The following is a 71,644-nucleotide window of genomic DNA, read 5'->3' on the forward strand; positions in this document are numbered from 1 at the left end:
TCAGAGCTTATTGACTCAGATTACAAACACTTCTAACAACACTGGTTTCACAAATTCTCAGACCACACAGATTAGAAGCAGCAAATTATAAGGGGGAGGGAAAGAGCTTGCACAAGCTAGACATCCTGACAGAAGTCACAGTCAAAAATGTTTTCAAGTCAACAAACACTGATGGGCGCGCAGTGTCTACCACGTGCTGGGCCCTGCACTTAGTGCTGGGACATCAAGATGAGCAAGGCAGCCCAAGGGGTGAAAATTCGGGGAGGAGACAAGGCATAGGGAGTAACAAGTACAAACCTCCCCTCCCCCAATTACAAAAAAACGAAAACAAAAATTCAATAGAGGGACTGGCGACAAATCTGCACACTAACAGTTGTCGGTAGTCATTACCAATGACAGTCACCAATTCAGAAAAGGCTGAAATGGAGTAAACTCGGTTTACGAAGGCAGAGAGAGACATCTCTTGTTTAAAAAGATCTCTTTCAAACACGATAGAAAATGGTTTCAGAAAAAGTTTTGGCACTTAAGAGGGGTACACTGGCTCTGTATTCACCCTGGCAGGCAGGCAGGCAGGCGGGTGTTCAGTGCCCAGCAACGCCGGGCAGCGGCGGTGCCACGGCATTGTGAACGGCTTTGGGACACTGAGCAAAGGCGTGCCCTCGCTTGCCACAGAGGTTGCACACGATGCCCTTCCGGCAATAAGGGCTCAGGTGCCCCTCCTCCCCGCACCTGAAGCACCGGTCCTGCGTGCAGCTGCCGCTCAAGTGGGTCCGGGAGCCACATTTAAAGCACGTCTTGGGCTGCCCCTTGTACCAGCTGTAGCCCCGCTCGGCCCCCAGGAAGAAGGCCCCCGGGAGGTGCCGCACACCGCCCTCCCCCTGGCGCAGCTCGATCTCGCACTTGTACTCCCCGGTCCAGATCCCAAACCTGTCGGTCACTTTCACGGGCACGGCCAGCACATCGCAGTGGCGCTTGAGCCAGGTCACGATGTCCTCCACGTCCACGGTCTCGTTCCGGAAGAGGATGAAGAGCGTCTTCAGGCTGGACTTGCTCCGCCCCAGCACCACGAAGTTCTCCCAGCAGTCCTCCTCCTCGCGCTTCTCCTCGTACACGCGCAGGAACAGGGCCAGCTTCTCCGCCGAGCGGAAGCTCACGTCGAACTCGCGGCTGCCGGGGATCTGGATGACGGCGTAGATGTCGCCCGGCTCCATGCCGATGGAGCGCAGGATGAGCGCGCCCACCACGAAGTCCCGGGTGGGGCAGGCGCTCTCGTCTCCCTGGAAACAGATGCGCACGAGAAAGCGGCCCTTGCTCGGGCCGGCCGCGGAGCCCGCCGCCGCCGCCGCCGCCCCCGCCCCCAGCTCGTCCTGGGGGGACTCCTCGGCCGGGTCCTCGGCCGCGCCAAGCCTGGACGGGGTCGCCATGGCCGCCCCCTCGGCCTTCTTCCTCCTGCCCGCCTCCGCTGCGCCTTTCTTCTTGCGGGGGTCCGCCGCCTCGCCGGCCGGCTCTCTCCGTCGGCCCTTCGGGTCCCCGCGGCTGGCCGGAGGGAAGTCGCCGAGGCACGGCGCCGCCAGGCCCGCAGGGGCGCCGAGCGCGCCCGCCACGCCGCCGCTGCCCTCCTCCTCGCGCCGCGGCGGCCGCGACTCGCGGAACTCACCCTTCTTCTCGGCCAGGTTCTTCACCACCTGGGCCCAGCCCAGCTTCTCGCGGCCGCCCTCCCTCTCCTCGGCGCGGGCCGCTGGGCGCGCGGCGGGCAGGAGCTGCGGGCGCCCCCGCTTCCTCTCCTCCTCGGGGCCGCCGCCGGTGGCCATTTTACCTACTTCCCAGCATCCTCCACTCGCTCCCGCAGCCCGAGGGCGCCCATCGCGCGCAGTGCGGTGGGTTTGGGATGCTTTTTTTTTTTTGAAATTTGATGCTGCTTCTCCCCTCCCCGCCAAAAATATTTACAGGCGGCGCCTGGCGGCCGGCGCCGGGCCGGGGCCCTGGTAACGGCCGAGCGCGCTTCCGCCGGGCGCGCCAGCCCCGCCCCCGGCACCGCGCGGCCCGGGGCTTGGAGCGCGGCCCTGGCTGGCGAGGGTTTGGCAGCCGCGGCCTCGCTCTCGAGGATTTGGTGTTTCGCAAGCGGCCCGCGGCGACTTCATTCAAGCCGCGTTCCCGGCGGCCCGCAGCCCCGCGGCGGGCCGGGCCGAGGATCTCGCCCATCTTGCCGTCGTCTTTTTGCGCACCTTTTCCCTTCCGACGGAACAGAACCTGGCTCCCCCTCCTCCCGAAGCGAACCACGATGCGATGTTTTTCAGCGTTGGATTGTTTCAAACATACAGAAAGTTGAATTTAACTGCGAACGTCTCACCTTTTGACTATTTTTAACTTTCTAGCGTTAAAATTTTACTGCACTACACCTCTACCACACTACCCCTCTATCCATCAGTCCTTATTTTTTGATAGTAATGTTTTTTTCAAGTAAGTTACATGACATCATTAAAAAAAAAAAGATCTCCCGCATACTCATGATACCAATTTATAAAACATGGAGCGCCGAAGCGCCCAGGCCTGTTCTAAGCACAGCGCAAGCCTTGTCCCATGGAATCTTCCAAAAACAAGGCTGCAATTTCCATTTTTTCAGGACAGAGGGGCTCGGGGATGGGCTTAGATTATGTGGCCCAGTGGCAGAGCTAACAGGGAGCTCCTAATTACAAATAGGTGGCTTATATTCCTTTATTAAACCGCTTTGTTTCTGACTGTGGATCAAGGACTATTTGCATCTGACTCTGCCGGAAACAATCGTAACAGATTCCTGGTGAACGTTAGCGCTGGACAGAATCTATTCCTCTCTCATCTGTCTCAGCTGGTGTTTTGGAAATCTGACATTTGGGTGGTTGAGGGGGTGGGTTTATCATTACCTTTCTGTCCGTTTTGTCTTTTTTTTTCTGCATATCTGTACATTCCAGGGTGCTTCAGTGACCTTGCCCACTTGAGTGAAAGAAAAGGTGGGTTGTGGAGTCAGGGAGACAGACCCTCCTTTAAATCGGAGTGCTTCACATCTCAGCCTTGTCCCGTGGGGCCAATGACTTCAGCTTTCATAGCTTCAATTTGCTCCTCCACAACAAAGGAATATTAATATCTACCGTCAGAGGAGGGATGTGGGAGTTCAAGGAGATAACATGTGTTAAACACCTTGATCCACGGTGGATTTTTTATTTTTAAGTTTTTAAAAATATATTTTTTATTGGTTTCAGAGAGGGAGGGCGAGGGAAAGAGAGAGAGAAGCATCAATGATAAGAATCATTGATCATCCCATAGTGGGTTTTCCAGGATTGGTTAATTTAATGCCTCAACGATGCTATCAAGGAACAGGTCCCCTCCACTTTCCCCTCTTCCATTCCACCGTTTAGTTACCTCCCCTCACAGTTCCACAATTCTGGGAATGCCACACAGATATGACAGTATCTAGTAGCAGATGAGAAAATGTTTTTCTGCAATGTCTCTCTCTTAAAAAAAATTATATATATATAATTTATTTCAGAGAGGAAGGGAGAGGGGGAGAGACAGAAACATCAATGATGAGAGAGAATCACCCCCAATCGGGATCAACTGCAACCCAGGCCAGACCAAACACATAGGTGGAAGCTCAACCACTGAGCCACTGGCCTGGCTATAATGTCTATTTTTTTTAAGTGTGATGAAAATCTTTCCCAAAAGTCTCTAAGTAGACTTCTCACCCTATTCTTTGGCCCGACTTTTATCAGATGCCTATGACTAAACCTAAAACTGGCAAGAGAAATGGACCCACCAAACCTAGCTCAGAGCACTCATGACTTCTGGAGAGGGAGCTGGGACAGGGCTGGGGCCGGCCTCCTCTAAAGACAGTGCCTGTCCGAGTAAGATCAAGCTGAGATGCGCGGGGAGAAATGGCTGTTGGGCAGGCAGCCGCCCAGGTTTGCCACATGTTGCTACCTCCTACTTTTTTTTTTTTTTTTAAATTTCTTTATTGATTAAGGTGTCACATATTTGTCCTCATCCCCCCATTCCCATCCCACATCCCTCCCCATGGATGCCCCAACCCCCTGTTGGACTTAACCATTGGTTAGGCTCTTATGCATGCACACAAGACCTTTGGTTGATCTCTCCCCCCTCCCCCCACCCTCCCCTATCCTCCCTCTGAGGCCCGATAGTCCGATCGATGTCTCCTTGTTTCTGGTTCTGTTCTTGTTCATCCGTCCATGTTGTTCATCATTTCCCCTAGATGAGCAAAATCATGTGTCACTAGAGATGTACTTATAAGAATTGAATGTGCGACGAGCAATAATAGTTATGCTGACAGGCAAATGAATCAGACAGTAGTGAGTTTCTTTCTGGACCAACAGTTCTTTTGAGACCCAATATCAATGTCCACCAGTTCCTTATGAGTATATGTTGGCACTGACCCCTCAGGTCTGGATGGTGGACAAATGGTGGTATTGCAGGTTCGACTCCCTCTGGTTTGGTCTCGGCCGGACCCGGGGCCAGGCTCACCCGGATCCAGGGGCCCACTGCCTCACCCGGATCCGGGGCCAGGCTCTCCCGGATCCAGGGGCCCGCGGCCTCGCCCGGACCCGGGGCCAGGCTCACCCGGATCCAGGGGCCCGCGGCCTCACCCGGACCCGGGGCCAGGCTCACCCGGATCCAGGGGTCCACGACCCGGGGCCAGGCTCACCCGGATCCACGGGCCCACAGCCTCACCCGGACCCGGGGTCAGGCTCACCCGTATCCGGGGGCCCACGGCCTCACCCGGACCCGGGGCCAGGCTCACCCGTATCCGGGGGCCCACGGCCTCACCCGGACCCGGGGCCAGGCTCACCCGGATCCTGGGGCCCACGGCCTCACCCGGACCCGGGGCCAGGCTCACCCGGATCCAGGGGCCCAGAGCCTCACCCGGACCCGGGGCCAGGCTCACCCGGATCCAGGGGCCCACGGCCCCACCCGGACCCGGGGCCAGGCTCACCCGGAATCAGGGGCCCGCGGCCTCACCCGGACCCGGGGCCAGGCTCACCCGGATCCAGGGGCCCAGGGCCTCACCCGGACCCGGGGCCAGGCTCACCCGGATCTAGGGGCCCACGGCCTCACCCGGACCCGGGGCCAGGCTCACCCGGATCCAGGGGCCCAGGGCCTCACCCGGACCCGGGGCCACTACCTCCTACTTTTTAACCGTTTTGTGGTACAGAGCTCAGCTGGAGTTGTGGTCCAGTGCGCTTTGTAAATGGGGCTGCTTGACAGTGACTCCTTCAGGCCTAGGGGCAGCCGAGAAGGTCCTGGATGGCTGGAGTACCCAGCTGATTGCTTTTACCATAGCAGTCTCTTCTGTTTACCATAGTGTGCAGTGCAATTTAAAACATTTTCCTGTGATTTTTAACAGGGGGAGAAGGTGGGGACCTCTGGCCTAGTATTCTTTAGTAGCATTCCCCTATTCAAGTTTAGGTGATTTCAAATTATTTGCTCCCTCCAAATTATTTTTTAAACTGGAATGTACTTTTATTTTATTTATTTTTAAACTATCTCATGGATTGATTTGAGAGAGAGAGAGAGAGATTTGTTGTTCCACTCATCCATGCATTCATTGGTTGATTCTTATATGTGCCCTGACCAGGGATCAAACTCACAACCTTGGCCCTAGCTGGTTTGGCTCAGTGGATAGAGCATCAACCCATGGACCGAAGACTGAAGGGTCCTAGGTTCAATCCCTGTCAAGGGCACATACCTGGGTTGCAGGCTCTATCCCTGGCCCTGGTCAGGGTAAGTGTGGGAGGCACCCAGTTGATGTGTTTCTCTCACATGGATGTTTCTCTCTCTGTCTCTCCCCCTGCCTTCCACTGTCTCTAAAAATCAATGGAAAAATATCCTCAGGTGAAGATTAACGAACAAACAAACAAACAAACAAGGAAGACACATTCACAACCTTGGCTTATTGGGACAATGTTCTAACCAACTGAGCCACTGGCCAAGGCCGGAATGCATTTTTAAATTTATGCTATATAGCCCTAACCGGTTTGGCTCGGTGGATAGCAGACTGAAGGGTCCCAGGTTCCATTCCTATCAAGGGCACACGCTTGGGTTGCGGGCTTGATCCCCAGTGGGGGGCGTGCAGGAGGCAGCTGATGGATGATTCTCTCTCATCATTGATGCTTCTATTTCTCTCTCCCTCTTCCTTCCTCTCTGAAATCAATAAAATATATTTGAAAATAAATAAATTTATGCTATGTATAGCAAATCTGGAGTGTGGAGAGAGAATTGGAGTGGGGCAAGAGTGGGAGCTGATACTGTAGTCCAGGCCTGAGAGGAAAGCAGGGTATGGGTGTGGGTGACGGTAGTAAGTGGCCTGATTCCAGATATACTTTAAAGGTATTGCTGACAGATTTGGATGTGGGATGAAAGATGAGTCAAGGATGACTTCAGGAAGAGCTGTTATTTTGAGTTGGGTGAAAATGTTTCTGGGGAAAGAATGCATGCTAGTTGCCTAATGGTGTCCAAATGGAGATATTGAGTAGACAATTGGCTGTATGTGACAGGAATTCAGGGAAGAGGCTGAAGATGTGAGGCTGGGAAGCATCTGGGTAGATATGGCATCTGGAAGGGAGCACATGGAGTGAAAGCAGATATAACTGGGGCAATCCGGTAATAAAGGGAGAAGAGGAGGGGCCAGCAAAAGAGAAGAAAAGGAGGCAGGAAGGAAGGAACTCCCGAGAGTGGTTTCCTGGATGCCAAGCTCAGAAAGTGTGTCAAGGAAGGAGTGACCCATTGTGCCAAATGCTGCACACAGGCCAGGTAAGACGAGGTAAGATGAGGTTTAGCAAAGTGGAGGTCACTAGTGGTATGGATTGACAAGGGGAGTTTCCGTGGAGAGGGGGACAGTGAAAGCCTGGCTGAAGAGGCTGAAAGGAATGGTAAACAGAGTAGGCAAACCTCTGTAGGAGTTTTGCTGTGAAGTGATGCAGAAATGGGAGGGGAGCTGGATGGAAGTGGTCACTTTAAAAAAAATTGTTTAAAATATATTTTTATTGATTTCAGAGAGGAAGGAAGAGGGAGAGATAGAAACATCAATGATGTAAGAGTATCATTGATCTGCTGCCTCCTGCATGTCCCACACTGAGGAATGAGCCCAAAACCGGGGCATATGTCCTGACTGGGAATTGAACCATGACCTCCTGCCATAGGTTGATGCTCAACCACTGGGCCATGCTGGCTGGACATGTTCACTTTTTTTTTTCTTTTTTTTTTTTTAAATATATTTTATTGATTTTTCACAGAGAGGAAGAGAGAGGGATAGAGAGTTAGAAACATCGATGATAGAGAAACATCAATCAGCTGCCTCTTGCACAACCCCTACTGGGGATGTGCCCGCAACCAAGGTACATGCCCTTGACCGGAATCGAACCTGGGACCTTTCAGTCCGCAGGCCGACGCTCTATCCACTGAGCCAAACCGGTTTCGGCCACTTTTTTTTTTCAATAGAAGAAATTAAAATATGTTGGTATGACAATGAGAATAATACAGAGAAAAGAGTGATGGGAGAAAACGGGGTGAATTGCTGGGGAAATATCTTAGAGAAAGTAAGAGAGAATAGGATTCAGTGCATAATTGTAGGAATTGGTCTCAGTAGGCAATTTATACAGAGTCACAGGAGAGCGGCAAGTGGGTGAGTAAATAAGGTGATGTAAACTTTTGAGTTTACTGATCCCAAGATTTTCTTAGTGAAATAGGAAGCAAATTCAAGAGTAAGGATTTGTTCCTTCCTTCCTTTCTTCCATTCCCTTAAAAAAAAAAAAAAGGATGAAGAAGGAAGTAATGGAGGTTTGATGAGAGTGAAAATATGACATCATTCTTTAGGCTGTTGGACGAAGCCAGCTGAGGGATATTTGAATCCAAGTTGAAAAGAAGGTGTAGAGAGCTACATTTTGCCCTGCGAGATTAGTCCCTCTAGGCACTCCGTAGTCTGCGTCCGTTTCCTTGGAGACGTAGACCAGATGAAGCGTCTAGTCTCCAAGGGAAGTCTGAGTGGCCTGAGTTACCACGCGATCCACGCTGGGACTAGGAAGTTGGAGAAGACGAATAAATAGGCATCCCAAGAGATCGGTGGCCCACGGACTCCCCCGGCTCTTCTTCCATTTTCCCCAATGGCGCATGTCTTTCCAAAGTAGGTGAAGGAGTAACGCGAGGTGGTGAAGTGCGCATGCATTTGCCTCCCGCCCACGCTGAGGGGTTCTCCGCGGTCTCTTGGCCCCCACCCCGCTCTCTTCGCCCACATCTCCCGGGCCCCGCCTCTCCCTAGCGCTCTCGGGGTTCTGGCTTGGCTGCGCCCCTAGGAAACTGCGGTTTTGGATTCGAGACCCCACGCCTGTTTCATGTTTGCTGTTTGCATCCCATGGGTTGGAACGATGGAAGGTCTTTCCCGCCCTAACTCTTTTCTGACCTACCTACTCTAGGAGTCGCTCTGCAACCCACAAGTTCCAGCCTCTGGTGAGTACGAGGGGGTTGGGGGTAGGGGTAGGGGTAGGGGTAGGGGTAGGGGTAGGGGTGGCGTTGGGGGAGGAAAGGGGTGGTGGGGGTAAAGTGGGGGAAGAGGGGGGAGGTTCGCTGATCGGAGCCTGCAGCCCTCCTGCTCTCCATTCCGCTGAAGCGACAGTCTTAGGTGGTTCCAGGCCCTGCTGTGTCACTCATTTGCTGTGGGACCGCGGCACGCCTTTGAACCTCAGTTTTCTTACCACCTTATCAGAATGTAAGGGTGTGGGTATGTTATGCTGCTCTCTTTTTTATCTGTGTTTCTATTCTGGTTCCCTTTGGGTCTTTTTCCTGCCTTCTGTTTCTCACAGTTCTTAGCACCTCACAGCCTGGATGTGCTTAGTAAATTCAGGCTGGCTGATAAAAGAGCGATAGCTGACATTTATGGAGCACTTACCACATGCTTTACACATCTCTCTCAGAATTCTCAAACCAACCTATGGAGGTAGGTTTATCACTAGATCCAGGTTACAGATGAGAAAATTGAGGCTCAGAGAGGTAAAGTCACTTGCTCAAGGTCACTGATATCTATAAGGGGTGAAGCTGGAATTTTTTTAAAGATATATATTTTTATTGATTTCAGAGAGGAAGGGAGAGGGAGAGAGAGAGAGAAACATCAATGATGAGAAAGAATTACTGGTCAGTTGCCTCCTGCATGCCCTCTACTGGGGATGGAGCCCACAACCTAGGCATGTACCCTTAACCAGAATTGAACCTGTTACCCTTAAGTCTGCAGGCCAACTCTCTATCCACTGAGCCAAACTGGTTAGGGCTGAAGCTGGAATCTGAACCCATAAGGCTGTGTGACTGATTTTGTTTTTTCTGGTAGGATTATGTTCCATGGCAGCGGTCCAAACATAAAATCAAGCCATCCACTGTGCTTCCAGTCCTGCATACCAGTGGCCGTAAGAAAAACAAAATGAAGACTTGGATTAGTGACCAGCCAGGTGAGCAGAGGCACTTTGGGCTGGTGTGGGAGTTGGGGATCGGATAGAGTGAATGCCCTTGGCCCTTGGCGACTCCATTTATTTTAGGGGAGGCTCACTGCTTTATATCTAATATATGTCAAAGGACATTTATGCATCTGGGCAGGAGGAGATAATCTTTTCTACATGATTATTTAGGGACCTAGACTCCTTTAGCCTTGTGGCTATAACATTTTGTAAGGCCTTAAAGTTCTCTGCTGGATACTTCTGCATCCAGCTGGCAGAGCTGGAGCAGAGAGAAAGCAAGAATATGGATGATTTTGTGGGAATTTTTTTTTTCCAGAGCCCAGACTTGAAGTGACACAATATCACTTCCAGTCAGTAGCCATAACTCAGTCATCTGACCACTCCTAACTACAAAGGAAGATGGGAAATGTAGCCCAGCTGTGTGTCCAGGAGGAAAAGAAAATAGGGTTTGGTGAATTCAGGGTCATCTCTGCTACATCCTTGTCATGCCTTCCAGGGGAGTTCTGAGGCCTTGGCCAGGCAGACAAGGCTTCAGATCTTGACTCTGCCATTTACTCTCTTGGGAAAATCATTTATTCCTCCGTGCTTACCTGATAGGATGGTTGTGAGAATTAAATGATATGATCTCTTTAAAGCATTGTTGCTCAACCTTGCCAAACTCAACATTCCTTTTAATAACAAATATTTTGTAATATTCCTTTAGTCTCCTGAAATAAATTTCATAGATAATATAACCTACCTACATATATAACAAAGAAATAATATAATACCCTAACTATAAAGAATAAGTAAAAGTTTTTTATAGTTTAATAATGTATTTCAATATGTAAATGCTCAGGTTGGACTCCACTAGAAGATATGATAAAGTCATCAGAAGCTTACTTATAGATGTACAGCAAGTATGTCAAACTCAAAGGCTAACACGGGCCAAATAAACAAGGTGTAAGTTTATGTGGGCCACAAAAAAAACAGAAGCTTCAATTTTTGTAGAAACATAGGATTATTTCGATAGAGACATGCTGAATACAAAGGGCTGAAATAAATGAGTAATCGTTAACAAAATAATAGAAAATTTTAATAAAAATTAATATTTTTTCTTCAACATTAACTTACCAGACACTGAATAACTGCACAAATTAATAAGCGTAATGCAAGTAAACCTATTCTTCTTGTTCCTCGAAAGGGAAATATTTCCTGTTGCGCACACCAAATAAGTTAGTCCAAGACTAATGATGTGGCAATCAGCTGCTAGTATTAGTGGAGAGAAATGGTGCACCTGCGTGTAAGGCGCATAAAAGAAATGAATGCAACACGATTATAGTAATCAGTCATTAGTGAACGTTGTAGTTTGTTATTAATAATTATGTATAACAGGATATTGTAAAAATTAAGTTACGAAATTTTTATGAAAAAGGTTCTTACATACCGTTATATTGGCTGGGCTGCAAAAATACTTGTGGGCCGCATGCAGCCCGTGGGCTGTGAGTTTGACATGCTTGATGTAGAGAGTCCTGGTGAATGTAACAGTTGCAAAGGCAGACTGACAGGTGGTAGGATACTGGGACTCTAATACCAGGGGGATTTTCATTGCTGCCATGATTTACAAAGTGGTACCCATCTTTTGGTAAATTCCAAACAAAAACAAAGCATGATCTTTCTTTTGATTGTAGCTGCTTCCTTGGAAAATTCCACATTATAGTAAACCTCTGCAAAATATTCTCATTCTCTCTCTCTCTCTCTCTCTCTCTCTCTCTCTCTCTCTCTCTGTCAATTCTCACCTGAGGATATTTTCCATTGATTTTTAGAGAGAGTGGAAGGGAGTGGGGGAGACAGAGAAACATTGATGTGAAAGAGACACATTGATTGGTTGCCTCCAGCTTGTGCCCAGATTGGGGTTAGGGATCGAGCCTGCAACCAAGGTACATGCTCTTGACTGGAATTGAACCTGGGACCCTTCAGTCTGCAGGCCACTACTTTATCCAGTGAGCCAAACCCGCCTGGGTGCAAAATATTCTGTGTGTTTATATGTGACCCACAGTCAGGTTCTGGGATCAAACCATTATAAATAGCGTTTTCACCTACATCAATATCTGTTAGGACTTTGGAAAGTCAGGTAGAACATAGGAGAATTCTGTGTTCTATGGGGCTGTCCTGTTTGGGGGATGTCTAGCATCCCTGGCTCCCACCCACAGATGCCAGTTGGGCCCCCCGATATTTGTGAAAACTCTGCCAAGGTACCTAGAACACCCCTTTTCAGAGTCATTGATGTAAAGTGATGAGCTTAAGGCCTGGTGGTGGTGATAGAATTTTTGTCTAGAGCCCTAGACTCTATTCAGACAGCATCTTTATTTTATTTTTATTTAAAATATATATTTTTATTGATTTCAGAGAGGAAGGGAGAGGGAAGAGAGATAGAAACATCAATGATGAGAGGGAATCACTGACCGGCTGCCTCCTGCATGCCCCCTACTGGGGGTCGAGCCTGAAACCCAGGCATGTGCCCTTGGCTGGAGTCGAACCTGGGACCATTCAGTCCATAGGCCGACGTTCTATCCACTGAGCCAAACCAGCTAGGGCTCAGACAGCATCTTTAATGAAACTCTTGTCCTTTTCCTTCACTGAGAAGCCAGTGAGGTATATAACAGACACAACCACAACAAGAACAAGAGTAATTAACATATGTCAAGCACTTACTACATGTCAGATACTGTTCTCAGCACTTTATAAGTATCACTTCATTTAGTCTTCCAAACAAACCTGTGAGGAGGGTGCTGTTATTATCATCTCCTCTTACAGATGAGGCACAGACTGGTGTAGTTCCCAAGGTCACTCAGTTAGGAGGGGCATAGCCAGGCTGTGATATTTGACAATTTGGCTTTAGGACCCACAGTCTTTTTTTCTTTTTTCTTTTTGTTAATCCTCACCCGAGGATATTTTTCCATTGATTTTTAGGGAGAGTGGAAGGGAGAGGGAAAGACAGAGAGAAACATAGATGTGAGAGAGACACATTGATTGGTTGCCTCTTGCATGTGCCCCAACCAGGGCTCGGGCTGGGGAAGAGCCTGCAACTGAGGTATATGTCCTTGACTGGAATCGAACCCGGGATCCTTCTGTCTGCAATCCGATGCTCTATCCACTGAGCCAAACTGGCCAGGGCAGGACTCACAGTCTTAACCATACATATATAGCTGGAGAGGGTGTGGGCACTGGAGAAATATAGACCTGAGTTGGTGTTCCAGTTTCCCTTCTTGCTGGCAATTCCATCTAAGTTACCTGTCACAACCTCAGTTTCCTTCCCTGTGGAAATGGGCACAAAGATTCCTGTCCTATGCAAGTGAAATAAGCTGTATAAATAACGCTAAAAATAGCTACCATTTGCTGAGGATTTATTTTTTGTCAGGCTCTGTAGTAGAGGCCTCATTCATTCATTCATTCATTCATTCATATATTCATTCAGCAGCAGCTTTTCAGAGCCCCCGTGTGCCTGGCATTGTTCTGAGTGTTGTTGACTCCTGGTGAAGGAGACAGATTGGGTTTCTAGTCACTAAGAGCTCATGGTTCCAATCTCAAACATGTAACTACACAACACTTTATACTTGAGATAGAAGGAGATCATCATCTCGTTCACTCCTTACAATGACAGAAGATGATGTTATCACCATTTTACAGATGAGGAAACTCAAGCTTAGGTTGGTAACATGTTCTGTGCAAAGTCGTGTCCTTGACGACAGTTTTGTGTATTCAGAGAAATCAATCATCTCTACCAAGATGGAGTAGCCCTGTTCCTTTCTATTCCTCCCTTTTACAACTAAAACATGTTGGATATAACACACAAACAGAAAGACTGAAAACTGGAAAGAAGAAGGTGGGCTGTTAGGGTGGTGAGCGGACACAATCATCTGGCGTAACAATGAATATGTGGAAACCAAATTTAAAACAACACATTTACAATCACTCTAAAGAAAATGATTGGCCTGGCCTGCATAGGCACCGCTCAGTGGTTGAGCGTTGACCTGTTAGCCAGGAGGTCACATTTCGATTCCTGGTCAGGGCATATGCCTGGGTCATAGGCTCGATCCCTGATCCCCAGTGTGGGGCATGCAGAAGGCAGCTGATCAGTGATCCTCTCTCATCATTGGTATTTCTATCTCTCTCTCCCTCTCTGAAATCAATTTAAAAAAAAAAGGAAAAAAATGATATTTAGGTATAAATTTAACAAAACATATATAGGATCTATATGCTGAAAATTACATAATGCTGGTGAAAGAAATCAAAGAACTAAGTGAATAGAGAGACATACCCTGTTCGTGGATTGAAAGACTAACCATAGCAAAGATGTCAATTTCCCCCAAATTGATGTATAAGTTTAATACAGTTCCTATCAAAATTCCAGCAATGTTTTATAGACAAAGACAGGTTTATTTTAAAATTTATATAGGAAAGCAAGGCCCTAGAATAGATAAGACAATTTTGAAAAAGGAAGAATAGCATGGGAAGAATCAGTTTACATGATTTTAAGGCCAACTATATATAGCTATAATAATAAAGACAGCATATCATTGGCAAAGAGACACATAGGTCAATGGAACAGAATAGAGAAACCAGAAATAGAGGCACACACATATGCCCAACTGATTTTTTTGTTTGTTTTGTTAATCCTCACCTGAGGATATTTTTTCCATTGGTTTTTAGAGAGAGTGGAAGGGAGGGAGCAAGTGGGAGAGAGAGAGAGAGAGAGAGAGAGAGAGAGAAACATTGATGTGAGAGAGACACATCAATTGTTGCTTCCCACATGAGCCCTGACCAGGATCAGGGATTGAACCTGCAACCCAGGTACTGCCCTTGACCAGGAACCTTTGACCTTTCAGTGCTTGGGCAGACACTCCAACCATTGAGCAACATTGGCCAGGACCCAACTGATTTTTGGCAAAGGTGCAAAAGCAATTCAGTGGAAGAAAGAAAGCCTTTTCCACAAATCGTGCTGGAGCAATTGGACATCCGTAGACAAAAAAGGAACCTCAATTTAAGTCTCACAACTTACACAAAAATTAACTCGAAATGTGAATGTAAAGTGAAATAAAAATTAAATGTAAAAGTGTAAAGCTTTTAGAAAAAAATCATAGTTAGAAAAATCTTTGAGCCAAGTAAAGAGTTCCTAAACTTTACACAGACAGCTTGATCTATAAAAGAAAAATGAAATAAAAAAGAAAAATGAAATAATTGATAAATTTGGCTTCATATAAAACACACCCTTTCGTTCTGTGAGAGACTTTGTTAAGAGGATGAAAAGACAAGCTTTAGACTCGGAGAAAATATTGCAAACCACATATCTGACAAAGGACTGCTATGTAGACTATATCAAGAATTCTTAAAATTCAACAGAAAAACAATTCAGTTAGAAAATGGGTAAAAGACATAAAGAGACATTTTACTGAAGAGGATATACAGATGATAAAACACATGAAAAGATGCTCAATATCATTATCCATTAGGAATATGCAAATTAAACTACAAAGGGATGTTACTGCATACCTATCAGAATGACTAAAATGAAAAATGGTGATAACACTAAATGCTGGCAAAGGGGAGAAACTATATTATGCATTCATTGCTAGTGGGACGGTAAAATGGTGCAGCCATTCTGGAAAAGAATATAGCAGTTTCTAATGAAACTAAATAACCCAGCAATTGCACTCTTGCATATTTATTCCAGAGAAATGAAAACTTACCGTACATGAATGTTTCATAGCAGCCTTATTTATAATACTCCCAAACTAGAAACAACCCAGATATCTTTCAATGGATGAATAATGGTTAAACAATCTATGGTCCATCCATACCATAGAATACCAGTCAGTAATGAAAAGGAAAGAACTATTGATACATTCAATGATTTGGCTGAATCTCCAAAGAATTTTGCTGGGAAAAAAAAAGAAAAGCTAATCCCAGGTACATACCATATGATTCCATTTATATGACGTTCTGGAATGACAAAATTGTGGAAATGCAGAACAAATTAGTGATTGGTAGCAGTTAGGGACAGATGGGAAGAGGATGATAAGGTGAGGGAAGTGGGCGTGGCTGTAAAAGGCAGCATGAGTGATCCTGTGGTTAAGGGACTATTCTTTATCTTGTCCTTTAAAAAAAAAAAGTTTTTATTGATTTCAGAGAGGAAGGAAGAGGGAGATAGAAACATCAGTGATGACAGGGAATCATTGATTGGCTGCCTCCTATGTGCCCCATCCTGGGGATTGAGTCCACAACCTGGGCATGTGCCCTGACTGGGAATTGAACCGTGACATCTTGGTTCATAGGTCGATGCTCAACCACTGTGCCACGCTGGCTGGGTTATCTTGCCCTTCCTTTTTTTTTCTTTCCTGTTTAATCTTGCCCTTCTTAATGTTAATATCCTGATTGTGATATTGTTTTTAGTTTTGCAAAATGCTACCATTGTGAGAAACTGAGTTAAGGGTATATAGGATTTCTCTGTATTCTTAAAACTGCATGTAACCTGAACTTATCTCAAAATAAAAAGTTTAATTAAGCTCTAGCTGGTTATGCTCAGTGGATAGAGCGTCAGACCGAGGACCAGAGGGTCCCAGGTTCGATTTTGGTCAAGGGCACATACCTTGGTTGCAGGCTTCTCCCCTGCCCGGGCCCTGGCAACCAATCAACATGTTTCTCTCACTTGGATATTTCTCTCTGTCTTTCCCTCTCTCTTCCACTCTCTCTAAAAATCAATGGGAAAATATCCTTGGGTGAGGATTAAAAAAAAAAAGTTTAATTAAAAAGAAAAGATAAATCAGGGCTGCTACCATTGATGAAAAGAAATACCCATTATTAAAGCTACAGATCTTTTTAAGTACTTAAGTTCAATTTACAAATCTCATTATTTTTATAAATACTTATAAGGGGGATTTTAGAACTTGGTTAATTAAATTCCCCTATGTCCTTTAAGTCCCATTAAAAAATTTAGTATATTTTCATTTCTAAGTAGTTTACTTATCTGATTAACAAAAACCATTGGGTATTTAAATAATTTTTGTATGTCTAATAAACAAACTGCTAAATATGGGTAATCTTATGTTTTTTATATATACATATATTTTTTATTTATTTCAGAGAGGAAAGGAGAGAGAGAGAGATAGAAACATCAATGATGAGAGAGAATCATTGATTGGCTGCCTCCTGCATGTCCTCTACTGGGGCGGGGGATTGAGCCCGCAACCCAGTCATGTGCCCTTGGTCGGAATCGAATCTGGGACCCTTTACTCGGCTGGCTGACGCTCTATCCACTGAGCCACACCAGCTAGGGCATCATCATTGATGTTTCTATCTCTCCCTCTCCTTTCCTCTCTGAAATCAATAAAAATCTATTTAAAGCAAAACAAAACAATAATTACTACTAATAAAGTAGAAAAATCAGTGACAGGCAGCTGCTATCGTGAGTGGTAGCTACCTGGCTGGGTATTATCATGACAAGCAACTACAAGTGCCAGAGTACGTAGCAAGCTAGACTGTGTCGCAACACAGCTACACACATGGCCATTTCCATGATAGGTAATAATAAGGAACAAAACACAATATGGTCTCGAATGGAAAGAGCCTAATTATTATTTTTTAATATATATTTGTATTTATTTTTATTTTTATTCAGAGAGGAAGGGAGAGGGAGAGAGAGATGGAAACATCAATGATGAGAGAGAATCATGATCCGCTGCCCCTTGCAAGCCCCACACTGGGGATTGAGCCCACAACGCTGACTAGGAATCGAACCATGACCTCTTGGTTCATAGGTTGATGCCCAGTCACTGAGCCATGCTGGCTGGGTGAGCCTAATTGTTTTTTAACCCCATATTTATTTACTTATGTTATATTTATTATGTCAATGCCTAGCAAAAAGTTTGTAGGAAAATGCAAAAACACACACACACACAAAACAACAACAAAGAGCCCCCTAAAATCTGGAGGAGTTGGAAGCAGAGTTAGAGGCCAAGGTGACCCTGTCCAACCCGTCCCTGACAGGTGGACACCAGACCTGTACGGGAACTGCTGCAGGGATGGGAGCCTGCCACCCACCAGTGCCTGCCCTCAGGTGCGCAGCCCATCTGCGTATAGACAGCCCTGTGATTAGAAGGATCTTTATTTTATTGAGACCAAATTATCATTCCCTGTAATTATGACCTTTGGTTCATGATTTGCCTTAAGTGTATACATTCAGCTGGTCCTTACTTAGCCAAGGATTAGCCCCTGAGGGACCTGAAAACCGGATTGGGTGATTTTCCTGAAAAAACACAGAGAATGACTATGCTATGAAAAAAAAAAAAAAGAACAATCAAAGAATATACTGTACTAAAAGTTATGTGAGTGTGGTCTCTCTCAAAATATTGACCCTTCTTCTTGTGATAATGTGAGATGATACAATACCTATGTGATGAGGGGTAGCGAGGTGAGTGAAGTAGGCCTTTTGAGGTAGCATTAGGCTACTACTGACCTGATGATGTCAGACGGAGGATCATTGAGCCACGATGATGTCATGTCTTCCACCCCCAACTTAATGCCTTTCCCATCCCAACTAAGCAGTTAGCATGCCCTGTGGCTGTACCTTGTGCAGTCTGAGGTGCGACAGCAAAACTAGCAGATTTATTTTTTCTTCTTCACAATTTCACGGATAGGAGATGCGTTGTTATCATAGACCTTAGCAACCTCAGCATACGATTATTTTTTCTTTCCTTGTTGAGAATTTTCACCTAAAGGAAGCACTACATGGCTTCTCTTTGGCACATCTGAATTGGCAGCGTCACTTCTAGTGCTGTGGGGACATTGTTAAGGAAAGTAAGGATGACTTGAACACAAGCACTGTGATACCTCCACGGTGGACCTGATAGCCCGGTAAGCGACTACCAGGCAGGGAGCATATACAGCATGGAGATGCGGGGCAAAAGGATGCTTCACGCCCTGGGCAGGATGGTCTGGATGGCGTGAGATTGCATCACGCTTCTCAGAATAGTGGACACTTTAAAACTTATGAGTTGTTTATTTCTGGAATTTGCCATTATATATTTTTGGACCCTTGTTGACTGTGACTAACAAACTACAGAAAGTTAAACCATGGATGGCAGGGGGTTTGGGGGGAGGTGGATACTGTACAGATAATTCCTAACGTTCACACAAAATTATTTTAACATACTTCATCACTTCAGTACTTAATATTAAGCTCTCCCAGGGCTGAGTGTATTGATTCATTAAAGAAGGAATATTTTTCTGAAGTGAACTGTGTTGCACGGAGGCAGGGGCTCTGGTAGGGGCTGCAGCATTCCGGTGACTTGTCTCCTGCCCTGCGTGCAGGACATGCTGAGAGGACGTGCCCTCCACGTGTCTTATTTTGATCAGAATTATTTTCCTATATTCCTTTTCTGGCAGGACCACACAGCTTATAGGTATTTCACAGACAGCCAGTTGGAGTTTTGTGTAGCTTCTGTGCTGATGGCTTGGTCCTGATCCCAATTCTCAGGTCATTATAATAATAGCAGTGACAGCTAATAATGTGTATTCAGTACTCAATGCATGTTAGGCACTATTCCAAACACTTTAAAATGTAGTAACTTATTTCATTTCCATGACAACCCTATCAGGTAGGCATGATGATGATTTCTGTTTCACAGATGGGGCCAATGAGGGACAGAGAGATCGCGATTCATGCCCAAGGGCACACAGCTGATATAAGGCAGAGCCTGGATTCAAACCCAGGCTGTCTGGTTCATTAGTTCTTGCTCTTGACCCTTACCCTGTTTGAGCTTGCCACTGGCCAGGTTGGCGGGAGAGATTGGGGGCACATGGCTGTTTCCTGTTCCTCTCTCCCCGCTCTGTTCGTACCCACAGTCACTGGGTATGTGGAAGTTCCCTGGGCTTCTCCGTCCCTTATATCAAGGCCCAGAGTGGGACTTGGGAGCTTACTGAGGGATATGAATTTCATCCTTTGTCTCACTGTCACACATTATAAAGTTGTCAGTGGCTAGGGCTGGGGCTTGGACCATCTTTCATGGATGGTGCATTCCTTGGGACCTGACCCAGGCCTGCTTATACCCCTCAACTCTCTCTGCCCTGTACCATGCCCTAGGGTATTCCAAGTCTACCACGTTGATGACATGCCAGCTGAGGAATCCACAAGACCTGTGCAAAGGGAAGTTGGACTCTGGGAAGAACAAGTTCCGGCTAATGAGGGTATTTGGAGAATCCTCCCAAGGTGCTGGGGCCCAGGGCAGGGACGTGGGGATGGCGGCAGCAAACACGCACCGAGCCCTAGTGGAAAACAGTCAGAATCCCTTTTCGTTTCAGTGTGTTAGGGACGCAGTCTGTGGCTTACTCATTAAAAAATTCCCCGTAAATTTCTTTCATGGAATACACTGCATTTTGAAACAAGGCTTAGAAGCTTACTATTAATTTTTCTACATCAGCTGACACAATTTTGGATAATGAATTTTCTCATCACCCATTGTTTTATATGGTTTGGGACAATGTGTCAAAGTATTTGGAATGACTAAAAGAAGGAGGGGACTTTCATGTCTATAGCAAGAAGTAAAATACTAAGTACTGTAAGTACTATCAAATACGATAGAAGAATTCTTAACTTCTCCAGGAAAGTGTTTAATAGCTCAATTAGCAATGACTGCTATATAAAGAAATAGGGGGCCGAAACCGGTTTGGCTCAGTGGATAGAGCGTCGGTCTGCGGACTGAGGGGTCCCGGGTTCGGTTCCGGTCAAGGGCATGTACATTGGTTGCGGGCACATCCCCGGTGGGGGGTGTGCAGAGGAGGCAGCTGGTCGATGTTTCTCTCTCATCAGATGTTTCTGGCTCTCTATCCCTCTTCCTTCCTCTCTGTGAAAAATCAATAAAATATATTTAAAAAAAAAAAAGAAATAGGGGGAAATGTATTTGCTTTGAAACCTTTTTGCCCCTTTAACCTTCAATTTTGCAAAATGATTTAGAGGCCGCCCAGCATTCTTAAAGGAGGAACTCATATTTCTGATGTTATTTTTATCCTGACTTTAGAAGGGTTCATGTATTTTTGTTTGATAAAAATTATGAACTTGGACAATTTGGCTCTAAAACCTGTGCTACCAATTTCTGATACTGTCTCGTAGTCATTCATTTGTTTACTTAGTCAACAAATATTTATGGAACACCTATGTGCCAAGCCCTGTTCTAAGTGTGGGGATTCACCAGGGGTGTGGCCTCTGACATTAGGTAGCTCACATTCTACTGGGGGAGACAGACAATGAACAAGACAAATACGTAATACTAGAGGCCCAGTCACGAAATTCATGCACAGGTAGGGTCCCTAGCCCTGCCAGCTGCTGGCTGCAGGCCTCCCTTCCCTGGCTGCTGGCTGCCGGGCAGGGCCTTTCTTCGTTACGCGCCGCCCTCTGGTGGTCAGTGCACATCATAGTGAGCGATCAAACTCCCAGTTGGTCAAACTCCCAAGGGGACACTTTGCATATTAGGCTTTTATATATATAGATGAGTGGTGATGCTAACTGCTATGAAGAGGCATAAAGATAAGGTTTGGGGGCTAGAGAGGCACAGAGGAGGGAGTGACTGTGACTGTTTCAGATGGGGTGGTCAGGGAAAGCTGCTAAGGTGGTAATATCTGAGGGAAGAAGGTTCCAGGTAGAGGAACCTCAGTGCAGGGGCCCTGAGGTTGGTGTGAGGTCTGTGTGGCTGGAGCAGTTGATGCCCTTGACCTGAATAGAAACTGCAACCCTTCAGTCTGTGGGCCAAAGCTCTAACCACTGAATAAAACTGGCTAGGGCGATAAATGAATGTTAAAAACCCAGAGAATAGGTCCTCATCAGTGTATTCAACCCATGCCTCTGGAGATCTTGGTAATGTCCCATGTGCTGGCTGTGACATTTTATTTATTTTTATTTTTAAATACATTTTTTATTGATTTCAGAGAGGATGGGAGAGGGAGATAGGAACATCAACGATGAGAAAGAATCATTGACCGGCTGCCTTCTGCACGCCCTATACTGGGGATCGAGCCCTCAACCTGGGCATGTGCCCTTGACTGGAATCGAACCCGGGACCCTTCAGACCGCAGGCCTGTGATCTATCCACTGAGCCAAACAGCTAGGGCTGGCTGTGACGTTTTAGTGGGGGACACAGGAAACAAGGTAATAAGAAAAATATCTGTTACGTTGATTGGTGATAAGTCCTAGGGCAGTGGTCGGCAAACTGCGGCTCATGTGGCTCGCGAGCCGCGGTTTGCCGCTCTGTTGACTAATGAGTTTGCTAACCACTGACCTAGACTCTCGATTCCAATAATTACAGGCTATTGTTGTTCCTTGTGATTAAGCCCCTATTCCAGTGGTCCACAAACTCATTAGTCAACAGAGCCGCAGTTTGCCGACCACTGTCCTAGGGGAAAAATATATTGGAAAAGGGGAGACATAATTATAAACTATAATTAGTAATTACAGATTGGAGTAAGGCTCAGGAAGGAAGCAAAGAAAGGTTTCTACTCTAGATCTGGTGGTCAGAGAAAATCCATTTCTAGGGCAGAGGTCTATCGTGTGTCTAAATCACTGGGAGTCCTAGCCAGTTTGGCTCAGTGGGTAGAGCGTCGGCCTGAAGTGGGGCGTGTTAAAAGTAAGATTCCTGGTGCCAGCCCCAGTGATGCTGGCTTAGTGGACCTGAGACTTGGAGACTGGCGTTTTTCACAAGATGCTCTGGTCCTTGTGGGCCATATTTGGATATTTTGGTGTGGAGATGTGGAGGCAGGATAGTGGAGTGGGCCCTGGCTGGTGTTCTCTATGGTTAGAGCATTGGTGTATGGATTTGATTCCCAGTTAAGGGCACATAGTGAGGTTGCAGGATCATCCCTGGCCCTGGTCGTGGCATGTGCAGGAGGCAACCGATCGATGTATCTCTCTCACATCAGTGTTGCTCTCTCTGCCTCTCCATCCCTTCCTTACATTCTCTAAAAATCAATGGAAGAACTATCCTCAGATGAGGAGTAAGAACAACAAAAAGATTGTGGAGTGGTTAGGAGCCCAACTTCAAGGATAATAGCTCTGCTCTGTGTGACCTTGGGTAACTTACTGAACCTCTCTGACTCTCAGTTTCTGCTTCTATAAAGTGGGACTAATAATAGTGCCAAGTGAGATAGTGTGTATAATGTGCTTAATACAGTTTTGGGCACATAATAAGTACATAGGTTTGCCCTATTACTCTTTTTTTAAAAAAAAATACATTTTATTGATTTTTTACAGAGAGGAAGGGAGAGGAAGAGGGATAGTTAGAAACATCGATGAGAGAAACATTGATCAGCTGCCTCCTGCACACTCCCTACTGGGGATGTGCCCGCAACCAAGGTACATGCCCTTGACCGGAATTGAACCTGGGACCCTTCAGTCCGCAGGCCGACGCTCTATTCATTGAGCAAACCGGTTAGGGCTGCCCTATTACTCTTATTATTATCTGAGGAATATGAAAGCTGAGGACTAGTAACAAATGGGGGTTCTAGCAAAGGACAGAGAAATAAGGAAAAAGAAAAGGAACGAAGCAGTGGGCACATAGGTATGGCAGAGGTGGAGGGTTAGAGCCGGTGAGAATAGTATCAGCTCCTGGTCACTGAGTGCACGCTGAGTATGTGAGACTTGCCACTAAATGGCTTGATTGTGAATATGATCTCACTGATTGATTTTACAGCAGCTCTCTGAGTGGGTAGTAGTTATCTATGTTTGAAATCATAGTGGGGCTCTGGGAGTCTAATTTGCCTGGTTTTCCTTAGATGGTAAGTGCTAGAGCTGGGATTTTTGTTGTTGTTAATCTTTACTTGAGGATATTTTCCATTGATTTTTAGATAGAGTGGAAGGGAAGGGGAGAGAGAAAGAGAGTGAGAGCGAGAGCGAGAGAAACATTGATGTGAGAGTCACATGGCTTGGTTGCCTCCTGCAGAAGCCCTGACTGGGGGGCCTGGAATAGAACCTGCAACCCAGGTATGTGCCCTTGACCGGGAATCGAATCCAAGACCCTTCGGTGTGTGGGCTGTTATACTCTAACCACTGAGAAACACTGGCTAGGGCCAGAGCTGGGATTTGAAGCAAGGTATGTCTTGGCCTAACATCCACGTCTTCATCACTTTGAGGTTCAGCCACGCCTTGCAGCTTTAAGCCCATTCAGTTCCTTGTCTTAGTGTAGTGAAAAGACTGGCCTAGTCAGAAGTCTGCCTTCCCAGTTCCGGTGACCCCACTTCCTGGCTGTGTGACTTTGGGCAAGTCACTTAACCTGTCTGAGCTTACACCTACCAGTAAAATAGAGTTAGTAAACATAGGGCTGTTAGAGGATGAACTGATACCATGTGCCATGTACCAAGTGAGGCACAATGTGCAACCCATAGTAGGTCCTCAACAATTGTTATTGCTGTTCTTATTGTGATTATTGTACTTGCTGGGGGTGACTTAAGTTCTTATACCCTCATTGTTTCCCCAGGGACAGTGTATGAAATGAGAGATTACTCGGTTCAGCTGCCTGATGAAAAATGTTAGCAATCATCATCCACTCTGCCTCCCTGCTTCTCCAGACATGGCCCATTACCTCTGCCACCTCTTTACCTACCTGGGGCATTTTCTATTATAATTATTACTACTATATTTCATTGATTTTAGGAAGCTACTGATAATAAACCACACCTTTATTTTATTTATTCACTAATAAAATACTTGTCAATTAGATTGAGACAGGCATCAACTGTAAGATGCATTTCCAGTTCAGAGAAGTAAAATTATGGGAAAATGGCTATTTCAGAATGGATGAAATAGTTGGCTGTGCTGTGTGACCCGCTGACAATGGGGAACCGCCTCCCAGCATGGGTCGCGTTTACCAGTCGAGGCCACTAGGGGGCAAGCGTGGGACCGGAGGGAAGTGGTCCCTAGGCTCAGGGATGCGCAGGCCGCCCCGCCCAACGCAGCACCACCTCCTCCCTCCGCCCACAGACGTTGCTCAGGAGCCGGCGAACCTCACTCCAGGAGCTCTGCAAGCAGGAGGACTTTCTCATCAAGCTCAATCAAGACCTGATCAAGACCATCAAGGACATGGAAGACAGCTCAGCCCTGAAAACACGCGGGATGCTGCAGCAGCAGGACATCTTTGGGGTGAGGCTCCACCTTGGCCCTGCAGCCCCGCCTCTGCCCTCTGCGCCTCGGTCCCGCCCACCATGCCGCCCTCGTGAGCGCTTTGGCGCCCTCTCCTGGTCTCCTGGCCGGTTGCACAGCTGCTGCTTCCATCTGGAAGATATATCTCTTACACACTTGGCCCCACCTACCAGGGCTTTGGAATCAGACCTGGATGGGGGACTCATCCTAACGTCAGTACTTATTAGCTGAGAGACTTTGAGTTAACCTCTGAGTGGTGTAAAATAGGGCTCAATAGCACCCATTCCAAGGGGTGGTTGGGGTGTACTTGGTACACACACAGCAGATGTGCAGGAGAAAGTAGCTGCTGTCATCACCAGCAGCAAATACTTATACAGTGCAATACTAAGTGCTTTGTGTATTCTCAAGTAGCCTTACAACAACCCTGTGGGCTGGGTATTATTATTATCTTTATTTTACATATGAAGAAATAGAAACATAGGCTAGGTGACTTGGTCAAGGTCAGTTTAAGGTCACCCAGCTAGCAGGATCTGTGTTCCTTCCACCAGCTGTGATTACCACTCTCATCCAGTGGTGGCACTTCCGGTCCGTGGGTTAAGAGTGAGTGGCTTTGCAGAGAGCCCAGGGAATGTCCTCAGCCTCCTTCGGAGAGGATAGGTAAGCTGCGGTGAGAGGCTGAAAGTTCACAGGAGACCCAGGAATTCAGGATGAAGGAGAGTCAGAGAAAAAGGTTTAATGGAGAAGTGATTCTCCTCTCTGACTGCCGTCTGCCCAGGGGGAAGAGGGAATGGGCTCATCTGAGCCTGTGAGATGAAGAGAAAATTAAGTCTTGTGAACTCGGTTGGTCTGCTCAGGCTGCCGTAACAAAATACCACAGACCAGGTGGCTTAAACAGCCAGAATGTATTTCCTCATGGTTCTAGAGGCTGGAAGTGTAAGATCAAGATGCCAGCGGGGTTGATGTCTGGTGAAGTCTCTCTCCTGGGGGTGCAGACGGCTGTCTTGCTGTGTTCTCACATGGCCTTTTCTCTGCGCTCACATGGAGTGAGAGAGGTCTCTGTCATCTTTTCCTCTTCTTATAAGGATACTAGTCCCATTGGGTTAGGTCCCCACCCTTTTGTTCATTTATCCTTAATTACTTTCCTAAAGGCCTTATCTCCAAATACAGTCACATTAGGGATTAGGGCTTCACTTTATGAGTTGGGGGTGGGGTGGGGATACACAATCAATCTATAACAGAGACCAAGGACAAATGCAGGTATTCGGCCCAAGGAAACTTAGTAGAATGTTCTCCATTCCTAAAGTCATTGTCCCTCCTATGTCATGGATTGATTAATACATTTTTTACATTAATTTTACGTTAATTAATACATTTCCCTGAGTACTTGGGAAACAGTGATCAGTGGACCCTCTTGTCCATCTCAAGCTCTCATTCTAGTGGGGTCCCAGGCAGTCAGAAAGCCATTTGTGTGTACTGATGGGGCTGAGGGACTCAGAGCTTAGTGGATCTCTAACCCAGACCTGGGAGAATCAGGAGGGCTTCCTGGAGGAACTGGTGCTTGGATTGAAACATGCAGACATAGGCATTAACTGGTAGAGAGCAGAAAAGTGTCCCAGGCAGAGGAAATGGGTATAAACAGCGTGGAGTGAGAAGGAGCATAGCCAACTCAAGGAGCCACATGTTGCTTAGTATGGCTAGACAGTAAGATGTGAGGAAGGGATCAGGGAGAGAGGAGGTTGGCCCAGGCCCGGGGGGAGGAGGGCTTTGCCAGACAAGGTAAGGGGGTTGGGCCTTATTTACAGGGCCGAGGGGAGCCAATGGACAGTTCTAAATAGGAGAGGGACAAGGTCACTGTTTTTTAAAGAAAGATCATTCTGACTGCTGTGTGGAGCATCACTCAGAGGAGAGGACCAGTTAGGGGTAGCTGTTGTCATATTTCAGACAGGAGTTGGAGAAAACTTAAGATAGTGGCAGCAGGGATGGAGAGAAGGGCGTGGCTGTGAGCGCTGTTTGGGGTATAAAAGCCTTACCACTTGGTGACATTATGAGTGAGAGAGGGGAGTAGAGGCTGATGCCTGGGTTTGGGCCCGTGTGCCTGGGTGTGTGGTAGGGCCGTTGGCTGATTGGGTGGTAGGAAAGGGGAACGTTGGGAGGGGTAGGGTAGTAGGTGACTGCTTTCTAGCCTTGGAAAGGTTCCTGGGCCTGGGAGTGGGACTGGGTTTGAGGACTCCTCGGAGGCAGTGCTGAATTCCCTGAGAGGCCATGCTCCTGGGGCTGGGGGAGGCGAGCTAACCCCACCGCTCCCACAGACCATCATCAACAGCTTGGGGTACTCAAACAAGAAGAAGCTGCAGCAGATGACGTGTGAGCTGCAGGAGTGGAAGGAGAAGGAGGAATCCAAGATGAGCTGTAAGAATCCATGAGGCAAACTCCTTGATCCTCCCCTGGCCCTCTGGGGAGGTCAGCTGCAGGGCACTCCCCTTGTGCCTGCTGTTCTGGAACCAGCAGGCCCATCATCTCCCTTCTTAGGCAGATGGAACTGTTACCATCCAGAGCTAATAGCTTGCTTATGGAGCCTTTAGCATGTCCAGGTCCCATGTGTCTTCATATCTATGAGCGCACTCTCAGTCATCACAACTACCTGTGAGGGAGGGAATATTCTCCCATTTTACAGATGAGGAAACGGAGGCTAAGAGAATTGAAGGAGCCGGCCGAAGGTTATACAGCTCGGAGCCAGAATCCAATCCGGGCCTGCCTCTGTTTCCTGCCAAGTTCACTGTGGGAGTTGGGGCCTGGGCCAGGTCCCAGGTCTCCCGGTCTCTCTCCTGCTGAGCCTGTGGCTTCATTCCCCTGAGCAGACTAGAAGCTTTCTCAGCAGAGGGACGGTGTGGCGTGTCAGAAAGCATCAGATAGTGGGGATCCCCTCCCAGGAGGACGGCAGGATAGACTTTGTCTTACTCCCGCTGTGGCTGTGTCTCGGGAGCCAGTGTTGCCCCATCTCCCTGGGCTTGTGTTGTAGGTGTGAGTACGAGGAGACGGAAGTCCAGGGAGGGAGGTCTTGGTGAGGGTCACATAGCAAGTTGCTGATAGACCTGGGACTAGTCTCGGGATCTTCACCAGCTTAGTTTCTCTTTCCTGCCCTGGGTTGCTTCTTCAGTGGGTGAAAGAGTCTCTGGGGCCTTAGCTTGTCACCACCTCCCAGCCTTGTGTGAGCTCGCTTCAGCCCAGAACCCAACCCGTTGGCCAGGGAGAGCTTTGCCTCCTGGAATCCTGGGAGGGGTCCTTGAGGGAGGATCCTGCCTCCTGTTCCCCCTGACTTCTCCAGACCTGAAGCAGCAGGTGGAGCAGCTGAATGACAAGATCAAGATGATCCAGGAGGAAGTGAATTTCCTGAGCACTTACATGGACCATGAGTATCCTGTCAAGGTGGTCCAGATTGCCAACCTTGTACACCAGCTGGAGCAGGTGAAGGACAACCAGCAGGTGGGTGAGCCCCTGGCTTTGCCCTGATAGGTCCAGGGGAGAGGCAGGCCAGTGGCCAACATGCTCCTGCTGCCCCCCAGGATGAGCTGGATGACTTTAATAAGATACGCAAAATGGTCCTGGAGTGTTTGTCTGATCAGATTCAGAAGAAGAGACAAAAGCTTCTGCGCTCTCTGTTGGCAGTGAGTAGCCAGCTCCGGCACCCGGCACCCGGCACCCGGCACCCGGCCCTGCTTTCTTCCCCATCCTCTGCCTCCAGGCCCCCTGCGCCCCCACCAGCCTCTCGCGTGCACTGCTGCCCAGGAAGAGGCACGTGGGGGCCAGACTCTCCTTCATTCACAGAAAACCCAGCGCCCCAGGCAGGGAATTCTTCTGCAGAAGACCCGGGGAAACCAGAGCATGGTGAAGTACACGGACAAGTACAGAGAAGTGAGGGGGCCAGGACGGGGTGGTCCCCCTGAGGGAGCAGAGGGGTGGGCAGTCCCCAGCACCTGTGGGAGACAAGCTTGTCCTGACCTGGTGCTCAGGAGTCTTGGACTCCGGATTGGCCTTTCTCCTTGCCAGTGCCATTACTGTCACTTGGTACTCATCTGAGAAGGGGATTTGTGGTGGCCTAGGCCTTGCCTCAGAAACCAGCATCACTGGGCACGACCCATTAGCAACATCACCAAGCATTGCCCACTCAACCACATTTTACTGTCACCAGCCACTCCTGTCTTCACCCCTTAATTCTTTTTTTTTTCACCCCTTAATTCTTATCATTGACCATCTCTCATTACCAGCGTTAATGAACGTCACCATCACCACCCTTTTGTGTTAATTTTCATGACCTTCACCATCTCCGTCAGCCCTCATTAATCCTCATTATCAAGCACTGCCCTCTGCTCTGCAACCTGTATCCATTCTCCATGGTCCCCTCACCTTTCTCAGGACCATCAAACATGGTCACTAATTTGTGAGCCAGCCCTGCCCTGCCAGAGAAGCCCCTCTCTGGAGTCCCCAAGTCCCTGGGACAAAGCCCAGGCCATTTCCCTAAGTGTCTTTACTCCCCACCCATTTTGCCCTTTCCTACCTTTGGTTGGGGTCGTATGGATTCTGAGTTTCCCCTGCTGTCCCTCTCAGTTTATCAACCAGTTTGAGGAGGAAATTCCCAAATTAAGGGCCGAGGTGGAACAGCTCCAAGTCCAGACCCAGGAACCCCGAGAGATTGCGTTTGCAGACGTTCTGCTTCGGAGGCCCAAGTATGTGATCATTTTGCAGCTTCTCAAACTAGATGGGAGCCCCTGCCTCTTGCTACTGTGTGGAAAGAATAATGCCTGTCACGAGCGTTTATTGCATGCCAGCCTTACCATTTGTTCCTGCCAGTGACTGAGGTCGGAATTATTACCCTCCTTTGATCGAGGAAACTCAGGCCCACCTGGTGTCTGTCACATAGTGAGTCCTTGTTACATAGGTGCCAACAGGAGGAACGAGGGTCTGAGAGGGCAAGTAGGAGGCTCAAGGTGACAGAGAGCCAGGTTTCCAGAGGAGTCATCTGACTTCAAAGAGTGCTCGCCCTGAGGGGCCCCAGCATCTCAGCTGAGTTCCTGCTCCCTCCTGACCTTAGACTTCTGTAGAGGAGCATCAGTCCTGTCAAACCCATTCCTTTTTCACTTTTGAGTGTTTGTGTGTGTGCATTCTTACGCGGTTGGGCTGCGAGGTTACAGATGGGGCTCCCCAAAAAAGTACCCGTGTTCTCAAGAGCAGGGCTCCCCTGAGGACATGCTTCCCCACCCTACAACTCTGGCGCCCCTACTTGGCCTCTCACACCTCTCGTTGCTCTTCCTTACCAGGTGCACCCCAGACATGGACGTCACCCTCAACATCCCTGTGGAAGAGCTGCTACCCTTCTAGATGGCAGGGCCATGACCACCCTTCCCGCCCTGCTCTCTTCCCCACACCTGGAGCCTGAGTCGTCTCCTTCCAAGACCATATTCCCATTGGTACCCTCCTCGTCTGCCTCTCCTTTCCTCCCGCCGTCCTTTTGGTTTGGGGCTACCACTTGGGCCAGGTGGGAATTTCCAGTCAAGCCCACCATTTCCGTTTACCAATAAAGCTGGATCTGCATTTGCTCTTTGCCAGTGCCTGGGGGAATGGGCTTTGTCTTAATACGAGGGCAGCTGTGCTGGCTGCATCTGGGGCTCAAAACTTCTCAAGAAATGCCAGACTGACCCCCAGCTTGAATCTCCGTGGCTCTGTGACTCCAGGCCGCCCCCTTCCTGGTTCAGTGGAAGCCCAGGTTCCCTCCCAATTTGTGCCCAGTCCTGTTAGGACCAGTGCCAGGGTGAGTTTAATACACTTGGAAACTTGCTGGGCCTTCCCTGACAAATGAGCCCCAATAAAGCTAAGCGTAACAAAAAGGCCATACAGTGACAGTTCCTGGTCATGGTCACTGTGGCTGAATCCCACCATTGTAGGTGCGGCGGGGGGGGGGGGGGGGGGGGTGGGGTGGGGGGGGAGGGAGGGGAGGAAAGGGGTGGGGGAGGAGGGAGTTGCCCACGAGTTAGCAGGAGTGTAGGTCTGGGTGACAGCACTTGGCAGGGAGGGACCAGCCCACATACATTTGAGGATATTTCTCATGTGTGTCCATTTTAAGCTACTCTGCCCACGATTCATTATCCACACCATATAGTTACCTCCACCTCCTGTGAAAGTTTATCATTATTAGCTCTGAGTTGGCTCTTATATCCGTGGGATTTTGGCAAAGTTTCTGCCTTAGGCAAATTAGGATTATCAGGATTCCAAATCAGCATATTTGGGATCATGGGGGTGGGGGTGGGGCACTAGATAATGAAAGGATCCCATCCTGTTATCTATCCTTAGTCTGTCCAGCATCCTTCATTGGAGCATTGGAGGGCGGCAGGAATGAGAACGGGTGTATAGGGATGTGGAGGAGGAAGAGGGGGAAATCGGCTTGCTGTTGCCTTTAATGGCAAGAACAGGTGTCTCCAGAGCACTTTGCAAAGGTGTAGAATGTCCCAAAGGTGGAAAATTTAGCATAATAAAGGTTGTAGGCAGGCATGACCCAGGCACTATTAGATGACCAGGCATTATTTTTAAATTTTAGTAGGGGATGTTTGAAAAGCCTATTCTGGCATTGGGGCCAGTTAATCGAGTAAATGTAAGTTTCTCGTTCTAAGGCCAATTTCTGGTATCTTGTGAAGTTCCTTGATCTAAATCTGGTTTAGGACACCAGTAGGAATTAGGAGGGCTTTGATATGGTCCTGGGCAGCAGAGTCACACAGTGTCCTGGTTGTGCCCATGTTGTGTGTAGACTTTGGTGTGGGCATACCGAGTATAACCAGAAGATGGCAGTAAAGGGCTAATAAAATGAACCTATCAACAACTTTAAGGCCTGGCCCCGGGGAATGGATCCCCAGCTTTTAAATCTCCAGTGTATTTTTATTGTAGAGTTCACAATTGGAGAAGATCCTTTTGGCCATTAGTGTGTGAATGGGAGGCCGTTGTTTTGCTCCTATTGCTATTTCTTGCTTCCTGTCCACCTGAGCTGGCCAGCCTCCAGCCTCCTCTCACCAGTCTCCTCCTGTCCCTATTTCTTAGTCCAAGGAGCCTTCCTTACTCTGCCAGACGAGCTCCTTTCCTGCTCAGCCTTTGCAGTGGCTGGTCCCCTGCTCTGAAGACTGTTCTCCAGGTCTTCGTGCAGCTGAGTCACCATGCCCTCTGAGTTCAAGTTTCCTTTCTCAGGGAGGTCTTGCTTGACCATTTCTTTTCTTAAAAATATATTTTTATTGATTTCAGAGAGGAAGGGAGAAGGAGAGAGAGAGAAACATCCGTGATGAGAGAGAATCATTGATTGGCTGCCTCCTGCATGAACCCCAATCTGGACACATGCCCTGACTGGGAATCGAACTGTGACCTCCTGGTTCATAGGTCAATGCTCAGCCACAACTGGCTGGGCTGTCTTTTCATTTTGTTGATGATTTCTTTTGCTGTGCAAAAACCTTTTAGTTTGATATAGTCCCATTTGTTTATTTTTTCTTTTGAATCCCTTGCCTGAGGAAGAATATCAGAAAAAATACTGCACCCTAGCCAGTTTGGCTCAGTGGATAAAGCATCAGCCTGTGGACTGAAAGGCCGTGGGTTCAGTTCCGGTCAAGGACACATACCTTGGTTGCAGGCTCCTCCCCGGCCCGGGTTCTGGTTGGGGTCTGTGCAGGAGGCAACCAATCGATTTGTTTCTCTCACATCGATATTTCTCACTGTGTTTCCCTCTCTCTTCCACTCTCTCTGAAAAATCAATGGAAAAATATCCTCAGGTAGGGGGGTGAGGGCATGTATGGGAGTGGGGTGGGGGAGGACAATGGGGGATATAGACATATGTAATACCTTAATCAATAGAAAAATCAATTAAAAATATCCTCAGATGAGGATTAAAAAGAAAAAAGAAAAAAAGGGAAAAATATTGCTATGTAATATGCTCAGTAAGATGCCTGAGATTTTACTGCCTATGTTTTCTTCTAGGAGTTTTATGGTTTCGAGTCTTACGTTTAATAATTTAATTCATTTTGAGTTTATTCTTGTATATGGTGGAAGAATGTGGTCTAGTTTTATTTTTTTTTCACAAATGTTTCTAATTTCCCCAACCATTTATTGAATAGAGCCATCTTCACAGAGGTGTGTCCCCCTGTTACACATTACATCGTTTTGTGCAGCTTTTTTCCTGGTTGATTGAACCTGCAAATTGTCTCCTGAGAATGCAGCAGCAGCTAGTGTTCCATCTCCTTCCCCTTCCTGCTCCCCACCCCCCACCTGAGCAGGATTCAATTACTTCCATTTCCTGTGAAAGTTCATCATTGTTATTAGCTATGAGTTGGCCCTAATGCCCATGGAATTTTAAAATATATATATATTTTACTAATTTTTTACAGAGAGGAAGGGAGAGGGATAGAGAATTAGAAACATCGATGAGAAAGAAACATCAATCAGCTGCCTCCTGCATACACACCCCCTACTAGGGATGTGCCTGCAACCAAGGTACATGCCCTTGACCAGAATTGAACCTGGAACCCTTGAGTCCGCAGGCCAACACTCTATCCACTGAGCCAAACCGGCTAGGGCATGCCCATGGAATTTAAGCAAAGCACCTATCTTAGGCAAATTAAAATTTGCATAGGGGAGATAAATAAGGGGGGATAATGCAAGAAGGTCAAAAGATACAAGCTGTCATTGCTTCAGACGGTGGTTTGGTTATTAGTCGACATCTTGGGACTGGGGTCAATTTTTGTTAGTACAGGCATATTCAGTTATAAGTTAAAATGTTTAGATAACTATATTTAACTTACGCAGATTTGTGTAGTTATGGGCAGAGTCATTTTGAACAAGCCAATGAGAACTGCTATAACAGTGACTAAACATTTTTTTCTTTCAAAATGTTTACTGTAAAAACAATTCTAAATTAAAAACAAATCTGAGCACATGGTGCTCATGGCCCTGAGTCATTCCTGAGAGCTGCAGGGTGTACTCCATCATGGTGCATCAGTGTGACTCTAGACTTGTTCTCTAAGGCTGGCTCTCAGCTTTGTTTTTGTTTTGTTGTGTTGTGTTTTTAAATATATTTTTATTGATTTCACAGAGAGGAAGGGAGAGGGAGAGAGAGAGAGAGAAACATCAATGATGATAGAGAATCATTGATTGGCTGCCTCCTGCACACCCCCTACTGGGGATCGGGCCTGCAACCCAGGCATGTGCCCTTGACTGGAATTGAACCTGGGACCCTTCAGTCCACAGGTCGACACTCTGTCCACTGAGTCAAACCAGCTAGGGCTAGACAATTTTTTTTTTACAAATGGTCCAAGTGTGCCAGACACTCAAGAAAAATAACCAATAGTATTTTTGGCAACGATAAAATTCAAAGTGTACCCATTACTGAGTTTGAAGCTTCTCAGGTTTTAAAGACTTTCCTGATAAATGGTGATATTAATTAATATGGTATTTTGATATTGTATAATGAAACGTTAAAATCTGGAAGATCTGTATGACTCTGAATCAATATTTTCCAAGGGACCAGTGCAGGAAGTGACTAAATCATGGATGGGTAATAGATCCATTTAAAGAAAAATATAGGCCAATGCATTTTAATGTAACGGAGTACAAGAAATTCCTTTGACATGGTTTCAAATTCCTTGTTGCAATTAACCTTTAAGAAACTACCACATGTTTGAGTTTTTGTGTAATATCAAAGAAGACTATCTACAAATATCTGGAAAGGTTATTAAAATACTCCTCCCTCTTCCAACTACACACATTTCAACCATAGCAACATATGGCAGCAGGATGAATTCAGAAACAAATATGAGAACAGTGATGTCTTCCATTACTAGTAAATCTATGAGATTTGCAGAAATTAAAATAGCCACTTTTCTTATTCAATTTTTTCAAAATACAATTATTTTTCATAATTTTTATACAGATCTTCCAGATTTTGACGTTTCATTATACAATATCAAAATATCATATTAATTAATATCACCATTTATCAGGAAAGTCTTTAAAACCTGAGAAGCTTCAAACTCAGTGATGGATACACTTTGAATTTTATCGTTGCCAAAAATACTATTGGTTATTTTTCTTGAGTGTCTGGCTCACTTGGATACTCACTTGTAATGAGTTTATTACTGCTATTTTAAAATAAATTAATAGCCCTGGCTGCTGTGGCTCAGTTTGTTGAGCATCGTCCAGTGCACTGAAAGGTCACTGGTTCGAGTCCCAGTCAGGGCACATACCTAGATTGCAGGTTTGATCCCTGTTTGGGGCATGTACGGAAGGCACCTATCAATGTTTCTCTCTCTCTCTCTCTCTCTCTCTCTCTCTCTCTCTCTCTCTCTCTCTCTTCTCTCTCTCTCTCTCTCTCTCTCTCTCTCTCTCTCTCTCTCTCTCTCTTCCCCCTTTCTCAAACCAATTAAATAAATATTTAAAAGTTCTTAGTTTTAACTTCAAATGTAGTAATTATTGATAGATATAACCTACATAAACAAGCTCTCTAAGGTCCCCAATAATTTTAAGAGTATAAAAGGGTCCAGAGACCAAAAATATTTGAGACTGCCCTAGCTTATGCTAACTGATGGAACTGTAAGTTTTAGCTACATTGTTTAAGTATTCTTTTATTTGGTCATTTATGTATTAATTCAACAAATATTCATTGAGCACCGCTACATGCCAATTATTCCAGGCCCTGGGATTTCAGCAGTGAATTAAAGACAAAAGACCATTCACTTTTATGGAGCTTACATTCTAGTGTGTCGGGGAACAAAAAATCTCCCAAATAGACATGTAACATTTGTAACATGTTAGATAGCATTGAACCTGTGGAAAAGAGGATAGGAAACTCCTGGGGTCAGGGTATTCGATTTTAAATATGAGCAGTCAGGGAAGGCCTCACCTGGTGACATTCGATGGAAGACCTGAACACAGCGAGGAAGGGAACCATGTGGATGTGCAAGAAAAGGTCACTTTAGTAACAAGGAATTGTTACTGTGCAGAGGCCCTGAGTAGGAGCGCATGCGGGGTATGTTCAAGGAATATCCAGGGACACTGTGCGGCTGTGGTGGTGTATTGCAGTCAGCACGATAGGATAGATGTGGATCCCAACTGTTTATCTGGCATAAACGAGTGGATATAGGCTATTTTGCTGGATAATTTTGCTTGGTATCTTCAGAATGTGACCTATAATGTTTGTTTATTGCTCATATTTTAAATTATTACTCACATTATGTCAGACAGCAGGTATGTCCTAGTGAGGATTTATCCCTAACTATTTGCAAGGCCCTGTTCTAGGCTCTTGAGGTATATCTATGAACAAAACAAAGATTCCAGTCCTTGGGAAGCTTGATTATTAAGTAAAGGGAGGAAGAGGATAAACAATAAATGTCACAAGTAAGTGAATTGTATGCTTTTTGTTGTTGTTAATCCTCACCCGAGGATATTTTTCCATTGATTTTTAGGGAGAGTGGAAGAGAGAGGGAAAGAGAGAAACATCGATGTGAGAGAAACACATAGATTGGTTGCCTCCTGCACTAGCCCCCACCAGGGCCCGGGCCAGGGAGGAGCCTGCAACCAAGGTATGTACCCTTTGGTCCTCAGGCTGATGCTCTATCCACTGAGCCAAACTGGCTAGAGCTATGTTGGAGAAAGTTATGGCCTTGATTGTGGTGATGGTTTCACGGGTGTGTACTTATCTCCAAACTCATCAAGTTGTATACATTAAATACCTACAGCTTTTTGTATGTCAGTTATACCTCAATACAGTGATTTTAAGAAAAGGGAACTGATAAGTGCCATGGGAAAAAGGCAGAGTAGGGGTCCTGACTTAAGTCTTTGTAATTTTTACACATAAGTTCATAATGAATCAATTTTTAAAAATTTTGTGGTACATGCTTTTTTTTTAATATATGTTTTATTGATTTTTTACAGAGAGGAAGGAAGAGGGATAGAGAGTTAGAAACATCGATCAGCTGCCTCCTGCACACCCCCTTCTGGGGAAGTGCCCACAACCAAGGTACATGCCCTTGACTGGACTCGAACCTGGGACCTTCCAGTCCACAGGCTGACACTCTATCCACTGAGCCAAACCGGCTAGGGCTAGTGGTAAATGCTTTTTTACTGTTAAATTTAGACTCAGATATTCTACCCAGGTAGTGACCTATGAGGGTGGATGTGGCCCCTGGTGGTTATCAGGCTAATTTTTTTTCTCTGTGTCTAGAAAATTTTAGTGCCTGTTGTTTGACTCTCTTCTTCGACGAAGGAGAGGTTAGGATTGTAAATACTTGTCTCTATTTCTTGTCTCTTTATTGGTATTAGGTCATATAACAAACAAACGTTGCAGTTCAGCTATCATAGTTTACTTCTCACATACATTCCAATCCGTAGTGTGAGGTGTGGTTTGCTCCTCTGTGAAATTAGTCCGAGACCCATGCTGGTGGAGGCCCTGACATCTACATGTGTTGTCCAAGGTCACACTGGGTATTACCATCCCCTGAAGGATATTCAGTGAAGGAGAATGGGATATTCTGCAGGAGGGTTTTATAGGTCATAATCATTTCCACCTACATTCTGTTGGCCAGAAAGAACTCGGTCATATGACCCCCTTAACTGCAATTAAGTCCGTGAGATGTAGTGTAGCAGTGTATTCAGGAGGGAAAGAAATTAGTTTTGGTGACCAGCTACCCTGGTTCTATTACTTCCCCTCTGGAGAAAGATCACTGTCATATCTTTAGTAGGAAAAAAGGGCAGTGTGTTTTTTCTGCCCTAGAAGCTGTAATCTCAGCTGCCCTGTGGCCAAGACCGTGCTGGTCACTGGAGAAACAGATATGGAGATGATGACATTTCACATGGTCAGAAGCTGCAGGTGGCTCCAGTTGTGCCATGTAAAAAGGTTTGCCAACAAACTATTGGTTACAACTTAAAAAATTATCCAAATATTGAAGCTTATCAATTACTTTTTTCCCCTTTCTTATTTTCCTCAGTCTTTCTCTCACTTATAACTGGTTTGACAATCTTAAATCTTAGTTACTACACTACACTTAATAATGTTAAGATAATATTACCTATATTGTCATATCAAAGTATGTTTAAATTGTAACATTATTTAAAACGACAATCTTAATTAAAAACAATTTAATCTAACTTAAGTATATTTTTAAGATCTTCAGGTATATATGGGTACTTACCATTATATTAAAGTCTCAAAAGGCATTTTTAAAATATCAGAAAATATAACATGCCAATGCAAAGAATATCAATGTTAAGAATTACTAGAAAAATGTTAATTCTGTTAAATCCACACAGAAAATTTTAGTGGAATTTTAGTTCACAAATTTTTATAATACAATCTGGGTATAACCAATTTGTAAGTCATTAATTCATAAAATCAAAACCCATTTTAGTTGGAAATCTGTATTGGTTCCCAGTGCTGCATAACAAATGCCCACAGAGCTAGAAGCTTAAACACCACATATATTTGTTTGCTCACACATATATTTATTAGCTCATGGTTCTTGGGTCAGAAGTCCTGGTGGGCTCGGCTAAGTTCTATGCTTAGGGTGTCACAAGTCTGAAATCAGGGTGTCAGCTGGGTTGGGATCTGGGAAAGAGTCAGCTTCCAAGCTCATTCAGGTTGTTGACAGAATTCAGTTCCTTGGGTAGGACTGGAGTGCTTTCAGCTTCTAGAAGCCACCCACATTCTTGGTCATGGGTCCCCTCCATCTTCAAGCCCACAAGGATGCATCAGATCTTTTCATGCTTCAAATCTCTCTGACTCCTTCTACCAACCAGAGAAAACCCTGCTGCTAAAGAGCCCCCCTGACCGGGCAGGCCCATACGGATAATCTCTGTATATTAAGGCCAATTGACCGGAGACTTTAATTATATATCTGCATACTCCCTTCACAGCAGTACTCGGATTAGTGTTTGACTAACCAGGGGACAGGAATCTTGAGGATGGGGCAACGTTAGAATTATGCCTACCCACAAAACCCATGTTCACAGTACACTTGTATGTTCTCAAAGTAATGGGAGATCTAATGCTTTATAGAAAGGCAAAGGAAATTAAAATGTTTATAGACAGATTTGCTTTGGTTTAAAAAGCTCATTAAAAAAATAAAGTATGGCCCTTTTCCTGCCGCCGCGGAGTTGCGCGGAGGCGGAGGCTTGGGTGCGTTCAAGATTCGGCTCTAACCTTAACCCACCCCGTGGCCGAGGAAGGCGTTGCTGCTGGAGGCGCAATGCACGTTAATGCCGCTTTGCAAGAGGCGCTGAAGACTGCCCTTATCCACGACGGCCTCCCGCGCGGAATGCGCGAAGCTGCCAAAGCCTTAGACAAGCGCCACGCCCACCTTTGTGTACTTGCATCCAACTGTGATGAGCCTAACTAAGTACGTGGAGTTGGTGGGGGCTCTTTGTGCTGAACACCTAATCAACCTCATTAAGGTTAACAACAAGAAACTGGGTGAGTGGGTAGGCCTCTGGAAAATCGACAGAGAGGGAAAACCCCGTAAAGTGGTTGGCTGCAGTTGCGTGGTGGTTAAGGACTATGGCAAAGAGTCTCAGGCAAAGGATGTCATCGAGGAGTACTTCAAATGCAAGAAATGAACCAATAAACTTGGCTTTTGTGTGTTTTTTTTTTTAAATACAGTACGTCATGTCTGTATTTTCAAAAATTTCTACATTATGTAATCAATGCACTATTATAAAAGAATTGAAGCAGGTCTATATTCATTCTCTCAAAACAATTACAATGACAACTATGTACCAATAGATATTTTTATTTCTGCTAATTGGTAATATTAAGTATTGTAATTCCTAAACTGAGTGTTATGAACTGAATGTTTCTGTCTCCTCCAAATTCACACGTGTTGGGTCACAAACTTAAAAGAGTTCCCAGGGTGAAGTCTGAAACTGGCCTTCTGAACATGGAGGGCAAGGAGAGATGGAAGACAGACACAGACCACTTTAGGTTGGTGGGTGGCAATTTATTTTGTTTTTAATATATTTTTATTGATTTCAGAAAGGAAGGAAGAGGGAGAGAAAAATAAAAACATCAATGATGAGAATCACTGATTGGCTGCCCCTTGCACGTCCCACACTGAGGGAGAATTGAAGGGCAACCTCCCGATTCAGAGGTTGATGCTCAACCATAGAGCCACACCGGCCAGGCGGTGGTTTAATAACCAAGGGAACTTGCAAACGATGCTTGTCTTGGGGGTCACAAGATGAGACCCCTTCACCCAGCCGCCAGAATCTTAAACGGCTAAGATTCTGTTCAATAAAATAGACGTTTAATAAATAGGGACCTTGCCCAGCTGGTGTGGCTTGGAGGTTGAGCATCAACCTACGCACCAGGAGGTTGCAGTTCAATTCCGGGTCAGGGCACATGCCCTGGCTGGGGGCTTGATCCCCAGTGTGGGGTGTGCGGGAGGCAGCTGATCAATGATTCTCTCTCATCATTGATGTTTTTATTGCTCTCTCCCTTCCTTTCTGAAATCAATAAAAATATGTAAAAAAAAAATAGGGGCCTTAATGGGTTCAGTCGCTTATACAGTTCAGATGGTCTGCGCAACACATTGCTCTTCCAAGGCTGTGTCCTGGAAAACGTCTTCCGCTATGGTACCGGTGGGCGGAACGTAAATCCCAAGGAACATATATTCCGAGGACCCGGCGGGGAGTGAGGAGCCTCTGATTGCCGAGGTCCAGCGTCCGGGTCAAGCTGGGGTCACGTCCTCGGGATGAGGAGACGCTCTCTCTCCACCATTTGAGGACCCACAAACCGAGGAGAGAGCTCTCACCATAAACCCACCCGGCCAACACCTTGACCCAGGACTTCCAGCCTCCGGACTGTGAGCAAATGTATTTCTGTTGTTTACGCCCCCCAGTCTATGGCGTTTTGTTAGTCTGAGCAGACTAAGGCACTGAGAAATATTAACATTTACAGTATGATTATTTTATTGTTTGCCTTTAAACTTGGAAGTAAGTTAATTATTAAAATTTAAAAAATCAATCCTCATATAAGTTATACTACAAGAGTGGTGGTTTTATTCTTTTCAGCTTAATAATTAGGTCCATAAGATTTTTTCCCCCAAAAAAGAAGACAGAAGCTACTGTGCCATTTTTTTCTGGGCATAATGCCATGGTAAATACATTATTTTATCAATTTTATCCCTGTCTGCCAGTTTGCAGTTTTGATAACTCACAAGTTCGGTTTCCCCTGTGAATACGATGATACTTTAGGATAGAATATTGAGGACAATTTAATTTCATCATAGCACTTGGTTTTATTGGTTAAAATTCCCGTTGAAGTGGGCTAATAGTACAACCTGTTAACTTATCTCTCCCCTCTGTCTCTCTCTCCCTCCCACCCCCCTTTCCTTGGCCAATAATACAATCATCAGAAAATTAGCTTTGAAAGAACAAGATTCAGAACTGTTTTTCTTTTTCTTCTTTATAAGAAAAACAACTAGTTAAGAAATAGCAAGCTAAGCACATACCTATTAAAATAGTTATTGAGACTGAGCATGATTAAAGCTGTTTTCATCTTTTCCAGCATTACCTGCTCCTCACAATGACTGTTTCAGTTAAGCTTTAGGACTTTCTCGTAGCAAAACGAGAATGGGAGAGGAAAAGAGAAGGAAAGAGTCATTCTTCTCATAGGAGAATTGTTTACTTAAGTTATATGATGGAGTTTGTCATAGTTCTTGAAAGTTTAGATTTTAATATTTTATATTAACATTTTATTTTATGAGAGCCAAGTTTGTATAAAAGTTCTCTATTATCTTGATATATTGAATAAATTTTTCCTGTGATAGTGAGATTTTTGTGATTGTATCTTACTTTTTAACTTATAAGATACAGTAAGATGGACTATATTTTGGGTGGACGGTTGCATGAGGTGTTTTTTTTTTCTCTTGTCAAAAAGGTTAATTAACAACATGGAATTACTTCAAATACAGATAAAAGCACCTTTCTGTTCAAGTTTGAATATTTTCAATATACAGGAATTTAAAAGAAAAAATTCTGAATCTTCATGTTCCAGTTTTATTTCATTTAAATTTTTACCTTTTAAAAAGGTATTGGCACTGCCTGGCTGGCATGGCTCAGTGATTGAGCATTTATCTTTGAACCAGGAGGTCACAGTTCGATTCCTGGTCAGGGCACATTCCCGGGTTTGGGGCTCTGTCCCCAGTGGGGGGCATGCAGGAGGTAGCCGATCAATGATTCTCTCTCATCATTGATGTTTCTCCCTCTCTCTTCCTCTCTGAAATAAATAAAAACATATATATATATATATATATATATATATATATATATATATATATTTTTAAAGTATTGGCACTACAAGGTTCTATAAAGAATAGAAGTGACAAATTTAAAACACATGAAAATCTTTTCTTAAATGAGTTTGAACTACCATGGAAATCAGGATGCAGAAGAGTTCTATCACCTCCTAAAATTCCCTTGGCATCCCTGACTACCACAGAAAGGAATTCTTGAATCTGCTGCCCAGGAAATCTAAGCCTGGCTGGCAGCCTATTTAAAGCTGAGAAGGGGAAGGAACCAGCCGTCTTATGTTCAATAGATGTGTTATTTTTTTCCTTCTTTTTTTAAAAATTGAATTTATTGGGGTGACATTGGTTCACAAAACCATACAGGTTTCAAGTGTACAACTCAACAAAACATCATCTTCACACTGCATCTTGTGCTCATAGCCCAAAGCACAGTCTCTTTCCGTCCCCAATTACCCCCCTTTGCCCACTTCCATTTACTCCCACCCCCTTTCCCTCTGGCTATCACTATACTGTTGTCTGTGTCTATGTGTGATTTGTATACATATTATTTTTTTTTGCTTAATCCCTTCACCCATCTTCTCTGACAGCTGTCAGTCTGTTTCATGTATTCATGCCTCTGTTTCTAGTTTGTTACTTTATTTTGTTCATTTGATTCCATATATATGGTATGTGACAGCATGTGGTATTTGTCTTTCTCTGGCGTATTTCACTAAGCATAGTAATCTCCAGGTACATTGTGCTGTCGAAAAAGGTGTGTTCGTATGGCTTTCATTTGACCTGGTGTCCTTGAATCCAGCAGCTCCTTTTTATACTTACAACGGAGAAGACATTTGGCTTTCTCTTATTTTGCTCTGAGTAAAGACTGTGTAGTATTGAATTTATGCTTTTAATTTTTAAAATTAATTAATTAATTAATTAACTAATTTATTTATTGTAAATCCTCACCCGAGGATATTTTTCCATTGATTTTTAGAGAGAGTGGAAGGGAGAGGGACAGACGGAGAAAAACACCAATGAGAGAGAGAGAGAGACATCGATTGATTGCCTCCCATATGCCCCCAACCAGGGTTGGGAGATATGTGTCGACCAGAATCGAACCTGGGACCCTTCAGTCTGCAGGCTGACGCTCTATCCACTGAGCAAAACTGGCTAGGGCTTAATTTTACTTTTAAACATTTTGATTCCTACCTGAAACTTTGCTAATTTTTGTGACTCTTCCATAGGTTTTTGAAAGAAATGCTTATTTTTTCTAATCATGCAGAATCTTCTTTCTCTGTATTGATTACTTCAAGTTTGTTGATTGTTTAGTAGAAGTTCTCTGTGTTCTTATTTTTCCCTCTTTGTACTTGATTTCTAATAAAATTGGAGGTCATTTACTGGACAAAATTTTAGGAGAGACAGTCTGGCTGGGAAAACTATAAATATAAATATTACAGCACCTTTTTAGTATCCTCTCAATTCTGTCTTTCTCCCTTCTCTGTGGATGAAGGGGATAAAAGAGGTGTGGTATTGTATCTTTTCCAGGGGTTCTGTTTCATCCTTTGATGGTTCACCATTGATAGCACCTCAAATAATTTTTGGATTGTGCCTTGAAGAAACTACCTAAATTTTATGTATCAATGGCACTGTTCCTTTTTATAATTATATTCTTTAATAAATTACCTATGTATATAAAAGGCTAAGCAACTGTCTGATCAGCCAGTAGCTATGATGCACACTGACCATGGAGCAAAAAGAGTACCTGTAGATAGGGCCCCAGCATTTTGGATATCTGACTGTGTGTGCATGTATTTTTATTATAAAATGAGATTAACCACCATGATTCTAAAATTATTTTTTGAATGATAGCATGACTAGATTTATTCTATATGATTGAAGAAACTCTAAACTTATATTTTTTTAAGGAATGCATAGCGTTCCACATTATGAATATATTTATTTAACAATCCCCTCATATCTGGACATTTAGGTAGTTTTTAGTTTTTCACTATTTTAAACTATGTTGCTAGGATTATGTTTGTGCATTATTTTTTATATGGGTTCTGCTTATTTCCTCAGAATATATTTATTCCTAAAATTAGAGTCTCTGAGCCAAAGAACATCAATATTTTTAAGGTTTTTGAAAAGTGTCTTCCAGAATTTACCCATTTACTCCTAATTAGGAGTGTTTGATGACTAGACTTGTTTCTGTTTATACCTAGTCAAACTTGGGTTTGCAAATCTTTTGACTCTGGAAATTTAATAGATAAAAAATGAGATCTTATAGTAGTTTTAATTTGCATTTATTTCCTTACAAGTAAGACAGATTTTATTTTTTTGCCCATGTTTTTTGGGCATTTTAGTGGTTAAGTTGCTACTTCACGTCACATTCATTTTCTACCTGAGGTTTCATGTTTTCCTTGTTACTTTATGTTAACTTGTTATGTTTTTAGGGTATTAACATTTCATTTTAAGATTTAAAGAAAATTGATTTCAGAGAGGAAGAGAGAGGGAGAGATAAATAGAAACATCAATGATGAGAGAGAATCATCAATTGGCTGCCTCCTGCACTCTCCCAGGGCACGTGCCCTGACTAGGAATCAAATCATGACCTCCTAGTTCATAGGTTGATGCTCAACCACTGAGCCATGCTGGCTGGGCTCATTTTTTTTTTTTTTTTAACTATGACACTTTAAATTTTCTGTTTCACTTTGAGGTTTATATTAGTAGCTTTTATTGAGATACTAGAGGCCCGGTGCATTAAATTCATGCATGGGTAGGGTCCCTTGGCCTGGTCGGTGATCAGGACTGATCAGATTCCCTGCCTCCTCCTTCCCTCGCTATCTGTGCACCGCCACCATGTGGTTTCCCCCTGCCTCCCCACCTCCCCATCTCCTCCTTCCCTCGCTCTCTCAGTGCCCTGATGCCTGTCATGTTCCGCGCCGCCCCCAGGTGGTCAGTGCACGTCATAGTGAGCGATTGAATTCCCGGTCTCCCAGTCAAACTCCTGAGGGGACACTATGCATATTAGCCTTTTATATATATATAGATAATTGACATACAGTAAACTGCACACATTTAAAATTTGGTAAATTCCTGACTTACTAGTATGTATATCCACGCTTAAGCCATCACCACAATCAAGACAATGAACATATCCATCATCTCTCAAGGTGTTCTGATGCCCCTTTGCAATTCCTCCCACCAATTGTTTCTACCCACCCTCATATCCACAGGCAATCTGCTTTCTGTCATTAGAGCTTACTTGGAATTTTCTAGAATTTTATATGAATGGAATCATATAGAATACACTGTTTTGGGTAGTTATTAAAGAAACGCAAATTAAAATCACAATGAGATACCATTACACACCTATTAGAAAGGTTAAAATTAAAAAACTGATTGTACCAAATATTGGTGAGGATGAGAAGCAACTGGAATTTTCATATGCTGCTGGCGGGAATGTATAGTGATACAACTCTCTTGGAAAACAGTTGGGTATTTTCTTAAAAGTTAAATATTCACCTACCATATGATCTAACCATTCCACGCCTAGGTATTTACCTAAGAGAAATGAAAACATGAATCCATACAAAGACATATATGAACGTTCATAGACACTTTGTTTGTAATAGCTCCAAACTGGGACAAACCCAAATGTCTATCACCAAATCAGTGGATAAAAAAATTGTGGTATACTTATACAATGGAATAGTATTCATAAATTAAAAAAAGAACTATTGATACATGCAAAAATATGAATACATTTAAAAATGGTATCTTCTGACATATAGAAATTTATGTTATGTAATCAGTTCATTCTTACATGAGTTTTGCCTTTTTTGCCATACCTACTTAGAACTTCCTTGCTCCCGAATTAAATGTTTAATTATATAACCTTTTAATACTTTATTTTTCACCCTTTCATTTTAAAACTACCTGGAATTAATTTTGATCTTGTAGGGAACTGATATTTAAATTTTTTTTGGTATGGTTAGAATGTTTGCAGGATTGCTTTAAATTGTTTAGGCTCAAGTGTTCTGATTTGTTCTCAGGTTGAATTTGGTACCTGTCACACAAATGTTATACAACATTAATGGATAGCAAACTTTAAGAGGAAATTTATACATGATCTTGCTGTCCCACTAAATAAGGAAGTCATAATTTTCATGAGTTTCATTGTATTGCTTGGAGACAATTTTGCCATAATAGCAACCATATTATAAATGCTATTTTGAATAATATTACTAGTATGTATCAATATTCTATAAGCATTTCTTTTCCATTTGTCCATAATTATACATGTTACTTATATATAATATTTCATCATTTAGAATGTTCTAATTTTCTTGCCATTTAAATAACATTGCATTGAACCCCTTTGTGCCCATAACTTTTTGCTTCTTTGGAATAACTTATGATGCATAGAGCCAGAAGTACTGTTAACTGGATTAAACAAATAGAACTTCTGTTTCTTTGTACTTATTTCCACTCTGCTTTCCAACAGGGTTATGCCAATTTTATATTGTGGGTGGGCACATATGAGTCACCAGCATCATTTCAGCCTTGCTTTCAGAGTATTACCAATATTAGGTCTATGTACAGTGTGGGGCAAAAGTAGATCTACAGTTGTTCGTATGGAAAATAATTAATAAATAGTAATACAAGAATAAACCGTGTTTCGTATACTCACAATTGTAAGCCTACTTTTGCCCCATCCTGTATTTTGTCCATTTTATTACATGAATGAGTAAATGAATACCTCATCAGTCAATCCACTGGTCATGCATACACTTTCAGCTCTTTTCTCTCTCTCCTAATGCTCTGTGGCAGCCACGAGGGTACACCACTCAGATCTCCCTTCAAGAGAACCTGTTGCCAGGATGTAATTGGTGGACAGCCGCTAGTTGCCATAACTCCAGAATTCCAGTAGCATTCACGCCAAGGCCATGCTCTCCCGGAGCTGCTCCCAGCCGGTGACAGTGGAATGCTAGGGTCTGGACATTCCTTCCCCTTGGTGGGGCTCCTCTGAGGGACAATTCTTGCTTTGGGCCTCCCCACCCCGTCTCATGGCTGAGACTTCCTTAGATCTGCAGCCTCAGGCTCCTTCTATCCAGGCCTCCTCCTGTCCTCTCTCCTTGTACAAGTGTCAGACCAGCATTGCAGTCTGAAGGCTCTCCTTGCCTGCTGTTCCCTCTCACCTTTGTCCATCGCAGGCGTTTCTCTTCAGTAAATCTTTCCAAGTCTAATTCTGTCTTGGCATCACTCTTGGGGGACTCAAACTGACATACCCTGTGGATGAATCCACGTGGCCTAATTCCTGTAGGGCAGATACAAACTCCAAATTCTTTTTTAAGTGAATGACAGAGTGATGTAGAAGATAGGAGCTTTGAGGTTGGTCATAAGTTGAAGCCCCAGAAGGAGGAAGCCCCAACAATTCACTGGTAGGTGATCCAATGATATGTAGTTCTCCGAGTCATTGGAGATATTGGTTTTGGTGTTCTCGTTCCTGGTGTTATACTCGTTCCTGGCTGCTGCTTTTTGCTTTTTGTGGTTTGTCTGCATGGGTTCCTATGGGCAGGTGGTGGCTTAATGGGCTCTGGCACCAAGCCGTTCATGACACAACATAGTTTGTACCTGCCACACATGAACATAGATCTTTCAGAGGAGTGACAGTGTAGCCTGCAGTGTCCGAGGACCTTACGCCCACATCTTGTTCCGCCCCCGCTGGCTGCAGGGAGAGAAAAAGACCAGAGAAGTCAAAGTTAGAAGCAGCATAGGAACTACCAAGGGACGGGGGCCAGATGGGGACATTTGGATTTTTATTTTGAGATGTATGCTCGAGATATCCGGTGAATGAGACTTGGGAAGGGCAGTGAAGAGCAGACACAATCTTCCTTGATTGATGGCCTCTGGGAACTCTGAGGAGCTTTTTCTCTTTGCCAGTATCTGCATCTTTGCAGCTTATTAAGACCTAGCTGGTACTGCAGAATGTATGGGTGAAAACGGGGAGGCGGGGAGAGCCAGGTCATCATTGTCAGGGAGGCGCATGAACACAAATAAGGGGGAATTGGGGCTATTCCTACCCACCCACAGTCTCCCCTTTTATGGTGTTTCTGCTTCATTTGTTCTCAGGGAATATAAGGCTGTAAATATCAGTCAATCCGGGCCAAAAAAAAAAAAAAAAAAAGTCATATCATTCTCCAAGAGCATTAAAGGGCAACTAATGGTAGCTACCAGCAGCTTTTGTGTGTGTGTTTGCATTCAGACACCGCCCAGCACCAGAGACCATCTTCTAGTTAAACCTGGGGCTTTATCTCAGCTGTGTCTGCCATCGGCTCACAGCACTGGCATCTTCTGAATATCCCCTCCTCTGGCTGACTTCACACCTATTGCCTGGCTTTCTGATCTCTTTCTCTCTTTGGTTCTTCATTCTCTCCTTGTCCCAGGGTTTGAGCTGAGCACCTGTTTGCCATCCCTTGTGGAACTTGCCCTCTAAGAGGTCTCATCACCCTGCCTGCCAGCCCTCCGGATGGGACCCTAAGTCTCTTCCTCCCAGGCTCATTCTCACCTCAGAGCACTAACCAGGGTTGGTCTCAAAGAATGAAAATTGTGAAGAAAAATGCCTTCTCAGCATCTTAGGAGCTAAAGGAAGGGTGCAAAAAGTGAGGAAAGATATTTTATTTATTTATTTATTTTAAAAATATATTTTTTTATTGATTTTTTACAGAGAGGAAGAGAGAGGGATAGAGAGTTAGAAACATCGATGATAGAGAAACATCGATCAGCTGCCTTCTGCACACCCCCTACTGGGGATGTGCCCGCAACCAAGGTACATGCCCTTGACCAGAATCGAACCTGGGACCTTTCAGTCCGCAGGCCAACGCTCTATCCACTGAGCCAAACCGGTTTTGGCGAGGAAAGATATTTTAGATGAGTTTGAGGCCGACTCTTGCTTTAGAACAGGAAAAATGTTTTGGGAAATCTGTTTTTTTTTGTTGTTTTTTTTTTTGTACAAGGTTGTTTAGGATGGTGGCTGGGTATGGGGTATGAGGCCAATGGTGGATGTGGGGAGATCCTTAGGTTAAGTTGGAACTGAGTGGGGTGAGCCCTGCCTCCTTCCACCCTCACTTGTCTGTTACCAGAGCGACCACATCTAGTGTTTCTGGCCCCCAGGTCTCCTTTCCCCTCCTCCACCCAGTTTACCTGGAGTCACCAGGAATCCGAGAGCTGCAAAGACCAGGATCAGGAGCTTCATGGCTGAAGGGATGGATGGCCTGGAGAGCAGGTGGAGTTTTAATGGAGTCAGGGACCTTTGTGTAATGTGCTTGGAGCTGCTGCCTTTATAGGATCCACACGATGCCAGGATACTTGGCAGTGAACCAGAGGGAGAGGTCTCTGCCACCTAGATCAATCAGATTAGATCAGAATGTCTTCTAGTCTGCAGCCTGGATTGATTTATTGGGCACCTGTACTCTAGGCTGTTAGGAGAGAGAGAGGCAGAACAAAGACATCAGTTCATAGTGCCCCATCTTTAAAACTATGCTTCCCAGCCAGTGATGGTGACGATGTGGGGAAACTGGTGTTCTCTTGCACTGGAGCTGGGAGTGTTAATTGGTAGCAGTTTTAATTCTGGAGAGCAATTTGACAATATACATCAGAAGTAAAAAGTGCCTGCCTTTTTATTCAGAAATTTTATTCCTTGGACTTGTCTAATGGAAATAATTGAACAAGTACACAAAGGATTATCTCAACATTGCTTGCACTAGCAGAAAACCAAAGCTACCTAAATGATGGTATAACATAGATACAGTAAACTATAACAGAACACTATACAGTCATTAAAAACAATCAAAATGTAAAAATACAGGTTATAGGATATACATCTAGCATGATTTAATATCTGAAAAAGAAACATCTGTGCTTCTGATCAAGATGGCGGAGTAGGTAAATGTGGTACTTTCATCCTTCCACAACCACATAAAATATACAACTAAATTATAAAACAACCATCATTCAGAACCCCTGTAGTCTAGCTTAACAGAACTCCTATAACAAGGATATAAAGAAGCTACATAGAGATTGGTAAGAGGAGGAGACTTGAAATGGGCTGGTCACACACCCACATGTGGCTATTAAAAATCAGGAGGGATTTCTCAGCTGCGGAGACCACTCCACCCACCTGAGGAGTGAGGAGTCGCAGCCCCACACCAGGTCCCCCAGCCCAGGGTTCCAGTGCTGAGAAGAGAAGTCCCCATAACTTGTGGCAATGAAAACCAGGGAGGTTGTGGCTGAGTGAGACAGAGGGCTGTGGAGTCCCAGGCTTTCCCCTTAAAGGGGCCATGCAAGGACTTACTTGTTCTGAGCCTCAGTGCTGGGGTAGCAGCTCAAAAGGCACCAGGGACATATGGGGAGAGACTGGATTATCTGGCATCAGGGTGAGGGCTTGAGGGGTAGTTTTCTACCAGGCAGAAGTGCTGGCCAAGGCCATTGTTCCTTTGCTGAGCTCTCCCCTCACAGAACCAGCTGGCAGGTACCATATCTGAGTCTCCATCAACCTGGCTAACACCATTTGCCCCACCCTGGTGATTCCCTGAGACCCCCACCTCACCAAACTTGCAGGCCACTGAAGCCTTTCAGTGGGTTTTTCATACAAGTGGCTTATCTTGGCTCAAGCTGTGGACTTTTCCTAAAATTTCTCAAACAAGCAGCATCTGGCCTCGGTGTGCCCTGTACCTCTTGCTAAGTGGCCCCAGGACTGGCGGCAGCCAGTCTTGGTTTGCAGCTTGGCCTCTCTAGGGCACCTGTAAGCCTAGCACAAGTATCAGCCATTTGCAGATTGCTCTATAGGTCATGCTGGGTGGCCCTGGGCATGGCACAGGTGGCTGCTGAACTTGGTCTGCAGCTCCTGGGAGGCCCCAGAGCCAACGTACCTGGTGGCCAGCTTCAGAGCACTGTAAGGCACCACCCAACCACTTCCATGAATGACACATTCAAGGAGTGACTTCAGAGGGCATTAGAGCTCTATCTAACACATAGAAAGGAACACAGGGAGGCAGCCAAAATGAGTAGACAAAGAAACACGTACAAATGAAAAAACAGAACAAATTCCAGAAAAAGAATTAAACGAAATGGAGGCAAGCAATATACCAGATACAGAGTTCAAAACACTGATTATAAAGATGCTATATGAACTTAAGGGAGGAGTGGATGAACTTAAAACTTAGAACTTCAACAAAGATATAGGAAACAAAAAATGGCGATAGAAAACATAAAAAAGAACCAGTCAGAAATGAAGAGCACATTAACTGAAATGAAGAATACATTACATGGGCTCAACAGTAGAGTAGATAAAGCAGAGGATCAAATCAGAGATTTGGAAGATAAGGAAGCAGAAAACACCCAATCAGAACAGCAAAAAGAAAAAAGAATAGAAAAATGAGAATAGTTTAAGGAACCTCTGGGACAATTTCAAGCCTACCAACATTCACATCATGGGGGTGCCAGGAGAAGAGAGAGAGCAAGAAATTGAAAACCTATCTGTGCATGCATGGAAAGTGAGGGAGCTCTCTGGTTTCTCTTCTTATGAGGAGACTAATGCTATCAGATCAGGGATCTATACTTATGACCTCATTTACCCTTAATTACTGACCTTCCACCACTAGCCTCAAAACTGACTCCCAAGCCCTAGCTGGTTTTGCTCAGTGGATAGAGCATTGGCCTGCAGATTGAAGGGTCCCAGGTTCAATTCCGGTCAGGGGCATGTAACTTGGTTATGGGCACATCCCCAGTAGGGGATGTGCAGGAGGCAGCTGATCGATGTTTCTCTCTCATCGATGTTTCTAACTCTCTATCCTTCTCCCTTCCTCTCTGTAAAAAATCAATAAAATATATATATTTTTAAAAACTGACTCCTGATTATGCAGAAACAAGAAGGTAATCAACATTTGGAAAGAGGAAAAAAACCTGGGTATTAATATGAGGGAGTTGTTTCATTTTGGATTAGTATTGTGAGCTTCCTGAAGAACCTTTACTAAAATGGATTGTGGGAGTAACTAATTTGAGATCTCATTTCCAAATACATTCACATTGGGGATAGGACTTCAAAATATGAGTTTTTGGGAGACACATATATTTAGTCCATGACACCCAGTAAGACCTATTTCAATTTGTTTTGTCTCTTTTAATTCCTTTAATTTGGAATATTTGTACATCATTTCTTTGTCTTTCTGGCATTGTAATTTTTTGAATAATATAGACCTTCCTATTTTGCTTTAATAAAATGTTCCTCATTTGTTTTTATTTGTTGTTTCCTTGTGATTAGATTGCACTTAGGCATTTTCAGTTGGCATTTAGCATAGATGATATTGTACCCTTCTCAGATATCACATCTAATGTCCATCTGTCCCTTCTAGGCAATGTTAATTTTGATCAGATGTTGAAGGTGTTGCCGAATTTCCCCACTACTTTATATGTATAGTACTGTGATGTTTCTCTCATACTCTAAGACCTTGCAAATCTCTGCTCATGATAAAAATTTCACCCTAGATTTAGCAACCATTGGAAAATGTTGCCTGCTATAATCTCTACCCTGATGGTTTCAAAATCACCCAATCTACTTTTGAATGTGCTCAGTCTTTATGACTTACTAGAGGCCCGTTGCATGAAGAGATTCATACAATAGGCCTTCCTTCCCTTGGCTTCCAGCACCGGTTTTCCTCCGGCACCCGGGACCCAGGCCTTCACTCCGGCTGGAGTCTGCCATCTTCATCTTTGCTGTAGACTCCGGAGTCTGCAGTCTTCGTCTTCGTTGCGCCGGAGTGCTGCTCCTGTAGATCCCTTTGCCCCCGCCCTCCTTCTCATAGCAGGAGTCCTGCCCCACCCGGCCACTCCGCACCTGGAGCAGCTGGGCAGCTGCCATTTTTGTCCTTCTAATTTGCATATTCCCTCCTGATTGGCTGGAGGGTGTAGCGGAGTGATGGTCAGTTTGCATGTTTCTCTTTTATTAGTGTAGATGATCAGAACCTTCATTTCCTTAGATTTCTTTACTCACATGTGAACATTAGAAGTTTATTTTTTTAAATTGATTGATTTGAGAGAGAGATAGAGGGAGTGAGAGAGAGAGACAGATCAATCTGTTGTTCCACCTACCCATGCATTATTTGGTTGCCTCCTGCATGTGCCCTGACTAGAGATGGAACGTGAAATCCCAGCACATTGGGAAAATGCTCCAACCAACTGAGCTACCTGGCCCAGGCCACAAGTTCATTATTCTTTGAAGTTATGTTTCATGAAGAAACACAATTTAGAAGTCAGTTTACAAGAGTTATCAGTTATCATATAAGCAGAGAATAATAAAGCCATTATCAACTGAGGGCAACAGCAGTTGCCTGGATTTCTCCTATATTTGTAACCTAAATATGTGCTTCAGAAAAATGAATAAAAGCATAAATTTAGTGGTCTGCAGGGTTGCCCACAAATTATGGGAGGAAAATTTTAATGTATGAATTTGAAGAGCAAAGTATCTCTGTACTTTTATTAGTAAAACCTAAAACTTCACTTCCTTTTTACTGGCTACTCTTCGTTCATAAAAACTCTAAACATTTTGCAAATGGGCTACTAATAGAAGTCTCCTTGTCTTCGTGTGGATTGTTTTTAGATCAAAGTCCATGGACATTTCAATTTTCTCTTCATTGTGTTGAGTTCAGTCCATTGCTCTAGCTAGTTGAAATTTCCAACTCTGTCTTCTTGTTTTTTACTATTCTTTCCAGCTCCATGTCATCATCAAATTTTGTAACCATCATTTATTCTTGCTTCTTCCAAAAAACTAATTATAAGTGAAATATATATATATATTTCAGGCAGTTCTGAATGATGGTTGTTCTGCATTTTCGTTGTAATTTTGATGTTGTTGTGGGAGGTGGTGAGTACTGGTGTTTACCTACTCTGTTGTCTTGGTTCTCCTTTTAGTTATTTTAATTAGTTGTTATTTTTACCTAAATAATATATATTTTTAATTTCTCAGTTTCAAATTCTAAAAAATACTTTTGGGATCTCAATATATAAGTTTTCTCTCTCTCTTTCTCCCTCCTCCATCAAGACTGGTAGGAGGGGTAGAGTTGTGGAACAGGCTGGTCCGAAAGCCAAGTGTAGTGTTTTCTTAATTGGGAGGGATATATCTGCTGTGGAGACCTCCTGTGAGAAGCAAGGGGTCCCAGCCCCACACCAGCCTCCCCAGCCCAGGGTTTCAGAGCTAGGAAGAGAAGTCCCTGTAACTTCAGGCTGTAAAAACCAGCAGCAATTGTGGCTGAGTGACACAGAGGCTGCCAGAGTCTCAGGCAATTCCTTTTAAAGGGCCAGTGCATGAACTTACATGGATGGTCCTGCTCCCTCTGAGCTCCAGTGCTGGGCAGTGGCTTTAGGGAATCCAGGGCCATACAGGGAGGAACTGGATTGTCTGGCATTGGAGCAAGAACTTGGAGGCAGGTTTCTCCCAGACAGGGGTGCTTGCAGAGGTCATTGTTCCAATGCTGAGACTTCCCCCATTGTAGAGCTGACTGGCAGCCATATATGAGTTTCCATCAGCTTGGCTCACACTGTTTGCTCTGCCCAGGTGATTCCCTGAGACCCCGCCCCACCCAATTTGCAGCCTCAGCCAAACTGTTGGCAGCAGTTTTTCCATAAGAATGGCCTATTCTGGCTCAGGTTTCAGACTCCTAAAATCTCCCAAATAAGCAGCAGCTGGCATCAGTGTGCCCCATACCTATCAATAAGAGGCCCAAGGCCTGGCACTAGCACCAGCTTGCCTAGATTCACAGCTTGGCCTCACATGGGGACTTCCAAGCTCAACACAACTGCTAGTCATCAGCAGATTGCTGTGTAGCTCCTGTTGGGTGGCCTCTAGCAGTGGCTGACTTTGCACCTCTCAGGAAGCCCCAGAGCCAGTGCACCTGGTGGACAGCTTCGGGTCATACCAGATTACAACTCTACACATCCACAAGTGACACATTCAAGGGCAGACTCAGTGAGCACCAAAGCCCCACTGAAACAAGCACTGCTCCATAGGGTTGTCTCTTGCACAGCAGTTCTTCTACTGTAGCCACAGCTGGTTCTCACAGCCAATTGGCCTGAAGGTCAATTCCTCCCAGTGATACCAACAACAATCAAGGCTCAACTACAACAAGACTGTGCACACAGCCCAGGCTCAGCTAGAGTACCCAGCTCAGATGACTAGGGAGGCTGAGTCACTGGGCCCTACAGGACACCTACTACACAAGGCCACTCTACCAATTCCAGGAGATGTAACAGCTCTGCCTAATAAATAGAAACAAACACAGGGAAGCAGCCAAAATGTGGAGACAAAGAAACATGTCACAAATGAAAGAACAGAAGAAATCTCCAGGAAAAAAAACACAACTAAATGAAATGGAAGCAAGCAAACTACTGGATACAGAGTTAAAAACAATGGACATAAGGTTGCTCAAGGATCTAATGAAAGCCTCAGGGGACTTAGTGAGACTTTCAAGGATCTTAGTGAGACCTTCAAAGACATGAAAAATGACCAGTCAGAAATTAAGCATACACTAACTGAAATAAAGAATAATTTACAGGGATTCAACAGTAGAGTAGAGGATTCTGAGAATAAAATCAATAATTTGGAATGTGAGGAAGCAAAAAACACCCAATCAGAAGAGCAAAAAGAAAACAGAATAAAAAAAAAAGAAGATAGTGTAAGGAGCCTCTAGGACTATTTCAAGAGTATCAACATTCGCATTATGGGGGTACCAGAAGGAGAAGAAAGAGAGCAAGATATTGAAAACCTATTTGAAGAAATACTGATAGAAAACTTCCTCTACCTGGTGAAAGAAATAGACTTACAAGTCTAGGAATCACAGAGAGTCTCAAACAAGAGGAACCCAAAGAGGCTCACACCAAGGCACATCATAATTAAAATTCCAAAGGTTAAAGACAAAGAGACAATGTTAAAAGCAGCAAGAGAAAAGCATCTAGTTACCTACAAGGGAGCGCCCATATGGCTGTCAGCTGATTTCTCAACAGAAACTTTGCAGGCCAGAAGGGAATGGCAAGAAATATTAAAAGTGATGAATAGCAAGGACCTACAACCAAGATTACTCTACCCAGCAAAGCTATCATTTAGAATTAAAGGTCAGATTAAGAGCTTCATAGACAAGAAAAAGCTAAAGGAGTTCATTACCACCCAACCAGTATTACATGAGATGTTGAAGGGTATCCTATATAATAAAAACATAATATGCTAAGTGTCCGGTCATCCATTCAACCAAATCAAAGTGTAATATGCTAATGATACGCTAAGGCCGCTCAACCGCTTGCTATGGCATGCACTGACCACCAGGGGGCAGACAGTCGTCCAGTTGCTATGATGTTCACTGACCACCAGGGGGCAGACGCTCCAACCGGTGGATTAGCTTGCTGCTGGGGTCCGGCCCATCAGGACTGAGCAAGATGAGCCGGACACGCCCTGGAGCCCTCCCGTGGTCCTTCCCAGCTGGCCAACCTCCCACCCTCCCTGGCCCTGATCGTGCACCGGTGGGGCCCTTCGGCCTGGCCTGCTCCCTCTAGCAATCCAGGACCCCTCAGGGGATGTTGGAGAGCCGGTTTCAGCCCGATTCCGCAGGCGAGGCCGAGGTACCCCACTGGTGCACGAATTCATGCACTGGGCCTTTAGTTCTTTAAGAAGAGGAAGAAGAAGGGGAAGGGGAAGAGGAGGAGAAGGAGGAGAAGAAGGGAGGAAAGGGTCTTTATCTGACTGCAGCCATAAGGTAAACCAAGATGGGCACTTACAAGTACATCCAGGAGCTATGGAAGAAGAAGCAGTCTGATGTAATGCGTTTCCTTCTCAGGTGCATTGCTGGCAGTATTGCCAGCTCTCTGTGCTCCATAGGTCCCCGCCCAACTCAGCCTGAAAAAGTGTGCAGGCTGGGATACAAGGCTAAGCAAGGTTATATCACATATCAGATTCACGTGCACTGTGATGGCTGCAAAGCTCTGTTCCTAAGGGTGCGACCTACAGCAAGCCTGTCCATGTAGTGTTAACCAGCTAAAGTTTGCTCAAAGTCTTCAGTCTGTTGCCAAGGAGTGAGCTGGATGCCACTGTGGGGCTCTCAGAGTCCGGAATTCTTATGGGTTGGTGAAGATGCTACGTACAAATTATTTGAGGTTATCCTCATTGATCCATTCCATAAAGCTATGAGAAGGAATCCTGACACCCAGTGGATCACCACACCAGTCCATAAGCACAGGGAGATGTGAGGGTTGGCATCTGCAGGTTGCTTGGAAAGGGCCTCAAGTTCCACTGCACTATTGGTGGTTCTCATCGTGCAGCATGGAGAAGGCGCAGTACTCTCCAGCTCCACCTTTACCACTAATATAAGTAATGCTTGTAAAATTCTTACCTACAGAATGGCAATAAAATCATATCTATCAACAATTGCCCTGACCGGTTTGGCTCAGTGGATGGAGCATCGGCCTGCGGACTCAAGGGTCCCGGGTTCGATTCCGGTTGGGGGCATGTACCTTGGTTGCGGGCACATACCCAGTGGGATGTGTGTAGGAGGCAGCTGATTGATGTTTCTCTCTCATCGATGTTTCTAACTCTCTATCCCTCTCCCTTCCTCTCTGTAAAAAAATCAATAAAATATATTAAAAACAACAAAACAAACAAAAAAACCAATTGAATTTAAAAATTAAAATAAAAGAACAAGGGTTCTAATGAACAAAATAAATTGATCACTAAAATAGAACCATGCCCAGCTGGTGTGGTTCAGTGGTTGAGCATCTACCAATGGACCAGGAGGTTCCAGTTCCAATCCCGGTCAGGGCATATGCCCTGGTTGCGGGCTCAGTCCCCAGGGTGGGACGTGCAGGAGGCAGCCGATCGATCAATGATTTTCTCTCATCATTGATGTTTCTATCTCTCCCTCTCCCTTCCTCTCTTAAATAAATAAGAATATATTAAAAATAAATAAAACCAGAGGCATGGAAACATGGAACAGACTGACAAATCTCAGAGGGAAAGGGGGTGGGAAGAGATTAACTAAAGATCTTATATGCATATATGCGTTACCTATGGACACAAACAATAAGGTGGTGAAGGCCTGGGGCGAGGTGGGAACTAAGTGGAGGGGGCCAATGGCGGCGGCGGGGAGGGGGAATATCTGTATTACTCTCAACAATAAAGATTTAAAAAAATAATTGAAAGATTATGTGTACTAGCCATTTCTTAGACCATGCATGAGGCATGGTCACTGTTTATTTACAAATTCAGGACAATACAAACTCCACCCAATATGCAGCCATTAAATAGCAATTGTAAGCTTATTGCACAAAATATTAGAATTTGAATTTAAGCACGGAAAGAAATTTCTCACTTAAAGAAGAAACTTCTAAAGAAAGATTAAAATTGTCCAGAATTAAAAAAATATATATATGAGACCATTACATGGGTAAGATCAAGAACATAATTTTAATGAAAATAGCTATTTTTCAAAACAGAAAAGTTAGTGAGAATAGTGGCATTATTTTACATTTTCTCTAATCTCTTCAAAAACCTGGCTAAATAGCCCTGGCTCAGTTGGTTGGAGTGTCGTCCGATACACCAAAAGGTGGGTTTGATTCTCAGTCAGGGTACATAATCAGGTTGCAGATTCAATCCCTGAGGTATAGGTGGGAGGTAAACCATCAATATTTTTCTTTCACATAGATATTTCTCTATTTCTCTCTTTCCCTTCCTCTCTCTCTGTCTAAAATCAATAAAAACATATCCTCAGGTGAGGGTTAAAAAAAACAAAACAAAACAAAAAAACAAATACCAAAAAACAAATACAAAACCCTGGCTAAATAAAAGACATCCGGATTCTCATATCCACTTCTGCATTATAATTGGTTGTGACATCATATGCCATGCAGCCCCTGGAAAATGCACAGGGAGAGGATGAGAGTGAAAATGACAAGTAATGTTTTAGTATTCTTATGAAAATAGTTTTAATTTCATGGGCCCTTTGAAAGTATTTTTGGAACCCCCAGGAGTTTCCAAACTAGACTTAGGAGAGAATTTTTGATTCATAAAGAAGAGAGGTCTGTCTTAGAAAGGGTTACAGACATGCGTTTTGGATCCTGATATCAGTGCGAGGCAGATTCATGCAAGGTCCACCAAGTTCTAAAGGTAATTGTACAAGCGAAAAACACCAACCAGGAGTGAAAGAGATGAGACAGTGCAACAGGAAAAGATTCCTCTAGCACTCCAACGCCCTATAGGCAGAAAGCAAGACAAGCAGCTGCAAACACTGGCCCTTCTTATATCTCATGGGGTGGAGTCAAGTGCCCAGGGTAAATCCAAGAGCAGAAGTGAAAAAGTGAATTAGGGAATCATTCCTAGGGCATGGAAGTGCTTACTAATCAGAGAACATTCTCTGTCCCCAGAGCACAGGGAACTGTCAATGTATGCCTGACTGGATTTAAGAATTATTTTGGACCAGTGACTGTTATGTATGTCCCCTCCTGTCCCCCACCTTCCCCTTTTGAACAGGAGTGTTAATTGTTGCTATTCCGTCCCTGTGTCTCCATTGTACTTTGGGTGAGATGTGTGTGTGGGGGTGGGCAGATAACTTACTTTTTTAGTGCATAGGTCTCTGGATCAAGAAGGTCAAGTTGAAGGAGTTTCATCTATATTTGGACCCAATTTAGACGATGGGACCTTAGTCTTCAAACCTAAGCCCAAGGTCATGATATGATAAGAGTTGGGAGTCATGGGAGGGAGGGGGTGTATTTTGTATGAGAGAAAGATATGAATTATTTGGGGCTAGAAGAAAGAATGTAGTCTGCTGGATGGTCCACTGAATCATGTCCCCCACTGTTCCCATCCTTGTGTTGTCACTCCAACATTGGGATCAAGTTCTGGCCCTGACGCCACCACAGACTCCCACAACCTCAATGAGATATAGTAGATTTTGTTAAATAAATGCTTCTTGTATTTGCTGTATTTACTTAGGTCAGTTTCCAGAGACTTTAAATGGTTGTTTATAATTTTCCCCCTCCTATAGATGTCCATAAAATTTCCCTCTTCATTTTAAAATAGATGTATCTAATGCTTTTGTTTCTGTCTCTCCTCCCCTCCATCGCTCTCTTCTCAATATGGAGAATTTCAAGTTACTTAAGGTCATTGAAGCCAGAAATAGGAGAGCAGCAAAAGCCAGAGGCAAGAACTTCATGCCCGAAGGACAGGGACACGCCTGGGGAGAATGCAGTGGGTGGGTGGGACAGAGCTACTCGTGTCACTTGCCTGCAGCTCTAACTTAGACTTTAAATGAGATCAAAAGTTGGGCAGTGAGCCAGTGATGAAGCAGAAATTCCTGCCATCAGGCAGACAGATTTGGTCAGAGTATCTAATTGGCGATTGCACAAATTTACTGAGTACTTACAGAATACCTGAAAGTCTAGCACCCATTCTTTGAAAATAAGCTTTCTAGCTACTGTTGGCAAGGGTGAGGCAAAACAGGAACAACTGTGCTTGTGATTTTATTATTTATTTATTTATTTTTAAAATATATATTTCTCTATTGATTTCAGAAAGAAATGAAGGGAGAGGGAGAGATAGAAACATCAATGTTAAGAGTGAATCATCCATCAGCTGTCTCCTGCATGACCCCACTGGGGATCGAGCCCAAAACCCGGGTATGTGCCCTTAGCTGGAATCAAACCTGGGACCCTTCAGTCTGCAGGCCGATGCTCTATCCACTGAGCCAAACCGGTGAGGGCTGTGCTTGTGATTTTAGTATTTTGGTACAATATATTTTGTCAATATATATTCAAAATCTAAAACAGAACTAAATAAAACAAAACTATGCTTGTCCTTTGACCCAGAATTAACACATAGAATAAATGGGTAAGTTCACAAGGATATAAGAACTATATCCGCCGAAACCGGTTTGGCTCAGTGGATAGAGCGTCGGTCTGCGGACTGAAGGGTCCCAGGTTCGATTCCGGTCAAGGGCATGTACATTGGTTGTGGGCACATCCCTGGTAGGGGGTGTGCAGGAGGCAGCTGGTCGATGTTTCTAGCTCTCTATCCCTCTCCCTTCCTCTCTGTGAAACATCAATAAAATATAAAAAAAAAGAAAAAAAAAAAGAAAAAAAAAAGAACTATATCCCCTTTTAGCATTACTTATAACAAGGGTTTGGAAATCTCATTGTTCATCAATACTTTGCTAATTTATGGTACATTAATTAGAATTTCATGCAGCTTTAAATGATAATTGAGGCTTTAATGACATAAAAAGCCATCAATGATGTATTAAGTGTAAAAGGAGATGAAGTATGCATTGTATGATTTAGTCTTGCATATATATATATATATATATATATATATATATATATATATATATATATAAAATTTTTAAAAAATTTGGTAGGATAGATACCAAAAATTTTAAGGGTTATCATCTTTGGGAAAGATTACTTGTGACTTAAAAATTATATATATGTATATATACACATAAAGTATGTGTGTGTGTGTGTGTGTGTATATATGTGTGTGTGTGTGTATATATATGTGTGTGTGTGTGTGTGTGTATATATATATATATATATATATATATATATATATATATATATTTTATCCTCACCCAAGGATATGTTTTACTTATTTTTATCTTTTTGAGAGGGAGAGATCGATGTGAGAGAGAAACATCCATTGGTTTCCCCTGTACACGCCCTGACCAGGGATTGAACTGGCAACCTAAGTACATGCCCTTGATAGGGGAAGGGCATATAATAAGAATTAAACCACAGTTGTTGTTTTTTTTTAAAAAGTATTTTTATTGATTTCAGAGAGGAAGGGAGAGGGAGAGAGAGATAGAAACATCAATGATGAGAGAGAATCATTGATCGGCTGCCTCCTGCACGCCCCCTACTGAGGATTGAGCCTGAAACTGGGCATGTGCCCTTCAGTCCGCAGGCCAATGCTTTATCCACTGAGCCAAACCAGCTATGGCTGAACCACAGCTTTTTAATTATTTACCTTACTAACTATAGATAACAGGTTTTCTCACAGACCCTTGGAAACTAGAGGATGTGCTGCAAGAAGAAAAACAGGACTGTAGAAAGATTAGATGCCTTGGAGCCCAGATGGGTCTGTTACTCAGGAGGAAAAAACCCATATTTTAAAAGTAGACCAAGGACAGGACATGCTTTGACTTGGTTGCTGTGCCTGGACTCTGACCCCCTCTGGGAGTTTGCCTCAGGAATGCTGACCGTTCTCCAGCCCCAGGAACGGGCTGAGCTCTTGGTCACATCAGAGAAGATTAGCCACCTAGTTATCGGACTTCGAGCTCCTGGGGGCCAGACTGCAGACTTTCCCTCCCCTTTCCCTGTTACACTTGCAGCTTGGAGCTGCATGTAGCTATCTTCCCTACATAATCAGCCAGCTGGCAGAAAAAGGCAGAGCAGAATTTTCAGGATAATCTGAGGCTCTCCCCATGCTGCTGGCATTATTGGAATAAACATTCATACATGATTCCATCCTGTCTCTGATTTATTTGACTTAAGTAGTGTCAGGCAGCCTCTGGACCCATTTAATGTCCGATGTCACCCTGACTGGGAATTGAACCTGTAACCTTTTGGTGTATGGGACGACGCTCCAACCAACTGAGCCACCGGGCCAGGGCTGTAATTTTTATTTTATCTGTAATAATTTTGTTTAATCTGAATGTTATAAAATGACTATGTGTAACTTCATAATCAAAAAAGTCAATTAAGCTATCATGTAAGGAAAACATCTTGTTTAAAAGTTTTGAGATGCATATATATGCACAGAGAAATATTTGATTTCTTTTTCTGATGAACACAAAAGATTGATCAGATTCACAGGAATCCGAGATCTGTCCCATATTTAGCTTTAGTAATAATTTCAAAGCTATAAGTAATAATGAAGCACGGGTAAAACATGCACCAGTGTGGGTGTCCACACCACTTCCTAAGTCCTTCCTTATCTCATCAAAATGAGCTGTGGGTTGGAATTAGGGTTAGATCCCTAAGTAATGTCTCAGTGATATGCACATCACTTATAAAGATGGGGCTATTTCAGTGAGAAACTCCTCTATTTTATTCTCTGAAAATTACATAGCTTGATAAATACACGACATTTCCCAAGGAAGCATGGCCTGGAAATCCGTAGTTTCTAGGTTTGTTTATCAGAAACAACTCTGGAGGGAGCAGATGCATCCTGCTAGAAAAAGGCTATGATGCTAGTGACATTAGTGAGTTCTCCAGCTCCCTAATGTTTATAAAGGGGATCTGATGGAGTCAACTTTGTTCTTTTCTTTCCTTTTAGAAGCAATGCTGGTAAAGGGAGAAAATTAACTATAGTGACTGTTAACCTTTTCTTTCCTTAAAATGAAAGCATTGAGAGGTATTATCTCTGAATTTATGACTTATAAAGAGTGTGTGTGTTTTCTCTCTTCTTTTTAAATGTATTCTTATTGACTTTAGAGAGAGAAGAAGGCAGAGGGAGAGAGAGAAAAACATCTATCGGCTGCTTCCTGCACACTCTCTGCTGAAGATTGAGCCTGCATCCTGGGACCAGGAATCAAACCGGCAACCTCTCTGTACACGGGACAATGCCCAACCAACTGAGCCACACGGGCCAGGGCGCGCGCGCGCGCGTGTGTGTGTGTGTGTGTGTGTGTGTTTTAATTTGAATTTTTTAGTATTTTCATTATCATGGCTCCTACTCTGTACTCTAATTCCATCTGTCCTAAATTCCTTTCACAATGTGGTGGTCAGAAGCAAAGGCAAAATTCGAATGTGAATAACCAGGTCATTTAACTTTGGCAATTGCAGGAGTTGTGGAAGCCTGTCAGGCTAGGCATGCTCACTCCTCCTCCTCCTTACATTGGGTCACCAGCAGATGCAATAATCAAGTCTTCTAGAGCTTCTTCCAAGCCATTGCTAAGATTATAAGATGAGGTTATCCACGTAGATGGCCTTATTTTATATCTGGCACTGGGCAAAGCTGTTGCTCCAAAGCTGTTGCCACTGGGAGTCAAGGTGGCATGGCACCTAAGGGTCTCTGGTTATAGACAGGCATGGATTTAAGTCCTGGTTCTACTTATCTGTGACCTTCAGCAGTTCAACTTAAACTTCAGTTGTATTAGTTACATAATGTGTGTAGGGTTATTATAAGGACTAAATGAGGTAATATATTTAAAGCCCTCAGTACTGTACTTAGCACTTAAAAAGTGCTCTATCACTCTTAAATTTTTGCATTATTAATATTGCTTTTATATAGATCCTCATCCAGATTGCTATTTTTTCTTTAATATCCCTTGGTATTGTCATGCATCACTTATTAATTCATTGGGTTGCTTTTGAATTGAATTTCTATATACTGAACTTGTTCACCAGGATCAATTTTCAATTCTCAGGTTTTCTGAGAGTTAGAAGGCATCAGTGATAAGCCTTGGATATGTGAAATCCAGAGTTATTAAGAGGTTCTTTGTCATAGATGCATAGAATCTCTAAAGCCAAGGTCATTTTCCGATGAGCATCAAATGGTACTTTCATTATGATTATTTGTTAGTTTTGGGATTGTGCTCAAAAGTTGAAATCTGAGGTGGAGGACAGAGGGCAGAAAGCACAGTGAGTCTTGTTTCCTTTCTTTGCCCAGACTCACGGAAGAGAGGAAGCAGCAGCCCACGGTATCCATTACCCATCTTGTAGTTCTTAAGCAAATTGTTTTCACATAGTAGACACTGCAGTATACTCTCATCACCTTGTCTAATGTTGTTTCCATAATTTGGATCCACAGGAAGCTTGACAATTTTATCAGCCCACAGAATATTACACGGGTCCACAGTGAAGACCTGGTGAAGAGAAAGTTGTTGTACCCTAGTGACTGCTAGTTGTAAGACTGAGGATGCCGCAGAAAACTCCAAGAGAATAGTGGAACCTTCCATTTCAGCAGAGTTGTTGTAGATCCATAGTCTGGGGTTCAAAGACAAACAATTGCCTCATCCTGTACACTTAGATGCCAGCTGTGTCTTTTTGAATTTTTGAGGCATATGAGAGTGTTCTCTGGCCTGTGCCTTCAAGATTTTACTGGGGCCAAGAGCAGGCAAAAGCTTTTCAGCTGGTCCAGGCCACAGTCCAAGCTACTCACTCTCTCACTCCCAATATTTTTTTGATCTGAGCTATTGAATTGATCATTCTCCCCCATTTGTGACAAACCAGCTAGGGCTCCCCTCCCTCTTGTTCTAAAGAGTTTAATGACTTTATTTTACATGTATACTTTCTGCGTATATTTTTAGTTATATAAATGGCATTGTAGGTCTGCTTTTTCTTTTTCACTTAGAGCTGTAGTAGTTAAAATCCACTCACATAGCTATATGTATGTTGAATCTGTTGCTCCTAACTTATGCGTGGTATTCTAAAATGTGCATCCATATACTTTTACTGACCCAGTACTCCAGAATGGCTATCTAGATTGCCTTAGATTAAGGTGACCAGACGTCCCGCTTTTGGCGGGACAGTCCCGATTTTTAACAATTTGTCCCACATCCCGCGGTGTTTTAAAAAAGTCCCGATTTTTGGAAAGAATGCACGACAAGCTAGGGAACGGCGGGAGAACGGGAAGGGAATATACGGTTTTCGGCGGCCATGTGGCTATTTAGCCAGGAAAAATAATGCACTAAAAATTGTGGAATACGCGCTGTCCTTACCAGGAACTAATGCCGTGAATGAACGAGTTTTTTCTACGGTAAATAAAGTGTGGACATCAGAAAAATCACAATTAAGTGTTGAGACTTTGAAAGCCATTTTATGTGAATAACAAATTCTTGTGAAAAATTTCATGACCTTTTAAACAACGACAGCAATCTACTAAAAAAAATTCACTCAAATGAGAAATATGCCAAAGAATAAAATAATACTATACATATTTTTTTAATTTATTATATTTGTTAATTGTACTTATGTTGAAATTTAAAAAAAATATTACAATACTATTTTTGCGTTCTATGAAAATTTTTGTTGCTCCATATAGACCAAATTTTTAATCAAGAACCCCCCCACTCCCCCCGGTCAATGGTGTCCCGATTTACCAATGTTAAAATCTGGTCACCTTACCTTAGATTGATATTGGTCTTACCAATTGGGTAAGAATATCTGGGATATATTTAGGAGTAGAGTTCTTGGGTCATAAAGATAAGTATCTAATGAATTTGACTAAGTGGTAGCAGATTTTCGCAAGAAATAGGAACTGTCCATACTTCTATAAGCAGTATTAGAAAGGTTCCTATATTCTTACATCTTCCCTAATATGTGCCATTGTGTAGCTTTTATTATTATTATTTTTGAAATTTTATTGAATTTATTGGGGTGACATTGGTTAATAAAATTATATAGTTCTATAATAGTACATCATTTGTATGTTGTATTGTGTGTTCATCACCCCATCTCAATCACCATTTATCCCCCCTTTCCCTCTTCTGCCTCCCCTCACCCCTTTTCCTTCTGGTAATCACCATACTGTTGTCTGTGTCTATGTGGTGTGTTTTTTTCTTTGCTTAATCCTTTCATGCTTTCACCCAGCCCCTCAACCGCCCTTGCAGCTTTCTAATTTTACCAATGCCATTGTGGTTTGACTTGCTTTTCTGATTACCAGTGAATCTGAGCATCCCTTCTTATATTTTGTTGCCTATAGGGTCAACACAATCCCTATCAAAATTTGAGCAGGACTTTTCAGCAGAAACTGACTAGCTTATCATTTATGTAACAAGGCAAAACATAATACAAAAATTATTTATTTATTTATTTAAAATATGGTTTTATTGATTTCAGAGAGGAAGGGAGCGGGAGAGAGAGATAGAAACATCAATGATGAGAGAGAATCATTGATTGGCTGCCTCCTGCATGCCCCACATTGGGGATTGAGCCCACAACCTGGGCATATGCAAATCGAACAGTGACCTCCTGGCCCATAGGTCGAAGCTCAACTACTGAGTCATGCCGGCCAGGCAATAAAAACAATTTTAAAAATAGAACAAAGTGGTAGGACTTTCACTTTCTGATTTCAAAACTTTATCCTGGGTTTGAGTATAAAAATCCTACTAAGGTTGCTTAGCTTTGCCCAGGCACAGTGACTGACGAACCCAGAATGAAGGCAGAGGCTCAGGGTGTTTCAGAAATCATCTGTTGTTCTTTCATCTTTTTACCCAGAACTCAGAAAAAAGGAGGAAAAGGATAGCATCTCTTTTATGGCCTGTATTGGTCTGCTAGGGCTTAAACAATAGAAATGTATTTTCTCACAGTTCTGGAGGCTGGAAGTTTAGATCAGAGTGCCTGCAGGTTTGGTTTCTCCTGGGGCCTCCTTCTTTGGCGTGTAGATGGCCGTCTATTCTCTGTGTTCTAACATGCTCTTTCCTCGGTGCGTTTGCACTCCAGTGTCTCTTCCTCTTCTTACAAGGAAACCAGTAATATTGGATCAGGGCTCACCCATTTACCTTGTTTAACTTTATTTGCTTCTTTAAAGGCCTTATTTCCAAATATAGCTACATTGAGGGTTAGGGCTTCAATACATAATTTTTTTTTGAGGGACACAATTCATAACATGGCCCTTGGCTCATTTAGTGTGTTGTCAATGGAAGTAGACAACCCCTGTCTTCCACAGGAACAGGTCAGGCCAGAATGGTCTCTGAATAGATGAGCTGAGAGCAGGGAAGCTAGCTTGATGCTCTTTCTTGCTCAATTTTTACCTACTCACTCAGTTGGATACAGGCTGAGCCTGGACAAGCCATACTAGCTGCCCTGTACCTCCCTTGTCCTATAGGACCCTCCATACTCCATTTACTTCCTGAGCCTCAGTAATTGACAGATGTTAATTTTATTAAAATTAACATTTTCCCTGGACATTATCTCCAGATCCCAACTTTTAATCTATAGTTTTGTTTAGTGTCCTTCTTCCCATCATCTTAGGTTATTTATAGGCCAACTTAATTTATATGTACTAATAGGCCTCAAACTTTACAATTTTTATATGACAATTCATGTTCATAAATAACATTTAAAAAGTAGTTCTAAACTGGAAATCGGGCCATTATAAGTAATGTGGATAATAAAGGGAAGGCCTTCTGATGTGAGCAGCAACATCATCATTATGTATGGGATTAACCTGCTACTTGTCAAAAGCCGGAAGGATTCAGCTTCATACCTAGTTCAGGGTAGGGTAGCAGTTAGTTTATTTTTGTATGTATTTATTTATGGATGATTCACTGTGAAGTGCTAGCATGTCAAACTCTCCGCCTGTGGGCTGCATGCGGCCCCACAACGAATATTTTTGTGGCCTAGCCAAAATAACGGCATGTAAGAAACATTTTAATAAAATTTTTGTAACTTAATTTTTACAATATCCTGTTATACATAATATCCTATATAATAGAAGCCTAATAGGCTAAGTGTCAGGTGATTGGTCAACCAATCAAAGCATAATATGCTAATGATATGCTAAGGTCGCTCAACCACTCACTATGATGTGCACTGACCACCAGGGGACAGACAGTCGACCCGTCGCTATGATGTGCACTGACCAGGGGGCAGATGCTCTGACTGGTAGGTTAGTTTGCTGCTGGGGTCCGGCTGATTGGGACTGAGCGAGCCTCCCGCAGTCCCTCCCTGGCCCCAGTCTTGCACCAGAGGGGTCCCTTGGCCTGGCCTGCACCCCCTTGCAATCTGGGACCCCTCAGGGGATGTCAGAGAGCCGGTTTCAGCCCGATCCTGCAGGCCACTCCCCTTGTGAGGGTGCCAGATGCAGGGCTTATGGCTGGCGAGCGCTGCTGTGGCAGTGCGAGCCTCTCTGGATTGGGATCGATTGGGCACAAGCCCGCAGCAGGCGCAGTGGGGCCGGGATGAGCAGGAGTGGCAGGTGGGAGCTGCAGGCAGCGTTGGACTGCAGGTTTCAGCCTGATCCCTGCAGGCAACCCAGAGGGACCCCACCCATGCACGAATTCATGCACTGGGCCTCTAGTTACTTAATAATAGACAAACATGTAAATTGACCATACCTCCACTACATCCACAGCCAATCAGGAGTATGCAAATTAACCCAACAAAGATGGAGGGTTAATTTGCATATGCAGGCACGGAGTGGGACACCTGCTATGAGGGGGAGGGGCCGTAGAGGGAGCTACAGGAGCGGTGCTCCGGCTGGGAGTGAAGCCAGGGGAAGGAAAGACTATTCTTGCATGAATCTTCGTGCACTGGGCCTCTAGTTATTTTTATTTTTATTATTTTTTAAATTTAATAAATCTTTATTGTTCAGATTATTACAATTGTTTCTCCTTTTTCCCCCCATATCTCCCCACCACCCGGTTCCCACGCCCCCTCTGCCCTTACCTCCCCCCCGCTGTCCTTATCCATAGGTGTATGATTTTTGTCCAGTCTCTTCCCGTACCCCCCACACAGACACCCCTTTCCCCCTGAGAATTATCAATCCACTCCCATTCTATGCGTCTGATTCTATTATGTTCACCAGTTTATTCTGTTCCTCAGATTTTTAATTCACTTGACTTTTAGATTCACTTGTTGATAGATATGTATTTGTTGTTCATAATTTTTATCTTTACTTTTTTCTTCTTTTTCCTCTTTTTGAAGAATACCTTTCAACACTTCATATAATACTGGTTTGGTGGTGATGAACTCCTTTAGCTTTGTCTTATCTGTGAAGCTCTTTATCTGCCCTTCAATTCTGAATGATAACTTTGCTGGGTAGAGTAGACTTGGTTGTAGCTTCTTGCTATTCATCACTTTGAATATTTCTTGCCACTCCCGTATGGCCTGCATAGTTTCTGTTGAGAAGTCAGCTGATAATCGTATGCGTGCTCCCTTGTAGGTAACTAACTGTTTTTCTCTTGCTGCTTGTAAGATTCTCTCTTTGTCTTTTGCCTTTGGCATTTTAATTATGATGTGTCTTGGTGTGGTCCTTTTTGGATTCCTTTTGTTTGGGGTTCTGTGTGCTTCCTGGACTTGTAAGTCTATTTCTTTCATCAGGTGGGGGAAGTTTTTGGTCATTATTTCTTCAAATAGGTTTTCAGCATCTTGCTCTCTCTCTTCTTCTGGCACCCCCATAATTCAGATGTTGGTACTCTTGAAGTTGTCTCAAAGGCTTCTTACACTATCTTCAACTTTCTGAATTCTCTTCTCTTCTTGCTTCTCTGGAGGAGTGTCCTTTGCCGCTTTGTATTCCAAATCTTTGAGTTGATTCTTGCGTTCCTCTAGTCTGCTGTTGGGTCTCTGTATAATATTTTTTATTTCAGTCAGTGTATGTTTAATTTCTAGTTGGTCCTTTTTTATATCCTCGAGGGTCTCATTAAATTTATCGGCCTTTTCCATGAAATTCTTGAAAAACCTTATTACCGTGGTTTTGAACTCTATGTCCATTCGTTTGTTCTCCTCCATTTCTTTCGTTTGGGATCTGTTTCCTTGCCTCCTCATTTTTGCTGCTTCCCTGAGTTGGTTGGGTAGCTTTGTGTACTAGGTGACCTATTGGTTCAACGGGTCAGCCTCCCAGTTACCTGAGGTGGACACTCTTGGTGTACCCCTTTGTGGACTGTGTGTACAGCCTTGTTGTAGTTAAGTCTTGATTGTTGTTGGTGTCACTGGGAGGAATTGACCTCCAGGCCAATTGGCTGTGAGGACCCACTGTGTCTATAACGGAAGAATTGCTATGCTGGAGACACGTTTATGGGGCAGGACTTGTTCCAGTAGGGCTTTGGTTCTCACTGAGTCTGCCTCTTGAATGTGTCCCTTATGAGAGTGGTTGAAATCTGGTGTCGTCTCACACCGACCACTAGATACACTAGTATCTGGATCTCCAATGGGGTGCAGGTCAGCTACTGTCTGAGGCCACCCAGCAGGAGCTACAGCAAGAACTACAGTTTTCTCCTCTTTGCTTGGGCGGTTTTGGAGCAGTCTGACTGGAGCTGTGGTTAATTTGGTTAAGCTGCCACAGAACAGGCCATTTATATGCAAAAGCCGCTGTGTGGAACCTGGGCGGGTTTGTAGAATGTGCGGGGCGGGGTCTCAGGGCGTCACTAGGCTAGGGCGTGGCAAACGGCGATGGCTGGCATCAGCCGTCTCTGCCTTTTGTGTTTCCAAGTCCCCGCGTCCTGCGCCACAGTAAACAATGATTGCTGGGCGCACCTCTGCAAAAACTCACTCTCACTTTCCAACCCGATGGCTGAGAGTCCAGCTTCTCCCCGTAGGCGTCTGGTTCCCCCGCGTGTTCCCAGAAACTGGATCTCAGAGTGATCGGGAGCTTGTCTCCCTTCGGGTTGAAGAAAAGCCGCGTGCCCAGTCGCCCGCCACCAGCCCGATTCGTGCGCCTCCGTACCTCAGCTTTTCAGCGTTTGTGCTCCTTTCTCTCCTTAGTTGTAAATCTTCCACTCAGCCAGCTTTCCCGTGGTTCTGGGTGGTAGACATTTTGTCTTTTAGTTGTATTTTTGAAATAGTTGTGTGAGGCGGCAGTTTAGTTGTTTAACTTTGCCGCCATCTTGGTTCCTCCTCCGGGCCTCTAGTTATTAATAAGGAACTACAATGTTCACTATTGCCTGATTACTATAATTGTGTTGCATTCATTTCCCTTACACACCTTACGCGCAGGCGCACCATTTGTC

General features: G+C 44.2%; 2 protein-coding genes and 2 pseudogenes across 5 annotated transcripts; 3 read left to right on the forward strand and 1 right to left on the reverse strand.

Moving 5' to 3' along the window:
- Positions 1–581: 581 nt before the first annotated feature.
- On the reverse strand, positions 582–1,811 carry ZCCHC3 (zinc finger CCHC-type containing 3; the record flags this gene model as incomplete). Its single annotated transcript, XM_079784708.1, has 1 exon — positions 582–1,811. One exon carries the CDS (start codon positions 1,809–1,811, stop codon positions 582–584), a length of 1,230 nt encoding a protein of 409 aa, XP_079640834.1.
- A 4,554-nt stretch (positions 1,812–6,365) lies between these two features.
- Positions 6,366–30,570, forward strand: LOC307107143 (uncharacterized protein C20orf96). 2 transcript variants are annotated; one of them, XM_079784144.1, is made up of 12 exons: positions 6,366–6,798; positions 7,803–8,167; positions 8,457–8,490; positions 9,362–9,479; positions 19,606–19,709; positions 24,487–24,645; positions 26,955–27,054; positions 27,971–28,128; positions 28,209–28,310; positions 28,471–28,557; positions 29,251–29,369; positions 29,961–30,570. In XM_079784144.1, the coding sequence occupies exons 2-12, from the start codon at positions 8,148–8,150 to the stop codon at positions 30,019–30,021; spliced, it is 1,062 nt and encodes a 353-aa protein (XP_079640270.1). In that variant the 5' UTR covers positions 6,366–6,798; positions 7,803–8,147; the 3' UTR covers positions 30,022–30,570. The 2 variants fall into 2 exon arrangements, with proteins under 2 accessions (XP_079640270.1, XP_079640271.1); XM_079784145.1 differs by lacking the exons at positions 6,366–6,798; positions 19,606–19,709; positions 26,955–27,054 and having other exon boundaries at positions 7,476–8,167.
- Positions 30,571–38,906: 8,336 nt separating this feature from the next.
- LOC307107786 (small ribosomal subunit protein eS12-like) lies at positions 38,907–39,277 on the forward strand (annotated as a pseudogene). Its single transcript has one exon. The product of its transcript is annotated as a small ribosomal subunit protein eS12-like (transcript).
- Positions 39,278–56,753: 17,476 nt separating this feature from the next.
- Positions 56,754–57,349, forward strand: LOC307107402 (large ribosomal subunit protein eL15-like; annotated as a pseudogene). Its single transcript has one exon. The product of its transcript is annotated as a large ribosomal subunit protein eL15-like (transcript).
- Positions 57,350–71,644: the final 14,295 nt, after the last annotated feature.

This window comes from Cnephaeus nilssonii (genome assembly GCF_951640355.1).
Source record: "Cnephaeus nilssonii genome assembly, chromosome: 11".
Classification (NCBI taxonomy): domain Eukaryota; kingdom Metazoa; phylum Chordata; class Mammalia; order Chiroptera; family Vespertilionidae; genus Cnephaeus; species Cnephaeus nilssonii.

Bases quoted from the DNA above. Each gene is read 5' to 3' on its own strand.
- LOC307107143 (XM_079784144.1), top strand. From the start codon at position 8,148: ATGGCGCATGTCTTTCCAAA. The intron at 27,055-27,970 runs GTAAGAATCCAT...TGACTTCTCCAG, and splicing joins GGAGGAATCCAAGATGAGCT to ACCTGAAGCAGCAGGTGGAG. The intron at 28,558-29,250 runs GTGAGGGGGCCA...TGTCCCTCTCAG, and splicing joins ACACGGACAAGTACAGAGAA to TTTATCAACCAGTTTGAGGA.